Source organism: Salvia splendens, chromosome 22, assembly GCF_004379255.2.
Source record: "Salvia splendens isolate huo1 chromosome 22, SspV2, whole genome shotgun sequence".
Taxonomy (NCBI): Eukaryota; Viridiplantae; Streptophyta; class Magnoliopsida; order Lamiales; family Lamiaceae; genus Salvia; species Salvia splendens.
Genome location: NC_056053.1, coordinates 17842000 through 17913874, shown reverse-complemented (window position 1 = coordinate 17913874; position 71875 = coordinate 17842000). Strand labels below are relative to the sequence as shown.

Below are 71875 nucleotides of genomic sequence, written 5' to 3'. Positions count from 1 at the left end.
GAGTATCCTAACCAACTAGACTACAACGGATTGATGTTTAAATTGTAGTATATTGTTATAATAGTTGATTAAGCTAAACAACAATATTAGGTTGTGTTATTTCATTAAATAAATTAACTAAATAGAAAATACTATTATCTTAGAGTTAGAAAAAGGGTGAGACATAAATGAAGATCAAGTGTTATTGTTGTGATTTTGTTTTTGTTTTGAAAGGAGGGTGGCCTTGTTTTATTGTTTGCTTTGGTACGTTGTTTCGTATGTTTTATCCTTATTTTTTGCGTATCTCAACGATTTTGTATTCTTTGATCTATTTACATGACTTAGACTCGTTTGATTATAAATATATATATGCTTGTAAAACACAACATAAATGAATAAGCAAAACATAATGTGAATGTAGAGATTTTTATATATAAAAGCAGCTCAAACATACTTGATAGTATATAAACCCTAACAGTATCACTCTACAATTCTTTGTCATCCACGCAGCCAAAAGATTCAAGAAATGTTGTTTTCGTCGTCATCAGTAAAAAACTCTAAGTTGTCCAAATCATCTTCCTCATCGTCGTCAAAGAGTTAGTTTTACAACCTTCAAAATACCGTACAAATATCATGAAGCCCAGTAAATAAACAAAAAGTACACAAGTACTTCATGTAGTTTAAGCTATGTAAATTGGCACACTTTGCAATTACTGAGATAGGTAGATGAGTTGGTGGGAGTAGGGGTAATGTTTCTACACATTTTTTGTAGCTAATTTTGGTGGTGTGATTCAATCCAAACGATATATAGACACCTTCTGAAGTAAGATCTTTTGTGTGTTTTTAAGAAATGATGTCATAAGCATTTCAAAGGTAGTATCTACAAATGCAAAGCAGTTAATTTTTATGAGCGTAACGACATATTAAAATTTGTAAAAAGAAAGTAATAAAAAAAATTATCACAATGAGAATTACATCCAAAAGATGTACATATTGGATTCGGGCATAGACGAGAATGTCTAATCAGTACTTACGGTATTGTAAATCAAACTCAAAAATCAAGTACGATAAATTCAATTTTATATGAATTTGTTCTTTATAGATTTAATAATAATAATAATAATAATAATAATAATAATAATAATAATAATAATAATAATAATAATAATTTTGTGGTAATATCCGTTACATTGCAATACTATTATTCATTTGATTCATATAATATAAAATTCAGTAAATCATATACTTGACAATCAAGTACGATGAATTCAAATATATAGAAATTTGTTATTTGTAGATACCATAATACTCATTTGGTCATAATATCAATTACTTTGAAATAAAATCGTAACAACAAAGAATTTATAAAGAAATACAGTGTATACGATTGTTTCTAATCCGCAACGAGAACAAAATTTATGTGTATATGGAACAAAAAAAAAATTTACAGTATGTATTAGTCAACTCAACCCAAATTTCACCATAAGCCTTTTTATTTCACTAAGCAAAGATAATTTAATGTAACAGCCCATCACCCATCCAGAGATTTCGGAATATGGGTCTCAATTCGCTGGTCATTCGAGATTTGAGATTAAATTCGATGACATTTCAGAATATAAGATCGAGACATGCGAATTTTTCAGAATGAGTTTTTTTACATAATCAGAAATCAGCGAATTTAATACAAAATCTCGAAAGGTCAGTGAATTGAGACTCATATTCCGAATATCTCTCATCCATCAACACGCGTGCAACGAAGTATTTGTTTGCTAATTTTGAGTGTGGATATCGGATCCATTAATGAAGATATGATTAAACATTAATTATCTTATGTGCAATTGGGCTGTCAGTTATGTAATTAATTTATTTAGCATTATTACAAACTATCAAAAAGGTGAATATGTGACTAAATTAAAATCTTCAATAAATATTAAAACAAACCATCAAAATGAGAATTTTAAAAAATATAGAAGAAATATTTGTATAGAAATTCCGTTTCCGTGACTTGAACGTCCCGGGTCTCTCGGGTGAGAGCCGAGTATCCTAACCAACTAGACTACAATAGATTGACGTAGTGTTAGTTTTTCACCATTTGATTTTACGTAGTGTTAGTTTTGTGATTAAAAAAAGAGAGCATAAACTATAAAATAATTATATTTCCATTTTAACAAACTTGTCACTTTTTTCATATTTAATGGGACAGTGAAAATATTATTCAGTACTTATAACATCAAATTTTTATTTAACAAATGAATGGAAATATAAACAATTACAAAATTAAAATATTCCTAATACCCATCCTACAAACAATCACTACTAATCATCTCAACATCAAAGTGAGTAAGAACATTAGACGACATAGCTTTTCTATATTTAATAGTAACAACTATCATTGCCCAAATGATCATAATTCCATAAGTTAAAAGGCACACTCTCCTTCTCCTCACCCACAAAACTCCGACTACTTTCAGTGAGAGACGATGATGGAATTGGCCCATCGTGTCGTTTCAATTTTTGTCCATTATCGTCACGATCTTCGTCTTCTTCGTCTGCTAGTAGATACGAAGGCACCTCGGAGTCTATCAACTCCCACTCTGTGACATCAAGTCCGACTTCAAGAAAGTTAACCCCGAACATGGCTAGGGCTTCTAATGAAATTGTCATCCTTAGGTAGAAATTGTTTTTTTCTTACGAGATAAGATTATTTGTGGGTGTGATTGTATATGTTGAAGAAGTAGAAAATTGCCTAATATATATAGGAGTGTGTGTATGTGTGAACATGTGCATATTGATAATTCGAACGGACTTCAAATATATGAATCAAATTGAATAATATTAGTAACAGATTAATTAACATTCCCGTGACTTTGGCTTGACTTTCCATGTTTGATTTTTTTTGACGCGTCAGATTATGATGTAAGAGATTGCATAATATAATTAGGACATCACTGGGAAATTAAATTTGTGATGATATACACCCCCTTCGTCCATAAATAAATATCTCGCCTTGACTCAGTATTTTTTTAAAATATAAAAAAATGGATTATTACATGTTAGTGAAAACTATTCGAATACAAAACATTCGAACTTTATAAAATCAAAAGTGGACTATTTAGTACTCCCTCCATCCCACAATGTCATACTTGTGAGACGACACGAGATTTTAGGAGGTTTTGTTTTATGTGTTAGATAAAGAGAGAAAATATAATTTTTATATTAATGTGAGAGAAAACTTTTTTCAAAAATGAAAATGTGATATCTTTTGTGTAACAAACTAAAAAGGAAAGTGTGACATCTATTATGGAACGGAGATAGTATTATTTTATATACTGCTCTTCCCAATGTAACTATGCTAGGTGGTACACCTAGTATAAACTTTAACTGTTAAGAAAATACTATAAACTTTAATACATCGAGTGACAAATAAAATATCACATATATTATATATTCCAAATATGAAATTGCTATGGTATATAATAAAAGTATCTCACTCAAACCTATCAAACCTTATCTCATATCGCGGTACCAAAAAAAGGCCCCAAATATCACATGTATTATACATTCAACCAAACATAATATTAATATATTTTAACATAACAAAAGCATCTCACTCAAATATAGTAGATTAGTAGTAGTAAAATTTATCTCATTAATGCCGTACCAAACAAGCCCTAAATGTATAAACATAAATGAAATTACTTTGTGCGTTAAATCGTTGTTTTTACTACTATAAGATAAGATTTGTAGGCAAATAATTTATCGTGTAGACAAGATCCACGTTTGTTTAATTCAGGATTTTTTGTTGAACATAATTCTAACCTTCCAAGTAAAATAAACTTCTTTGTTAATTTATAGACTGGGAGCTAAAATGTAGTACTACGAAAATTAAGTTTTAAGGAAATGGGAGAATCGAATAGAAAAAAGCCAATAATTATGAGAGGATTAAAAAATAAAAAATGGGAGAATCAAAGAGGAAAAAAAAGCAAATACTTCCTCTGTCCCCTGGAAGTTTGTTCCATTTTTCTATTTCCGTCTGTCCCACAAAAATTTATCACATATCACTTTTTACCATTTTTTGTGTGGATCTCATAATTCAGTAACTCATTCATACTCACATTTTATTATTAAACTAATATATAAAAGTAAGACTCACATACCACTAACTTTTTCAACTTACTTTTCATTACATTTCTTAAAACCCGTGTCTGGTCAAAGTGAGACAGTTGGGGAACGGAGGGAGTATTAAAAGATGAGAGGATTAAAACAAATATAAAAATGGGAGAATAGTTGCAGAAAACAGTTGGGGAACGGAGGGAGTATTAAAAGATGAGAGGATTAAAACAAATATAAAAATGGGAGAATAGTTGCAGAAAATAAAAAATGGGGTGAGAGAGGCTTGAACTCTCGACCTCAGGATTACTCAGAAGCTATGAGACCTACCCGCTAGCCAACTGCGCCACCACCCCTTGCTAAGAAAATTTATTCATAATATATATTATAATATACATTATCAGAAATCATTTATTTATCAACCGTTAGCTTTTGGTCAAAATGTGTTAATAATTGCAGTCTATATTTAGTTCTCTCTCTTCCCAAAATCCTCCAAACAAAAAATGATTGGTATATATATACACACACAGATATACTTATATTTTTAGTATTAGGTAGTGTGTATTTGTGTGTGGAAATGAATGAGTTGTGAATTTTGGTAGTACTTTTTCAGGTCTCTTTTTAGAAACTTGTTTTCAAAACTTTAATGCTCTCAATTATGGCTTTGGGTCAAATACTACTATAAATAATAATGGCATTCAAGTTTCTGGCCTTAAGATGTGTGTTTTAATTTGAATATAACATCTTGTATATCTGTCTTGCTAAATCTATCACTTTTGACTGTGTTATGGCAATGGCATTAAAGATTAGGGCTCATGGCTCACTTCTTTTTCTTTGCTTACTTCCAATAATTCCCACTTTCATGTGTAATTCATATATATATATAGGGTTGTGATCAATTGAGATTTTTTAGCCTAATTGAGAATTGAGATGCATTATAAGCCACTCATTTTTATTAAATGAGTGGTCCAGAATTTGCCACATGGAAAATATTTTTACATTAATTAATTGTGAAGGGGCATATTTGTAATTTCATCATATATTTTATTTAATAAATATTTTTTTTATTTTTTTTAAAAAAATTATTTTTTTTTTCGATTTTTTTATTTATTTTATTTATTTTATTTATTTTATTTATTTATTTTTTTTTTTGTCAACTACATATACAATTCATGTCAACTACACACATATGTAATGTCAACTACATATACAGTTCATGTCAACTACACACATATAATGTCAACTACATATACAATTCATGTCAACTACACATATATAATGTCAATTATAAGCTGTTGACATTTGATGTGCAGAGCTATTGACATTTGATGTGCAGACTACACATCGTAGTTGACATAATGTCTCAGTAGTTGACATCGCGCGAAAATTTAAAAAAAAATTTAAAAAATTAAAAAAAATTAAAATAAAAAAATTAAAAAAATTAATTTTTTTTTAGTTGTTGACATTTTAATACGAGTTGTTGACATTTGATATTCTGGCTATTGAAATGAAATGACGATAATACCCCTTAGTTGACATAATCTACTTGCAGTTGACATTTCAAAATGAGTGGCTGAAAATGCATCTCAATTCTCAATTAAGCTAAAAAATCTCAACCTAACAAGACCCTATATATATATATAGTTATGATACAAATTTGTAACACAATACATTCACATGATCTTACATGTGTTCAACTATGATGCAAAGGCATCCAATTGGGATTCGGACTCAAATGCCTAAGGCAGTAAAGAACGTTTATTTTTTGTGTATAATGTCTTTACGATAACAAAAATCTTCACACGTTGAGAGAGACGTCGGCCCGGTAATTACAATGAAGCATGACTTAATGCATACTTACATTGAGTGCATTAATCTTGGGGAAAATATTATAAGTGCTACAAACCTACTTGACAATGATTGTTCAAGCCTGGGGCAAAGGTACCCCTACATGCTTTGCTTGTCGTTTTATTTATGTGTTTGCCCTATCATCATCATCATCATAGGTATAAATATATATTGGTAAGAGTTATTGTCATCTAACTTCCAATGTATTTAATTTCCTATTTTATTTTTTATTTAAGTAATATCATACTCTTTTTATCTCGCTTTAACAGATACATTTCTTGTTCGACAGAAAAGAGACGAAGAGAGTTTATATAAATTTCCGCATTAGAGAATGAGGGATTTGATCTCATACTCAAATCTATTATCCATGTAAACGAGAAAGTTGTCGTTAAATTTGTTTTTGTGAGATTATAAAAGATTTTTAGATAACCGTATAACTTATAGAATTGAGAATCCAATATAAAAATTGTTCCATTCCATCTAAATATAGTCCATATAGGTGGTGTTCGGTTGCCATGACTAATATCATGAGACTATCCATCTAGGATTAAGTTTTGGGATTATTTTAGTTGGAGGGGGAAGCTATGACTAATTATCATGAGACTATCCATCTAAGATTAAGTTGAAGGTTCAATCTTATGAACCAAAGACCCCCATAATATACAAATTTGGTAGTACTATGTATTTATAAATGAGTAAATTGTTGAAGTCAAATTCTAATTTGTGGTAAGTTGGCTAAAAAACCATTAAGTTTGGATTTGTTCTCCGTGAATCCCATGGTGAGAAACTATGATTATATGCGTGTAATATATTGTTCACACTTTTTAATCAAACGCCGTCGTTTTCTTTACAGATACAACATCATTTAACTCGACGTCCACGTATAACATTTTCAGCTATCACATCATATACAATTTCATCAAAAAATTCCTATATGAGATAATTGAATAAATCTTTAACTCCATAGTTTACCATCCAATATTTAAAAACTAAAATATGACCAAATTTCAAGATATTTTTTTGTGTGTAAATTATACCTTCAACTGGGGCACGTTAAGACTATACCCTATTGAGTAAGAAGCTACAACGAACCTAAGTAGGTTGCAGAGATCAAAAAAGAGAATTTATTGCCATCAGTTATAAAAGCAACAACCCCAGTCAGTCTGAATATAATCAGAAATTATTTCTGTACAATCTGTACTAAATGCCAGGGACCCATAACCAATTTAATTTAAATAATACTCCATATATATTCCACCTAATTAAAATTATCAGTTAAATAAATAAACAAGGAACACAAAATATACACCGACATTATTGATCAAAAATCAAATTAGGATAATTAGAAATATCGCTTGTGATTAATAATTAATTAATTAATTAGGGGTTATAGAAATGGCCTTGGCATCTGCACTTCCATCCGAGCGGCTTGTAATTGGAGTACCTGTTTTCATCGGTGAGCGATTCGCCGCCGATTCGACTCGGAAAGACTCGGCCGCGGCTCGGCGTCGTCGGAACCTGCACCGCCATGCACGGGTGGCACATATTGCACCTGTTTTGGCAGCTTGGCGGCGTCGATCCCAATCGAGCCTTCTCCTCCGCCACAAAGTTGCCCTAGAAATTAAATCAGCAAAATTGAATCGATTAAAATGCTTATTTGCAGAGAGAGAGAGAGAGAGAAATAAGGAGAGATTGAGACCGAAGAAGAGGAAGGATTGATGAGGAGGAAGAAGGCGACAGTGAAGGCGAAGGAAATTAATGAAGAATTGGAGGAGGAGGCGATGATGACCATGCTTGCATTGTTTTCAAATATCAGAGTATTTGAGCAATTAAAGCGCTATGAAAGAGGGGAAAATGATCAATCGCAGTCTACCTACTCTATCGATATAAATAGGCTTGGGGGGATTTTTGCAGATTGGTCCTTTTACTTGAGTGTTTTTCCAATTTTGGTACGGGTCGGGTCGAGCCACGGAAATTAAACTGAATTGGATATCATTATTGTTTCAATGAGCTTTTTTTTTAAAATATGACCGATAGCGGTTCTTCATTTAGTTGTTCGAGTTGACATTCAAAAACATGATTTCGAGTCTTCGACTAGAAGATGATTGTGTCACATCGGCTTCAATTCTCTTATAGAAGAAGAATCAGTTGAACTCTGCTAAATATTTATTCTTAACCTCATAATTTATCAATGAATAAATATTTTAGAAAGTTGTAATCAATTTATTTGAATTAAGTAGCTTGAGAGGTTAGACTGACCTATAGTTTCTTGGAACCTAAACTAGCTTATTGAGATATATTCTTATACACATAAACATGCTTTCCTTGTTTTTTCTTTATTCCTAAATTCTTGGCAGATTATTATCCACTAGATAAGCAAAAATGATATGTGAGTAATTTACTAAAGATTTATGCATTAGATTTAAGATGATTTACTACATGTGGAGACTAGTAAGTTATCATCGAATCTTTTGCAATTCAGCTATGTTTTGTTCCATATATAATAACCTAATAAATGTGTAATATGTATAGAATTTAATTGAGGTGCATGCAAATGAAATGTGTTCTACTTTAGGAATAATTGTTGAATGCATGTAAAATAAATTTCAAACTACCACATATTAAAAACAAAAATTTACTCTAGACGATTTTTTAATATTGGAATTCACTGTGGGCCTAAAGGCTAAAATTGGGTTGTTCGTTTGTAGATATATAAGCCAACTCCAGCTTGGATTAGCATTTTATTTTGGAGTTTTAAGATGATTGGAGACATTTTTTTTAACTTCATATCCCAACAATTGAATCTTTAACTACCAACTTATGTTATGACTTTATGTCTTTCATAAGCATGCACATTTTGCTTTTTTAGTATGTTCTTCCAAAAGTGTGCGTTTCTCACTTTTGGAAACTACCTACCATTAATTCCTTATATTTTATCATCATGTGTACACATACATGAAGAATGACCCACACATTTATATATACCTAATATGCAAACTACGAAAAGGGTCATTCAAATAAATTATTAGTCAAAATCAAACACAATCAAGTTTAAACTTTTATACTTTATTTTAACTATATTCTCACTTTTTTTTATGTCCATATAGAATTTTCACATATTGAAGACCATCTCCAATAAAATAGTACTCCCTCCGTCCCATAGTAAATGTCACACTTGGGAGATAACACGAAATTTTAGGAGATGTTATTTTGTGTGTTAAGTGGTGAGATAAAATATAATTTTATAATTGATGTGTGAGAGAGAACTTTTTCTAAAAGAAGAAATGTGACATCTTTTGTGGGACAAACTAAAAAGGAAAGTGTAACATCTATTATGGGACGGAGGGAGTACTATATTCAAACTTATTTAATATGATTACTTAATATTAACCAAACTAGAGTATAATGCACGACTACGAAATTCCAGCAAGTACTAGTATTATCACAACTTCGAAATGTAATACTACTCCTCGCTCCCGTCCCTTAAAAATTAACAATTTTTTAAATAACAAGAGTTTTAATATATAAATGATAAAAAATAAGAGAGAATAGAAAAAGTGATTGACGTACTATTAGTAGAGAATGAGTCATATCTCATTAGAGAAAAAAGTTTCATAAATTAGAAATTGTATAATTTTAAGGGAAGAACTCAAATAGAAATATTTTTAAGGAGTGAATGAAGTAGCATTTATTGTGATCAATATCTTTGATCGTAACAGGATTTTGTTAGACGTGAAACTAACCGCACACTATTTTTATGTGGATATTTATTTAATTTAATTTTATAGGTAAACGAGTCAACTCATTTACACACTAGCGGACATGGTCGGATTTTAGTTATTTTACATCTATCGCTCTACATAATTTCTTACTTTTTCGATACGAAACAACATTTAAATCTTTGAATTGGTGGGCCAAGTAATAACTAGTATCGTACAAACTAACCAATTCTAACGAATAATCATGCTGACTAGACTAGGTACAACAGTATAAAGACAGAATAAAGAACTAAACAAGACCACACCGACTCAACCGAACAAAGGCCGAAAGCAAACCTAAAGTACACTGACAAAAGTAGGCACTACAAACAAACCAAAACGACAAATAGCAGATAAACCAACAACATGCAATATATTATATCATCATAATAAATTTTCGGGTATTATTTATCATTGGATCCACGTCTTTAGTTAGTATACATTTAATTCTATATATGCAAACAAAGCCGCAATTTCCTTAAATAAGAAAACAAAATAAGGATTTGATAAATGACAAGGAAAAGGAAAATCAAGACAATAGACAAAAACTAAAAGACTAAATTGCACATACCGACTGTTTTATATGTAGTAGTATGACTTATGATGCGCCAATTGGTAATAGCTATAATTTTAAAGCGAAGATAATTTAACCAATTTATCGTAACAATGCCTAAGATAAAAAAACAAAAAAATTACTCCCTCCGTCCCGAGGTAGATGTCAGACTTTCTTTTTAGTTTGTTCCATAAAAGATGTAACATTTTTTCTTTTGAAAAAAGTTCCCTCACACATTAATTATAAAATCATATTTTCTTTCACCATTTAACACACAAAATAACATCTCCTAAAATTCCGTGTCATATTCCAAACGTGACATTTACCTTGGGACGGAAGGAGTATATTTTGAAGTGCTCCATATAATATTATTGAATAATACTTGAAAACTATCATAATGCATAGATCATTATAACAATACATTAGAAAAAAGTAAGGATAATTTAGTAATGAAATCAGTGGTTAAGAGACTATAAATAATTCCAAAATAAGTGGTTAAGCAACAATATAATATAAATATTTTACTTCAAAACACACTTACTCGGTTTGTAACAGACACAAATTTACTACAATTTCCCATTCTACACCATTTTCCTGATTCATCCAAATAAAAAGTAACGTCTGATTTCGTCTATATAAACTGATGTACTATATTTACTAATAATAACTTATAATTTGTAATTCAACTAAAAATTTAATTCTTCATATGAATACATTACTGTACTTTTCATTGAAGTAACACTATCTCTCTAAAATAAATAGAAAAGAGGAATTATCAGTAAATAATTATAAAAAATGCTTGAGCATGAAATAAAACCATTAATTTTTATTCTTCTACTTATTAAAGTTGACTAAAGTAATATTTCATGTCTACTTATATTTACGAGTATTATACACTTTTCATCAAAGTCAAATTGCCATTTTTCAAAATAAGTACCAACTGATTATTAGTACTACTTTTATTTATTGCAATTCACAAAAAGATCTGAAAATTTAAGGAGGAGATTTCTAGAGAGCGAAAAGGAGTAACTTAGTTATTACTTATTTATTGAAATTTCTTATTTTTCGATACACACTGACATTTAAGTGTTGAATTGGTGAGACAAGTAAGAACCATACAAATCTAACAAAATATAACAAATAATCATCCTAATTAGAGTATCTCCAATGCACGGATGTCCCACTCGGACATCCACTAGGACTTCCCAAAAACAACTCCTGCCACGTCACTAGGACTTCCCATCCCACTGTCACGTCAGTAGGACTTCCCCTGCACAATCCGCCCTTCCCATCGCCCTTCCCACTAGGACTTCCCGCAATTAAAAAAAATCACAAATTCACAAATAAAGCAATTTACGTTTACGGAAATAAAATTTCAACACGAATACGAAGGGGAAAAATTAACAACTTCATTAAAAAAACATACATGATTCGAAAAAAAATTACATAGTAATAAAACAAAAAAAAGTAATCACATCAACGTCAACCCATCCGCGTCCAAACCTCTTCGATAATATCGTGCTGAAGTCGAACATGGGCATCTGTTAACACAAGTGGTGCGAATGAAGTGAAGTTCAACGAGCCGTATATATAGAGTTTTAAAAAAAAAATTAATACCGGACGTCCGACCCACGCCACAATGGCGGACGTCCGCCCGCCCGTCGCCGGACATCCGAGGACATCCGACGTCCTTACGGGACGTCCGTATCCGAGTTGCTTTGTTACAATGGCGGACGTCCCGGTCGCCCGTCGCGGATGTCCGACCGGACGTCCGCCATTGGAGATGCTCTTAGAGAAAATAATAAACAAAATAAAGAAATAAACAACCACACCAGCTCAATCAACGCGAATGCTGAAAGCAGATCAAAAGTACATCGACAAAACTAGTCACGACAAATAACGCATAAACCAAAACATACAAAATCTCTCATCACCAAAATAAATTTTCGAATTTCATTTATTGTTACTGGATAACAATAAATGCATAAACGAATAACATACAAAATCTCTTATCATCACAATAAATTTTCGGGTTTTATTTATTGTTGGACGTCTTCAATTAGCATACATTTAATTCTAACATATCCAAACAACACCGCAATTTTCACGAATAAAGTAATCAAAGATATGATAATCAGAAACGACAAAAAACAGAGAAAACTGTAGATATTAAAACGGAGATGATTTAACCCATTTACCACATATATAATTAATAATATTACTTTCGACACTATTATAATACATAGTTGATCATTTTAAAAATATATTAGAAAAACAAAACTAAGTGGTTCCACATCCATCATTTGAAATATGATGGACTAGTAAGGATGATATACTAATGAAATTAGTGGTTCAGCGACTTTCAATAATTCCAAAATAGCATAAATAATTTTCTTTAAAATATGAATATATATTACTGTACTTTTCATTGAAGTAACACTATCATCACTCTCTAAAATAAATAGAAAAGAGGATTTATGTAAATATATCATCCCTCTTCCGAGTAAATAAATAATAAAAATGCTTGAGCATGAAAAAATAAAACAATTAATTTTTATTCTTCTACTTATTAAAGTTGACTAAAGTAATATTTCATATCTACTTATATTTATGAGTATTATACACTTTTTCATCAAAGTCAAATTGCCATTTTTCAAAGTAAGTATCAACTGATTATTACTACTTTTATTTATTGCAATTCACAAAATATCCGAAAATTTAAGAAAGAGATTTCTAGAGAGCGAAAAAGAGTAACTTCGTTATTACTTATTTATTGAAATTTCTTATTTGATGTGAAAGATTTAAATGCATTCAATATAGGTAATTGATGCGTGTATGTATAGATATTTGAGTTATATATGCAACACCAAAATTTCCACAACTGTATGCTTATAGGTAGAGTTGTGAGCCATGTATGTATCTCTAATTGTCAAAATCTTATAAGTAGGACATACCACCTTAGCATTTCATACCACAATAACATTTCCATGGTGGTATGTCTACTGAATTTTTCCTCACCAAGTAAGTGTACAAATCTAATCAAATCTAACTAAATAATCATCCTAACTAGAGAAAATAATAAAAACAAAATAAAGAGTTAAACAACCACACCGACTCAATCAACGCAAATGCTGAAAGTAGATCAAAAGCACGTCGACAAAACTAGTCACGACAAATAATGCATAAACCAACAACATATAAAATATCTCGTCATCACAATAAATTTTTGGGTTTTATTTATTGTAATTGGATCCACATCTTCAGTTAGTATAAACCAAAAACGACAAATAACGCATTAACGAACAACATACAAAATCTCTTATCATCGCAATAAATTTTCTTATTGTCGTCGTATCCATGTCCTCAGTTAGTATACATTTAATTCTAACATGTCCAAACAACGCCGCAATTTTCACGAATAAAGCAATCAAAGAAAAGATCCGATAATCACAAACGACAAAAAACAGAAAACTACGTATTAAAACGGAGACGATTTAACCCATTTACCATAGATATAATTAATAATATTACTTTCAACACTATCATAATACATAATTGATCATTTTAACAATACACTAGAAAAACAAAACTAAGTGGTTCCATATCCGTCATTTGAAAGATGGATGGACTAGTAAGGATGATTTACTAATGAAATTAGTGGTTAAGCAACTTTCAACAATTCCAAAATATATAGTACTAGTATACTATATATAAAAAAATTTCTTTAAAACACTCTTACTCGGTTTGTAACAAACACTAATTTGCTCCAATTTCCCGTTCTACACCATTTTCCTAATTCATCCAATTCTAAATAAGAAGTAACATCTGATTTCGTCTATAAAAATTGATATACCCTTACTACTAGTAACTCATAATTTATAATTCAATTATTTCTTTTTAAGAGTATTATTCTTTTCATTGAAGTAAATCCATCTCTAAAATAAATAGAAAAGAGGAATAATGTAAATATATCATCCCTCTTCAGAATAAATACATAATAATAAAGTAAAAATTCTTGAACATGAAATAAAAGTATAAAACCATAGTTTTTTATTTTTCTAGAATTCTACTTTATCAAATTTAACCAAAGTACTTATTTTATCTCATGTCATCTCCTTTTACGAGGATTATACTTTTCATTAAATACAAATTGCCATTTTTCAAAAGAAGCAAACTTATTATTCCTATTTATTAGTCACAAATTTACGTCACAAATATCCCCAATTAAGAGAGAGATTTCTAGAGAGAGAAGCTTAGTTATACCAATATCGAATCCGCTTTTGTTTGTATTCACTTGTTTTAGCTGTGTTGCTTTCCTTCTCCCTCCCTCTCTCCTCTCCTCCAATTTCGTGGATAAACCAAACCGCATGCTTTCATAGATCCAGCTTGTGCTCAATCGCTTCCAATCACAAGGTAAATTAATCATCTTTCTGTGTCTAATTAAACGTGATTGATACAAGGCTGCCAAGATTTGAGCTTTCCCATCTGCGCTGCAAATTAAGGCCATTTATTTATGTGGGAAATTATAAATTTCTGATTTTGGATTTTCGATCCATTTCTGGAAAATTGTTGAGGCCATCTGATGATGTGGGGGCAGCTACTTTTCTTCCCTAATTTGATGTGTGCTGTTTTGATTCATATTGGGATTTATCAGTTTTGTTTTTTCTTGCAAATTTGGGAGCTGGATTTGGACTCTGACGTCCTTGTATTGTTCATCGCTTCTGTTCCGTTTTCCGTTTGAATCTGGGGCTTTGCATTTATTGTGTATTTATTATTCCTTACCTGCTGCTGCACCATTCAGTAGAACTGGTCCCTTCATCTAGTAGTCTTTATCGTTTCTTCCATGAATTCAATTGGAAAATTCTGGTACAAGATTTTCAGCTTGCTGCTTGATTGGATATGTTGGTGAACCTCTCCTTGAAAAGAATGAAGGGAAAGAGTATCAGTGTTGCGGTTATTTAATAATGCTTCTTCATCAATTAAGTGTCTTGTTTCACAACATTTCTCATTGCATTTCTTTATGTTGTCATTGTTAGGAACATTTCCTTTGAATTGATCTAGATTATATTGCAAAGTCTTGATTTTATGCAGTTTGTTTAGAGGGTTGAGATAGAATGGACGAGGCATGTGATTTTCCGAAATGGGACGAATTGATACCGGATGCACTTGGGCTGATATTCAAGAAACTGTCTCTTGTTGAGCTGCTAACTGTGGTGCCAAGAGTCTGCAAGTCTTGGGGAAAAGCGGTGTCTGGGCCGTATTGTTGGCAAGATATAGACATTGTTGAGTGGAGCAGGACTCATGAGACTGAACTCGTTGAACGGATGCTTCAGTTGCTCGTTTCAAGAAGCTGTGGCTCGCTCAGGAAGCTCAGCGTCTCTGGTGTTTCCAGTGACCAAAGCATTTTCTTCATAGTTAATCAGTAAGTATTAGTCGTGCTTTCTTCGTATCTTTTTTTGTTTGAGTAATGTATAACTTGCTCGTAATAAGGTGAAAATGCAGTGAGAATAAGTGGATGATGCCAAATTTGTGCATTGGCCTTCAAATGATTCAAATGGACTTGTGATTTGATTTGGTGTTTGTTCGTGTCATCCATTAAAGTTTGGCATTTTGCATAGATTGCAGCTCTTGCATTGTTATTAGATGTATTAAGAGGGGGATATGGTTAAGTAGAATAATTCTAATACCATAAGCGCTCGTTTGCTAGGCAGTATGTGATGTTTGATTAGGATGTCTTTTAGTACATATGGTATCAATATCATGTTGCATAATGTGTCCACTGTTGTCTTGTCACATTATTTGTCATATTATACCTTTTCAAAATTGTCTTATATGATTCACCTTGGTTTCAAGTGCTCAATCTCTAAAAACGTTGCACCTGCCCGGAAGCCACATGAACAATTCAGTAATGGAGAGGGCTGCCCCAAAGCTATCATGTCTGACTTCCCTCGATTTGAGTTACTGCGGCAACATAGGAGCTCAAGCCCTCGAAGCAGCCGGGAAGCACTGTAAATCCCTGACCACTTTGCGAAGGGTAATGCATCCGCTGGAGGTGATCGACAAGCTTTCCCAAGATGACGAAGCCCTAGCCATCGCTGCCACAATGCCAAAACTGAAGCATCTAGAGATTGCCTACTTGCTCGTAGAAACATCAAGCGTAGTCAAGATTATCGAAAACTGCAAAGAGCTCGAGTTGCTGGATATACGAGGATGCTGGCAGGTGAAGCTGGATGAGAAGTTGGTGAAGAGATTCCCTAATCTGAAGGTTGTTGGACCCCTTGTTGTGGATTTCTATGATATGAATGGCTGGGATAATTGTTCAGATAACTCGAGTTCTTCCGAGTACCTGCCTTGGGACTTTGCAGACGACGTGGATGATGAGTACAACGAGATGTTGGAGAACGATTTCTGGGAAGACGAACTCCCTGTAGAGGACGTTGGGATGTGGTTTTACTATGACATAAACGTTGCGGATACTGGTTATGATTGGCCCCAGTCTCCCTAAGTTGGTATCTGCATCTTCTGCTTTGTGATACATGTCATGTTAGTCTGGCAGCTTTGAATGTGTGTGCTTTGTAATACATCTAAGTGTGTGAGCTTTGCAAGGTATACATGTGTAAGGAACTATTTGGCCTAATGAAATAAGAATCAGTTGCTTATTCCTACTTCTCTGCAATAATCAAATCAATAATATTGACTACTATGAAAATTTGATGCGAAAATTTGATGCTACATTTCATTTATAACATGATTCTCTCCAACAAATTTATATTTTGATGAAATGTTACAACAAAGATACTAAACATAGGGCTATTAGCTCCCTATGTCCAGTTACAACAACATGATCTCATCAATTTTCTTTCGACTATCAAAAAAACAAAACCACAGATTCAGACGAGGCTCTGTGCTTATTGGCTCGCGTTCGCAACATCCAGAGTCTCGAGTTTGTTGCTTATTTCTGTGTTTTGTTCGCCGGCCATTGATGATGAGTTTGAAGCCTCTGGTTTGTTAGGGTCGATAGTTTGTGTAGCTTTGCTATTCAACAGATTCCTAGCTTTTCCAGCAGCAAGGATGAGGTTCAGCACTTTCTCTTGTTGTTCCTACATGAAATTCAGGATTGAAAGGAAAATGAATAGTGACAGGTTTCAAGATATCGATGTAGCACAAGCGGAGATGGTAAATATGAGTCTTATTGATTTGCAGTACCTGCATAGCTAGCAGAACAGTGTGAATCTCCCCGAGTTCCTTCTCCAAAAAGTCTTCGCGTGCTGCCAATGCTCGGGCGACCTCAGAGTTCTTCCGTGCCAACGCTGCAGTCTGAGATTGAAAATGGAAAAGAAAAAAAAAGCAGAAGTTAGAAACTTCTAGAGTCCATCAAAGGACAAGCAATGCTGCTAAACCACTCCCACACGATCCAGAAAATGGTGTACGTTATGAGCAGTTGAGCACCTCATATAAATATGAAATGGAAAGTTGCTGGGCTTTTCAATAAAGGTGAAAGGCAACACACAACATGTTCTAATCAACCCATCTTAAATAGTTTAGGATCCTATAGTGCTTTTCATACTCTCAGGCTGATTGAACAAAGTCATTGTAAGCTTCTTATTCCAACACAAACTTCATAACACTAAATTAGACTTTTCCTGTCAGTAATCCGACTCCCGAAATGACCAAGAACCAATAAGATTTGTTCAACAACCAGCACCTACTCCAACATTCGCTTCCCTACCGTTCGATCCCTAACAAGAAACAGCAGTGGCCTGTATCAATTTTGCAATTTTGAATGATGAATATATGAAGCACTCATGTCAAACTTGAAAGCAAGTCCTACAACCTCAAGGCTGTATCCTTCTTGATTCTTTTTAAGCAAACTCGCAATTCTCCTTTACATATAAAGAGAAGAAAGAGCATGCTAGGTTATGGCATTGAGAAACCATTGATCAAACCTTCTCCTCCTACAAAAAAACTAGGCCTATGCCCGACCTATTCGCCATCAACTAGACGAAAAAACTCCAACGAGCAACATGCCTTTGTGTATCCTCAATCCTCATCCTAAACACACCAAAACTGATTCATTCATTTTCCTTTTTTTCCAATCCTTATATCATCCAATCTCATACAGTCATATATACATACAGCAACTAAACAATACCCAATTCAATAAAAGATAACTTATCATTTCACAAAATGCAAGCTATTAAGAAACGAAAACATCACCATATCTATAAATAAACACATAATTCTCATCCAAATTCTCCTAAAACAAAATGTCCACAAGAAACACACAACCAACATCACCTCAAAGATCGGTTCTTTCAGAGATTTCTGGGTGGCCCGAACCTGAACACCGAGCTTCTCAAGCTGCCTCGACAGAGCCCGAATGAGGGACGCCGAGCTGCGCAAATCCTCCTCCAATATCTCCACTCTCCTCAACAAATTAGCCCCCTTCGAGAACCCGGGCCCGCACGCCCTCCGCCACTGCCGCCGCCGTATCACCGCCCCAATCACGACGCTCGCCACCAACACCACACACTGCCACACAAAAACCTTGCTCCTAAACCACCAAAGAACCGCCCCCTTTTGCAATCCGTAGCTCACTGCTGCATACAACGAGACCGCAGCCGAGATAGTTAGGCTCAAGAATTCAAGATTGAAGAGAAGATCGTCGAAATTGAGAGTGCTGGAGCCGGCGCCCTTGCTGCCGTCAATTTGGAGGTCGCCGAAAGAGGCGGTGGCCTTTCTGAGGGTTGAAACGGGGGATTGGCATGTCAAGAACGCGTAATTGGGGAGATGGGGTCGTGTATTTAGGGGTGGAAATGGCGAAATTGGGGGTTTTGGGAAATGGGTCGGTGAGAAAGGGATTAGGGAAGAGATGGGATTCTTGCTTGTGAAGATGGATCGAAAAGAGACTGCCATTTTTTTCTCTCTGTTTGCGATTAGGGATTAATCATCCATGCTTCTCAAAAATTGGGAATTGTTGCTTAATTGGACAGTAAATCATTTACTATGTAGAAAAGCAAACTGCTTAAAATCTTGGTGAGGGACAGAGGGGAGAAGACGAGAAGCAGAGGCATTTGAGTAGTTTCACATGAAACTAATAAATTAGGGTTATTAGCTTATAAATACATTAACTTTCAATTTTTTTGGCTTTTTCTCCCGAACTTTATTTATTGAATATAAATGCATGAGCTTTGGACTTTTTTTTATTTTTCTCCAAAATATATTTTTTCCCCAAATTAAAGCTGAGGTGTTCACAGGAAGTGCCAACATTGCAGAATCGCCGGTAATTAAAACGACGTCGTTTATTGTGAAATGAGGTAATTTGCTTGTAAATACACAAACATTTGAGATATTCTGCTTTTTTCCCTGAACTTATGAAACTTTCTGATATTTCCCCAAATCAAATAAAACTTTCTGGTATTTCCCCAATCTTTTTTGGCTAAATTAAATGTCTCCATGTTCCTCGCAAAATATCATAAAAATTTCACAAAAACAAATATCATCAAAAACTCAAATTCATTTAATCATTTTCTCATTCAAATTTCTCCATCACCAAACTGAATTTAGTTTTGTGATATTTGTTTTGTGAAATTGTTGAATTTGGATGGAAAAATGGCGAATTTTTTACGTGCAGTGGAATGATGGAGACATTTGAATGGGAAAATGATTAAATGAATTTGAGTTTTTGATGATAGTTGTTTTTGTGAAATTTTTATGATATTTTGCGAGGAACATGGGGACATTTAATTTAGCTAAAAAAGATTGGGGAAATGCCAGCAAGTTTTATTTGATTTGGGGAAATGCCAGAAAGTTTTATTTGATTTGGGGAAATATCAGAATGTTTCATAAGTTCAGGGGAAAAAGCATAATATCTCAAATGTTTGTGTATTTACAAGCAAATTACCTCATTTCACAATAAACGACGTCGTTTTGATTACCGGCGATTCTGCCATGTTGGCACTTCCGGTGAACACCTCAGCTTTAATTTGGGGAAAAATAAAAAAAGTCCAAAGTTCATGTATTTATATTCAAAAAACAAAGTTCGGTGGAAAAAGCAGAAAAAATTGAAAGTTCGTGTATTTATAGGTTAATAACCCAATAAATTACTACTAAAATTGCATTGTTCATTACATAATGATCAAGCTATTTTCATACTAATAATTAGAACTTCATACAATTAAAACTTCACATATCCACTATCCACAATCAGTGGCGTATCCAGGATTTTGGATTTAGTGGTACGAAAAAATATCCAAACAATCTTTTTCATTGTCTTAAATACAAATGTCTTGTATAGACGCGGATATAACGAGAAATAAATCTTTTGGACATAAAATAGTTAAGTAAAGTTTTAATCACTTTTTAAAGATAAATATTAGTTTTTAGAAGTGAACTTTGTGAGCATAAATAATTTAAGCAAAATGTCTATTATTTTATAAAATAAAAAATATAGATATTTTATTAGTTATAAGTGTTTCATATAAATATGAATATAATTTCTATACAATTGATAAAATAGTTTATAAGTAATTTTTTATTATTTGAGAATTTGATTAAGAAATGTATAAACTTATTATTTCAATTGTTTTAGCAAAAAAAAAATACATCTATTCTTTCAATTGTTTAAATAAAACTAAACAAAAAAAATAAATCAATTATTTTAAAGAAGTAAAAGGCTATAGAAATTTTGATTATGAATAAAATAAAACATGAATACAAGTAAACAAATTGTATTAACAAACAAACAAAAAAAGATTTGAAATAAGTAAAATGATATAGTAACTTTAATTGTTAGAATAAAAGAATTGAAAAAAAAGTATAGAAATCAAAACATAAAAGAATTGAGAAAAAAGGTATAGAGATCAAAGAATGAAGAAAAAAAGTGTGGAAATCGAAAACAAAATAAATGAGTTATGCAACCTTGAGGATTTGAACTCACAGCTTAGGTTTTGAAAATGGAGAGCACAACCACTTGACCAAACAAGCCTTTTTATTAAAAGTACCTCAATACAAGGCATTAGTATCTACTTTGGGGTACATTTGTACGCCTTGTTCTAAGGTGGATACGCCACTGTGCACAATATATTTTACTTCTCTATCATCCCAGGCCATCATGGTCGTTCCAATGCATCTTCCTGCATGAATGAAATTAATTCAAATTAGTTAAAAAATTCACGGAAGAAAGGGAATGATGAAATTCTTACCTTCAAACATGCTCAATGTAAGACACTATTTTGACCATCAACTCACATGTATTTTCGCTATTTTCCCAGTGTTTAATACTTTCTTTCTCCCATGAATCAACGAATGGCGACGCAACACCAATGATGGTTGGCACCACCATGCTCAACACAATCTCCATGGTGGCTTTACCCACTCTGATCTCCGGGTTGAGTACAAGTACAAGTACAAGAAGCAACGGGGCAGTGATGAATCTCACGAGCATCCGCTCTTGACTACCCCATCTCACCCGTTTATAAAACACTGCACCCTTCTTCAACTTCGACAGCGCTTGGGAAGCCAGATTACTTGCTTTGGTGACTTTCTCCGTCAGATGAGTTGTAAGATTGTTGGAAAGGACACCCTCGCGGATGCTCGTAAGAACACTCGTAACAGCTACTGCGGCACGTGTATACATAGGCAAATCGTTGACGATATCGTTGCGCCTCTGATCCTCCAGGACGCTCTCTCCGTTGGACACCATGGCGTAAAACAACTTGAATTTATTTTATAAATCTAAATCGAAGTCATTGATGGACAATAGATTTTGGTCATCTGACATTGTTTAGAATGCGAAAAATATAATTTAGGGGCCGACGAATTTTAGGATTTTGTCCATCTGACTTGAAATTTACACGGTGCTTGAAATTCGATCGATTATTACTGCTGATGCGTTACGATGCTCATCATTGTTGACACCAAACTTGAGTTCATATATTGTGTGATTTTAGCAGATGGCCGATAGATTTTGGCCATCTGAGATTGTTTAGGAAGCGAAAAATACAATTTAGGGGACGACGGATTTTTGGATTTTGTCCATTTGACTTGAAATTCGCACGGTGCTTGAAATTCAAAATTGAAGTCATTGATGGACGATAGATTTTGTCCATTTGGCATTGTTTAGGAGGTGGAAAATACAATTTTGGGGACGACGGATTTTTGGATTTTGTCCATCTTACTTGAAATTCGCACGGTACTTGAAATTCAATCGATTATTACTGCTGATGCGTTATGATGCTCATCATTGTTGACACCAAACTTGAGTTCATATATTGTGTGATTTCAGCAGATGGTTGACCTTCTTGGCGTGAGTCGAAGGCCAAAGCTTGTTAAAAACAGTGCTAAACTTTAGGAACCACTAACTGATGTTATGCTTTGTGGCAGATTTATTTAGTTTGTTATTGTTTTTATTTTGTTTTAGATTTTAGGAGTCACTCATTATGTAGAGTGATTTAGTAGCAGATTTAATTTCAATTATTTTTCTTTTGTTAGTGGCATATATAAAGAGTAGTAGAGAGTTTTTAGGAATTTGTTGAGTAGTTCCCTATAAATTTGTACTTGGAAGCTTTCAATACACACCGATTTTCTACCATCATTCTCCTTTGTTATAAAGCTGATCGTACCTAACGTAGTTGGACATTTTGTGCTGTACAACTTTGGATAGAACTCCATCTAGGATGTTTGGTGACATTTTGATAATTTTATTCCTAAACAGAAGGACACATAAGTTTGGATGTGTTTGATAAAATGGTAAGTAGGTGTATCCCTTTGTCCCTATTAAATGTCCTATTTTTGCTATTTAGCGTTTTTTCTTCGTTAAGAATCTTATTTCACTTTTACAATAAATGGTAGTAGGCATAACAATTCAATTTTTTCCAATCTTTTTTAATTGTTCCCAAAAGATCGTCAAATGTTTAAGTCATTTTTTGCTTTTAGTTCATTTAGTCCATAGAAGGATAATAATATACACATTTGGGCCTATTACATTTATTCTTTTACAAGTCCACTTAATTTTCTTGAGGAAGCCCATTTATTCTTTTTGAGCCAAGTCAACTTCATTATTTCTGCAAATCAGCCCAATTGCCCCTAAATCTGTCGTGTGTTTTTCACAAATCTATTTCCACATGATTGAGATTACATATATAAGATAGTCTAGAGGGTGTCAAATTAGACAGAAGGAACATATTTTTTAGTCCGTGACTTTATCAAAGTATCATTTTAGGTCCGCGAACTTTGAACATATTATTTGAGGTCCGTCAACTATGAGTTAATATCAATCGAAATACTTTTTACTATTTCCAAGTTTTTTCAGAAAATATCCTCAATACCTTTAAGGGTGCATATTTTTAATAAACTTATCACATGCTCATATTTTTTTATAAATATATTTTCTATATATTTTTGATGAATTTTCTAAATATAATTTGACCTTCAATATTATCACTTAATTTCGTGACATGCAAGAAAAGTTCTTCTTCATATAATTAAAGACCTTCTTCGTATAATTAAAGACTTTGAAAATATTTTTGAGGTATGGATATTCATAAAAATTAATGTCACAGTCAATATATGATACTTGAATATTGATAAATATCTTTACTATATACTTTTGACGGTATATTTTTTACAGTATATATATCAATATTCAAGTATCGTCTATTGAGGGTGAAATTAATTTTTACGAGTTTCCATATCTCAAAAATATTTTAAAATTCTTTAATTATAAAAAGTTGTTGAATGAACTTTTCCTGCATATCACAAAATTAAGTGATAATATTAAAGATAAAATTATATTTAGAAAATTCGCCAAAAAAATATATAGTAAAAATATTTATAAAAAAACATGAGCATGTGATAAGTTTATTAAAAATATGTACCATTTAAGGTATTGAGGGCATTTTCATCCAAAAAACTTGGAAATGGTAAAAAAAAGCACTTCGATTGATACTAACTCTTAGTTGACGGACCTCAAATGATATTTTCGAAGTTCGCGGACCTAAAATGATACTTTGACAAAGTTCGTGGACCAAAAAGATGTTCCCTCAATTAGATATACATAAATACTCGACCCCAAAAATCGCGTACTCGATCCCAAAATTTGGCTCAACTCTATACCCGACACTTATCCCAACACTTATTTTGGTTTCATTTTTATCCTATACGAGTAATAGAATACCCAAAATCTCAAAATCGGGTCAAAATTTATAAGACATTAATAATCCAAAGAATTACCCGACTCACACAACTCTAATTATCTACAATCAAATATCTACAAAATTAGATGGGTAACCCGACTCACAAAATCCTATGCGATGCACAAAAATTAAAGAACCATATATAGAAAATTCAAATCTTACGTGGTAGTCATGTCAAGTACTAGTATCATTTATACCAAAAAAAAAAGTCGTTTTGTATAATCTAACATTCCCAAATGAATTCCCAATTCAATATACCAACTTCAAGAAATTCGATTTTAACATGATCATTATCGTGTACTTTTCCATCTCCTCGTGTTTCCTATTAGAGCATTAGCACTGGGCTCCCTATAGGGAGCCCTATGCACCGCCACATCATCATTTTATCCTCCTACCCTTTCACCTTCAGTGAGGCACCCTATAAGTTGCCCTAAATACCTCCCTATAAATTTCACCATTATTTTGTTAATTAATTTAAATGTTTTCAAATATGTCAATGCAAAATAATCAAAAAACACAACGATTAATTATAAATGGAAAATCCTACATTGATTAAAAAAAGTTACACGAGTTAGAAATGAAAAAAGTTGACTACTCTACAAAAGTCTTAACTAGCTCATCGATCATCCCCTATAGGTATTCGGCTTCGGCCGGGTCCTGACACTCTATGAGGGCTTTGTGCGTGCCCAACAACGTCCTCCGGTTGGCAGCTGCTGCCAACTCCGTGTAGGCAATTGACATCAGGGTCAGGGTCGGGGTCGGGATCAGCGATGGGGGCGGCCGCGGCTTGTGAGGAGGATGTCGCATTCGCCTTCCCCTTGTTCTTCGCAGCATTGACGCCAAAGGAACGCCGGGAGGACACCGGTGTGCCGGAACTCTCTTCCTCCTCGTACATTGTCCGATTGAGGTCCACCGGATAGGCGCCGCTTTTGCTGCTCGTGTAAGCACCAGCTTCGGTGGTCTTCGTTCTCTTTGGAGCAGCCAATGGCAGAATCTCGCCTTGGAACTTCTGCTTGTCCTTCAAGAGTACCTAGATGTTGAAATGCTTGAAGTCGTCGTACAATGACTGGTACGACAAAAGCGCTCTATCGCGCACATCGCTTAAACTCTCGCCGCTTCCCTACTCCCTCAAGCACTTCTCGTACTCCGCCGAGAACAGGTTGACTTGTCTCTTCACTTGATCCCAGTGCTTGCGGAACTGCTCCCTATGGCGCTTGTACGCCCTCGGCGGCTTCGCCTTATTGTAGCGCTCAACGATGCGATCCCAGTACGTAACCTTCTTTTGGTTGTTCGCAAATACCGGGTCATCCGAAATATCCATCCAACACCTCGTCAAGACGAGGGTTTCATCCGGTTGGTAGTTCATCCTCCCATGGGAATACTCTTCATTCGTTTCCGGAGGTGGCAACTTGTAGGCCCGGTGCCGGTTCCGCTTCTTTCTGGCGGGGGCGGCGGCGGAGAGCACGGCGGGGCGGGTTGGATATGGCTCCATGTCGGACAGACCATACGAATCCGTACTGAATTCGGGATTGTACTGCGTGTTGGAGTCGAATGGCCGATATTCGTCTCTGTACCCGGCCAACATGCACCACCACCAAACATCGGACTATTCGGACTTGGGTATTCACCGGAATCCATTTTATAGTGTAATTTGATAGTGGAAATGTGAATGGAAATGTTAAAAAAGAATGTGGGGTAGGGGGTATTTATATATAATAAATTTTGAATTAAAAAAAAAGCGTTGTATCGTCCGCGTCACCCACATCCTCGTCGCCCACAGTGGGCGACGAGGCATCGGGCAGCCTATTGTCTGCCCCATTGCGGATGCTCTTAAGACCATGTTTATCAGCAACCCCCAACTCAACCCAACCATCCACTTTTTCAATATTTAATTCATTTCTATCTCCTCCACATCATCTTCCACATCATTAATGTTCATCCAACCCAACCACACATATTTCCATGGTTTATCAATGACCACCCAACCACACTATTATATATTTATTTTTATATTATTTTTTTAATACTATTATTATTACATGAAATACGAAATTGAAAATACATAATTAGTGTTCATATATTATTCTTATCATCCTCCATAGCTAGCAATAAGAGAAACTAAAAAATATGAAATTCTATTAAACAATAAGGATTATAGGAGGAGAAATGATAATATTTTTTTGTGTGCAAAACTATAGCAAATGTGGTCTCCATTTATAAAGGAAGAAAAATTATTAATTTTGGTATAATTTTTATAATTTTTAAATATAATATATTAAAGATATATAAATTATTAAAAATAATAATATCAGCCAATGAAATTGTGCCATTTGACACAATCTCAATGGCTGAGTGGTGAAAGGGGAGGAGAGAGAGAGTAGAGACCTTTGGGTCTGTCTGAAGAGAGAGACATTTATTTGATTTTCTTTTTTTCTTTTAAATGGGAGTATGACATGGCGGTCGACCCATGTGACCGATAAACATAGTCTAATCTCACTTTTCATTCATGTCATTGCAGATGCTCTTAATCTCACGTTTCATTCATGTCCGAAAAGCGAAGCACAATAATAAATTATATATTTATCTATGCTAATAATATAGCAGACACGATATGAAGAGGGACCACAAGAATGAAGGCAACCACATGACTTATTCAATAATAATTCAGAAAATCACTGTAAATTCACAAAAGAAACATAAATTCCACGTGACTTCTACAACAGAAACAAACATATTTTGAGTAGGTGAGCAGGTTGTTGTAATTTTTTATCTGGGCTTTTTCGGCGGATTCACATTCAAAATCTAGGACAGGAGACTGTGAGATGCCATCCTCTTCTTCCTTAACCTCTCCGAAACAATGAAGGCCAGCTCCAGCGACTGCGACGCGTTCAGTCTCGGGTCGCAGTGGGTGTGGTAGCGCGAGCTCAGATCGTCAAATGTCACAGTCCGTGATCCTCCAATGCACTCCGTCACATTCTGTCCAGTCATCTCCAAATGGATTCCACCAGCGTGGCTGCCTTCTTGCTCGTGAACGTCGAAGAATGCCCTCACCTCGGCCTGCATTTAGTGAAGCTCGATAAGTAATTTGAACTCGAGTGATAATTTATTACAGTGCAGATCTAGATAGGAAGACGATGAGACACCCGAGGTTAAAATATTCAACGACGAGAATATTCTTAGCATAAGCAACTTGTCAAGGATGGCCTACTTAGATTTAAATAATTCATGTGGCAAAATGAAGAAAGCAACAGCTCAAATAATGGCACGCACCTAATTATATTGTTCAACTACCTCAACTCAACTACGTGGTTAAAAGACGTAGTAGCTCGAGATATTTTAAGTAAACACAAATTTTTTTTAACGATTCAACCATTCTATCAATTGGCATAATCAAAATTGGTAGAATCTTTGAAAAGAAACCTTACACGCTTTCTTCAAGGCACTATTGACTAATGTTGATGTCAACAATCTACCAACATTTCGGGTTTTTCTCCGTACAACATAATGTTTCAACTGGTGTTTTATTAGACCAATATATATGCACATCTTGTGGTTTAAGTCCAATACATGTGGCAAGCATTAACAGAATGAAGTAATGACCAAGTTCGACCTTAGGTACGTTATAGACAAAATATTATGGTATTTGCATAAGACGACGAGGAAAGAAAGCGAACATACCAAGATTGCATCAAAAGGACGGGTTTTGAGTCCGCAAGGTGCCTTGATGGTGTTTCCATGCATAGGGTCGCATACCCAGGTTACAATTTGGCCGGCTCCACGGACTGCCCTCACCAAATGAGGAAGCTTAACTCTCATATTCTCAGCGCCCATTCTGACAATGACAGTAATTCTTCCAGGCTTGTTGGTTGGGTTCAAGATGTCGATGAGTTTAGTAAGTTCCTTCGGGTCCATCTTCTGGCTCACCTGCAAAATGGATTCCGTAGATATCTTAGCTTGTTGCCTAAATTGATTGAGAATTGGTAACTCAGAATTACTTCTATAACTGTGTTAAAGATTGCTACCTTGATACCGAGAGGGTTAGAGACTCCTCTCAAGAATTCAACGTGTGCACCATCAAGCTGCCTGGTACGTTCACCGACCCAGAGCATGTGGGCTGAGCAGCCGTAGTAGAGACCAGAGGTTGAGTCTTTACGGGTGAGCGCCTGTTCATAAGGAAGCAGCAGACACTCATGGGAAGTCCAGAACTCAGTTGTTGACATCACAGGGTGGTCGATTGTGAGTCCAGCAGCCTCCATGAACCCCAGGGCTTCATCAACCCGGTGAGCCAGTTCTTGATACCTATTGAACAATTCAAACATGGACTTTTAGCAACTTGAAAGGACAAAATAGTGTATCATTTAAAAAAAAATTACACGACGAGATCAAACTATAGAACTCTGATCGTTTCAATGCCACACACCTGTCGCCCTGTTCGCTGTTCTCGACAAAATCAAGATTCCACTGAGTAACTCTCTGCATTGCAGCGTAACCTCCGGTGGCAAAGGCCCTGAGAAGGTTAAGGGTCGACGCAGACTGGCAGTAGGCCCTGATCATCCTGTTAGGATCCGGGATTCTTGATTTCTCAGTGAAGGCGTCACCGTTGATGTTATCACCCTTGTAGCTAGGCAGCTTCACTCCATCCTTTTCCTCCATAGGGTCCGATCTTGGTTTGGCAAACTGCCCAGCCATCCTCCCAACCTATTGAAAACCATACACAAAATTGTCAGTCACTGTTGATTAAGCAGAATCTGGAAATTTGAATCCTCAATAACTTTAACTCCTAAAACAAGAAGGCATGGAATGCCAAAATCTATATATTAATGGCTTGTTATACTCATTTAAAGCAAATGTACGTCAACCCAATAATGAATTATACCAAATCCCCAAACAGAACGGGCTCTACTAGCAACCTAAATCACCGATTCTGTTTCAGACTTTCATTCGAATAGAATGTTTGCATGAAAACACTGAAATCCCCAAATTGCAAGCAGATCTAGCTTATGTGCATTGAATCAATCAAAAATCGGCCTTAAAATCTGGAGAATACAATCATTTTTTTACGATCATCGTTTCGCTAGCTACTGATGTAACTACTTCAGATCTAAACACAATTATTCGAAATCGAATCGTCAATCAATAGATTCCATTCAAAAATCGACTTAATTAACATATTCATACCTTGATAACCGGCAATTGGCCTCCGAAGGAGAGGACGACGCTCATCTGGAGAAGAATCCTGAAGGTATCACGAATGTTGTTAGCACTGAATTCCTTGAAGCTCTCAGCGCAGTCTCCGCCCTGGAGCAGGAAGGCCTTTCCAACAGCCGCCTCGGCGAGACGCTCCTCGAGGCTCCGCACCTCTCCGGCGAACACCAGCGGCGGGTACGCCGCCATGGTGTCGAGCACCGACTCCAGCTCCGCCGTATCGGGGTACTCGGGGAGCTGCAGAGCGTTCTTCGTCTTCCAGGTCTCCGGTGTCCACTTGGCGGAGGAGGAAGTCGCCGCCGCCGGCTTCGCCGCCACCACGGGGGACTTCGCCGGCTCCGCCGCATGCACGGCGGAGATGTGGCGGCGGGCGGCGGTGGAGGACGGGGCGCAGGCGAATGAGGGGGAATGGGAGACGCCGGGGAGGAGAGCTTGGGATTGGATGGCGGATTTGGAGGAGAATGCGGCGGTGTTCGGAAAAGCAGCCATTGTTAACTTTTTTGATCGGAGTTTTTTTGCTCTCGCTCTGCAAGTGTGTGTTTTGGGGGAAATGAGAGAGAGAGAGAGAGAGATGTCTGCAAAATGCTGAAATGCAGAATGGCTTTTTATTTTCCCTTTTTTTTATTTTTTAGTTGTTTTTATTTATTTATTTATTTATGTTTATTTTTTGGTTGGTGAAATCTAAAATGGAGTTGTCAAACAAGTTTTTCAGAAGGTTAGGTGTCTGCTTCTTCAACAAAGGAGGTTGTTGGAATTTGGAACTATTTTTTGAAGGGAACATCATTTTTGGTCCACGAACTTTACCAAAGTATCATTTAGGTCTTTGAATTTTGAAAATATCATCTAAGGTCCATTAACTATTAGGTAATATCATTTGAAGTACTTTTTACTATTTTTAAGTTTTTTTGGATGAAAATACCCTCAATACCTTAAAGGGTGTATATTTGTAATAAATTTATCATATATACTCATATTTTTTTATAAATATCTTTACAATATATTTTTGCAAAATTTTCTAAATATAATTTGACCTTCAATATTATCATTTAATTTTGTGACATGCAAGAAAAGATCTTTATTCAATTTTTTATTATTAAAGAAAAGTTCTTTATTCAATTAAAAAAATTAATATAAAAAATTGAAGAAGCAATTTTACTTGCATGTCACAAAATTAAGTGATAATATTTAAGGTCAAATTATATTTAGAAAATTAGTTAAAAATATATTGTAAAGATATTTATAAAAAAATATGAGTATACGATAAATTTATTAAAAATATATACACTTTAAGGTATTGAGGGTATTTTCGTCCAAAAAAACTTGAAAATAGTAAAAAGTATTTCAAATGATATTAGTCTATAGTTGGTGGACCTCAAATGATATTTTCAAAGTTCACGGACCTAAAATGATATTTTGGCAAAGTTCGTGGACAAAAAAAGATGTTCCCTCTTTTTTTAATTGAAATGATCACAACAATTTTATGTGAACTCGCCTTTTAAAATGATACAAATAAATTGAGATTAGTCAAAATGAAATTTGGCCATGTTGGAGTATAATCTCACAATCACCGTTGGATGCAGCAAGCTAAAATCAATGTCATTCTCAACAGCTGCAGATTTGTTAGAGGTTGAGCTCGTTCAAGATTTTATTGAGCTCGGCGTTTTATTGAGCTCGGCGTTTTATTGAGCTCGGCGTTTTATTGAGCTCGGCATTTTATTGAGCTCGGCGTTTTATTGATCTCGGCATTTTATTGAGCTCGGCATCATGCAGCACTTCGGCATGTTGATGCAAACCAAGAAACGGGAAGTAGCCGTTGGAACAGTTATAACTGGTTTGTTAACTAACATCTCAAGAGAGCCGTTGGAGGATGAAGGGACTGATATAAAGCAGACGAAGGCTGCATCTGAAATAGTTAATCAGCTACTTTGATATTCAAGAAAAGAGTCTCCAAACTATCACTTGATTAGTTCTCGGTTTAGAATTAGATTAGAGGTGTTGAGTTCTTGGAGAGAGTTCTTGAGTAATTGTAAATCTCCGCATATTTCTCAATATACTGAATCATATTGCCTTTGGCCGTGGACGTAGATCTTACGATCGAACCACGTAAAACTCTAGTGTTCTTTCTTTTTCGCATGGTTGTTGTCATCATCGATCTTTTGCATACTTTCATAACAAGTGGCGCCGTCTGTGGGAAACGCAATCGGAGTTGATATCGATGGCGACGACGAGGTTCGAAGCGGAGAAATTCTCGGGGAAGAATGACTTTGGTCTGTGGCAGATCAAGATGAAGGCTCTGTTGATCCAGCAAGGGCTCGATGAAGCAATCGAGCCAATTGATCCGAAGGGGAAAGAAAAAGAAGATCTCGATGAGAAGAGCGTGAGGAAGAAGGCTGAGATTGCCAAGAAAGCCCATAGCGCCATTATTCTCAATCTCACGGACAAGGTGTTGCGCGAGGTTGCGAAGGAAACCACAGCGCATGGGGTATGGACGAAGCTCGAAGCGCTGTACATGACCAAGTCGCTTGCTAATCGCCTATACATGAAGCAGCGCCTCTTTTCATACAAGATTCTTGAAGACCGACCCTTCGCAGAGCAGATTGATGATTTCAGCAAGAATCTGGATGATTTGGAGAATGTAGATGGCCCCATGAAGAATGAAGACAAGGCCATCTTGCTCTTGAATGCTCTTCCCAAAACATTCCAGCATCTTAAAGATGCAATGCTGTTTGGCCGGAATGCAGAATCTGGCATCACATATGAAGAAGTTCAGTGTGCTCTTCGATCAAAGGAGCTGGAAAAGAACTCTTCGACGACAAATGAAGGAAGTGGCAGTCAAGCCTTGAATGTAAAGGCTTTCAAAGGCAAGAAAAAGAAATTCAATCAGAATCAAAAGCCTAAGTATCAGAAGCAAAATGAGGAGAAGCGAAGCTGTCATTACTGCAAGAAACCTGGGCATCTCAAAAGGGATTGCTACTCGTGGAAAAGGAAGCAAAACGAAGAGAAGGCTACCCAAAATCAGGCTGATCTTGCAGAAGACACAGATCCACCCCAGATCATGAATGTGGTGAGTGGTGGGATAGAGAGTTCTTGGATAATGGACTCCGGGTGCAGCTTCCATATTTGTTCCAACAAAGCTTGGTTTGAAAACTTTTCTGAGGCAACCGGGTCAGTAATGTTGGGGAATGATCAGATGTGCTACATCAAAGGCATTGGAGATATCAGATTGAGAGCTCATGATGGATCAACAAAACTGCTTACTCAAGTCAGGTACATTCCTCAGATTAAGAGGAATTTGATTTCACTTGGCATGCTTGAATCTAGAGGTTTCAGGTTTTCTTCTGAGAAAGGCTATATGAATGTCTCACTTAATGGAAAAATCTTGCTGATTGCTGAGAGAAGAAACAGTTTATACTATCTAGTAGCAGAAACTGTTGTTGCTTCAGTGAATCTTGCAGAGGACTCTGATATGAGTCTGTGGCACAAGAGGCTCGGCCATCTTGGAGAAAGTGGGATGAGAGAACTGATCAAGAAAGGGGTCATTCCGGCTGGAAGTGATCAGAGGTTCAAGGAATGTGAACACTGTGCTCTGGGAAAGAGCAAGAAGCTACCATACAAGGCTGGTAAACACACCTCCAAATTACCTCTTGACTATGCGCATTGTGATTTATGGGGTCCAGCTCAGCCTGCTTCTATGGGAGGAGGCAGGTATTTCATGTCGATAATAGATGATTATAGCAGAAAAGTCTGGATATACATCCTAAAGCAGAAGTCACAAGCATTTGAAAAATTCAGAGAATGGTGCACAGAGATGAAGCTGAAGAAATCCACCACTCTCAAGTGCTTGAGGACTGATAACGGGCTGGAGTTCTTATCTGAAGATTTTGAGTCTTTCTGCAAATCAAATGGGATACAAAGGCATAGGACAGTCCCGGCCAATCCGCAACAAAACGGAGTTGCTGAAAGAATGAACCGAACACTCCTCGATAGAGTCAGATGCATGCTTTTATCATCAGGCTTGCCAAAGATGTTCTGGGGGGAGGCAGTGTGTACTGCTGCAGTGCTAATTAACAGTTCTCCATCATCAGCTATAGGAAATGAAATCCCAGATGTCAGATGGTATGGTGGAGATAGAGAGTACAATCAGTTCAAGGTGTTCGGTTGTAGAGCATATGCCCACTGCAAGCAGGGAAAGCTTGATGCAAGGGCTCAGAAATGTGTGATGGTTGGGTACCAACATGGAGTAAAAGGGTACAGGTTGTGGTGCACTGAAGAGGGGAACAAGAAGATAATTGTGAGCCGAGATGTGGTCTTCCATGAGCATCATATGCCATTCTTGAAGACTGAGGATCAGATGGGTGAAAGAGTATCTATTGATCAAGAAGTTCAGCATGGCCAGCCACCACCTAGTGATCCAGATGATCAGAATGGAGGTGGAGCTTCAAGCTCCCATAAAGCTTCAAGTCCACAGCAACCCCAGCAACGAGATCAGATTGATGATGATCAGAGATCACATATTATAGCCAGGGACAGAAACAGAAGAGAGATCAGAAAGCCAGCCAGGTTCAGTGATTATGAGATGAGTTTTTTTGCTCTCTGTGTTGCTGAGGTATTGGAGTGCTTAGAGCCATCCACCTATGCTGAAGCTATGTCGAGTAAGGAAAAGGAGAAATGGCTTGCAGCTATGAGAGAAGAGATCCAGTCACTACTCAAAAACCATACTTGGATTTTGGTGAAGAATCCAGGGACCCAAAAGCTTGTTAGCTGCAAATGGATCTTCAAGATGAAGATTGAAGTTGGTGAAGTTGAGAGTGTCAGATTTAAGGCACGGCTTGTTGCTAGAGGATTCACTCAAGAAGAGGGGATTGATTATAATGATGTGTTCTCTCCGGTTGTAAAACACAGTTCCATCAGGATATTGCTTGCTCTTGTTGCAAAGTATGATTGGGAGTTACACCAACTCGATGTCAAGACAGCCTTCTTGCATGGTGAACTTGAAGAAACAATATATATGCATCAACCCGAGGGGTTCATGGAGGCTGGGAATGAAGACAAAGTGTGTTTGCTCAAGAGAAGTTTGTATGGATTGAAGCAAAGTAGTAGGCAGTGGTATCTCAAGTTTGATGAGCATATGATGAGTATTGGTTTCAGAAAATCGCAGTATGATAGCTGTGTTTACATCAGAGAAAGGAATAGTGTACCAATTGCTTTTCTACTTTTGTATGTTGATGATATGCTTGTGGCAGGAGCAGATCTGGGAGTGATTGAGAGAATCAAGGCTGAACTGGAATCCAAGTTTGAAATGAAGGATCTTGGAAATGCAAGGAGAATCCTTGGCATGGATATACTGAGGGATAGGCAAAAGAGAGAGCTCAGGTTGTTGCAGAGGAATTACATCCAGAGAGTTTTGAAGAAATTTCAGGCTGATGACTTCAAACCTGTCTCTACACCATTGGCTGCTCACTTTAAGTTGAGCATGGATCAGAAACCAAAGAATGACTCAGAGAGGAAAGAGCTGAGCAAGATACCTTATGCAAACATCATAGGAAGCATAATGTACACAATGCTATGCACAAGACCAGATTTGGCTCAGGCTATAAGTGTTACTAGCCGATTTATGTCAGACCATGGGAGAGAGCATTGGATAGCATTGAAGTGGTTGCTCAGATACTTGAAGGGTGCTTCAGATTATGGTCTGTTGTACAAGGCAGATTGTAAGGATCAAGGTGGAGCACTGGTGGGGTTTTGCGATTCTGATTATGCATCAAATAGAGATAATAGGAGATCTCAAACTGGATATGTGTTCACCCTAAATGGCACTGCTATAAGCTGGAAATCTGGATTACAACATGTGGTTGCTTTATCTACTACGGAAGCTGAGTACATGGCAATGACAGAGGCTGTGAAAGAAGCAATATGGCTGAAGGGAATCCTAGAAGATTTTGGGGAGAAGCAAGACACAGTGGAGATAAACTGTGACAGCAGCAGCGCCTTATGCCTTGCCAAACACCAGGTGTTTCACGAAAGAAGTAAGCACATAGATGTGCGGATGCACTTCATAAGGGATGAAATACAGAGAGGTGAAGTCAAGATGGTGAAAATATCTACTGAGCATAATGCGGCTGATATGTTGACAAAGCCGTTGCCAGCCATGAAGTTTAAATACTGCTTGGGGCTGGTGGGACTTGTGGAGTGATGAGTTTGAGGTTTTGTCAGAGGATTATGATTCATTGTTGATTCTGAGATTAAGGTGGAGTTTGTTGGAGTATAATCTCACAATCACCGTTGGATGCAGCAAGCTAAAATCAATGTCATTCTCAACAGCTGCAGATTTGTTAGAGGTTGAGCTCGTTCAAGATTTTATTGAGCTCGGCGTTTTATTGAGCTCGGCGTTTTATTGAGCTCGGCGTTTTATTGAGCTCGGCGTTTTATTGAGCTCGGCGTTTTATTGAGCTCGGCATTTTATTGAGCTCGGCGTTTTATTGAGCTCGGCATTTTATTGAGCTCGGCATCATGCAGCACTTCGGCATGTTGATGCAAACCAAGAAACGGGAAGTAGCCGTTGGAACAGTTATAACTGGTTTGTTAACTAACATCTCAAGAGAGCCGTTGGAGGATGAAGGGACTGATATAAAGCAGACGAAGGCTGCATCTGAAATAGTTAATCAGCTACTTTGATATTCAAGAAAAGAGTCTCCAAACTATCACTTGATTAGTTCTCGGTTTAGAATTAGATTAGAGGTGTTGAGTTCTTGGAGAGAGTTCTTGAGTAATTGTAAATCTCCGCATATTTCTCAATATACTGAATCATATTGCCTTTGGCCGTGGACGTAGATCTTACGATCGAACCACGTAAAACTCTAGTGTTCTTTCTTTTTCGCATGGTTGTTGTCATCATCGATCTTTTGCATACTTTCATAACAGGCCAGGATTAAATTAGTTATAGGGGTAAATAAATTGAGATTGGTCAAAATGAAATTTCGCCAGGATTAAATTAGTTATGGGGGTAAATATGATATAGATAATTACTAGGTACGTAGTATAATTTAATATTAATATTGTGGAGAGGTAATGGACCGAGCTTTAAAAAAATCAAATAGCAAATAACATTAGACATACCTTTAGTCACAAGTAAATATATAACTGAACAACCCCTTACACTGTGTATAAACTACGAGATCAATGTCAGGATACATTGACTCGTGTAATTATCAAAATCATCAAGTTTAATTATTCTCCAGTCTCATAATATAGTTGAGACATTTCGATACGAAATTGAAGAAAATTATGATTCTGTGAATTTAGTGGAGTGAGTATGAAGTATAATACAAAATAAAGTAAATAAAAAAATCATACTAGGAAAAATAAAGTAAAAAGAAATTAAAAATATCAAACGTATTTTATATATAAAATGAAATAATACAAATATAATGGGATAACTACAAAATAATAATATTGTAAATCAGTTAAAAAGGTATTAGATGAAGTATACTATCATCATTAGTCTTTTCCTCAATTAGAAAAGGTCTCCAAATGAAAACAAAGTTCTTCAAGTAGAGATAAAAAGTTGTATCGATATAGATAAAATCTAGCAACAAAAATTTAATGCTTTTTCCTCTATTTGTTTTTTTGGGCATCCTTTTGCAGTTAGAAGTTTAGATAAAAACAAAAAGAAAATAAAGGGGAAAAATGATTCTTTCGATTTATTTTGGGCGAAATATCTATGCAATAACACTTGTACGTAAATTAAACTTATTGCATTGAGCTTTTTGTTTTATTTTGAGCCATCCAATTGTTGATTTTTAAACAGGGAATATAATTTGAATGACTTAAAAGGTAAAAAAAACAGTAATATATTATAGACATAAATTACGTATAGATTATTTCATGACAAATTAACTATGTATAGAACGACTAATTAATAACATGAAAGTCACTATATTTCTTTGGTGCGACAACTTGTGTTTTTACACTATGTATAGATTGACCAATAAATAGTTGCTGCATTGCACTAATTGCACACGATAAACATTAATGTGATCGGTTATTAATTTTTCCAATTGATTTATAAATGTTGTAAATGATGAAAACAATAGTAATAGTTAATACTTGAAATCAAAACCCTTAAGATTGTGTATATATCATGGTGTTTTCTTTAAATTAATTTACATAATCATCAAGTTTGTGATTAACATTTACTTTACATTGACTTATCTACTTATCAAAAGCATCAAATATGTAATTTAGTTTAATTCGATAGATGTAATGTTATTTGTATTTTTTTTTTTGTCAAAATCAATTTAATCGTCTTTTCCACGATTAGAAAAGGCTCCCCAATGAAAACAAAGTTTTTTTAGTATAGATAAAAGGTTTTATTACTATAGATAAAATATAGCAACAAATTTTGAATTCTTTCTTTTTTTCTATCTGTCTTTCAGCAATATTTTGCGGTTAAAAGGTTAAAAAAAAGAAAAAAAAGGAAAAAAAAAATCACAAGATTCTTTAAATTTACAATTTCAATGACTTAATATGTAATAAAGACTTTAGTGTGTATCCATATTGATCAAGGGAAATGCATGACATATAGACTATTTTATGACAAATTAATTGTGTATAGATACCTAGTTAGTATATTTAGTCAATGACAAATCAATTATGTATAGATCAGCCAATAGGTAGCTAGTTATTAGTATGATTTTTCGTGACAAATTAATTATGTAGAGATCAACCAATAAGTAGCTAGTTAGCATGTTTCATCGTGAACAAATCAATTCTGTATAGATCAGTCAATAAATAGTTAGTAAGTTTCGTCGTGACAAATCAATTATGTATACATCAGCCAATAAGAAACTAATTAGTATGTTTTGTCATAACAAATTAATTACATATTGATCGGCCAATAGGTAGCTAGTTAGTATGTTTCGTTGGTGTGATGACTTATTTTCTCAGACATCATGTCATGTATGAATGATTTGTCGTAAATCGACCAGGATAAATCGATTGGTATATTTTATTGGTGTGTTCTTAAAAGTCATGGGTTGGCCAAAAAGTAGTTACTATGTTGGTCGGTGTGATAGTTTGTGCTTTTTATGTTATGTATAGATAATACCTCGTGTCATAATTGTTATGAGACAGATTGTGTCTTTAGACATTACGTATGTTCATTGATGCGATATGATTCATTAATCTTTCTAATTGACTTAGAGATGTTGCAAATGACAATAACAATTATGCATTTGTGTATGTAGGTGTACATTGTCCTAATGAAAAAGTGCTTGATATTTAAGGTCTAAAACCTTAGTTCAAATGAATTAATGTGTTATATTTTGATTTTAATGTTACAAAGACTGAAAAACTGATTATAGTAATTGAGAAATCTGATCTCCTTTTTCCCTCAAAAGACAAAAATGTTTTTTCTTCGTTTTCTCCATGGAAATAGTGGCCTTTTAATTATGTTCAGATTAAATGAGCAATCCATATATGTAGACTAGTTTATGGATTTAATTATTTAATTTAGATTAAACGTAAATTAGAGATAATAAGGCCAATTTTCATTTTTATCTATATATAAATCCTTTTATTTTCTTTCAAACTCAAAGTAGAAAATTTGCAATTTGATTTTATATTTTCTCACTATATTTCGATTTGAAAAAAAAAATTAATCACTCACTCAATTATTGGTGGGTAATAATGGTATTTCTTTGCCAAATTATACTGCATAATACAAATAGCAGGGCAGTGTTGGAATCTAACGAAAGAATCACGCACATGCTTAACAGATTCCATCTGTATCTATATGATATTTATATTTTTTATTTTTAAGGCTAGCTGTCTTTTTATAATGTTTTTTTGTGTGTGCAAATTTATTTTAAAATTCGGGACATCATTTTTTAGATATGCATATATCATTAAGACAAAAAACCATTAGTATGTCAAACACATATTCTTTTTTTTGGTAGTAAAAAAGTGGGAATAACCCGAAAGTCTCAAAAAACAAAATTATCGATAATAGGAGACACCGAGTCTGTCATGCAGGAGCCAGATATTAATGCCCGACGGAGAGGTATCTAAAACATAGACGCCCCGATGAAACGTGTATGCATAGTGTGATAACTAGTCGGCAGCAAAGTTACCTTTTCGATGCACATGGCGTATCACAATGAAATCAAAGCCAGGAAGCAGATCATGAATTCGCTTCACAACAGAGCGGCAATTGATAGAGAGTTCAAACTGTCCCAAAATCATGGAGACTGTCACAAGATTATCACTTTCTACCTCCAGCATACGAATCCCAAGTCTCTCCGCCAGCTGTACTCCATAAAAGATACACCATATCTCAGCTAGCAAGATGGAGCTAACGCCTATATTGGCGACAAACCCATGCTTCCAAATCCTTGCACTATCTCGAATCAAACCACCACCAAAAGCAAGACCCGTCCCTCGCTCCAAAGAAGCATCTGTATTCAGCTTTAGACATGGTGGTAAGGACAACTAATTATCTAAAAGTCGTTTTATGACAAATTAATTATGTATAAATCCGAGCCAGTGATAGTTACTACTCTCTCTATCTCATCCAAGATGTACACATTCTTAAGTGATACGGGATTTTAGGAAGAATTGTTGGATGGAATAAGTAGAGAGGAAAGTAGTGAAATAATTTAATGAGGAGAGAGTATAGATAATGATTTATTTGTTATGTATGATAAATCAAATTTTATATTCTGTTAGTACAATAATCTGTGTTTTAGTCGTTATGTACTAATCAACAATACTTTGTTACTAGTAGTATGTTGCACCAATTGTTGTTATTGTAAGTAATAACATGGTTGGTTCATTAATTTTTCTAATTGACTTATACATGTTGTAAATGACGACATTAATAATAATTGCCTCAGTGAATAATCTCAGATTTGTGTATATCACAATGTGTTTATAAATACTACTCCTATGTTATAAATAGTAAAAAAATGACAACCATGTGTTTCTAAATTTAACGTTGCAAATAGTAAAAAAAAAATGACTATAATAATTGAGTAATATGATATTTTCTTTGTCCATCGTGAAATGTCATAGTTTTCTTTTTTATTTTTGTCCACCAAATTATTCTTTTCTTTTTTTACTATTTTTAACCAGTGGATCATATATTTCACTACCTCATTTCAATCATATTTTATTACAAAATCAATATTATACAAAAATAGAACTCACATTTTACTATCATTTTCTATTCATTTTCTTTTCAAAGTCAAATAATTTTTAAAAATTCGATATGATAAAAGTGAAATGTCATAGTTTTCTTTTTTATTTTTGTCCACCAAATTATTCTTTTCATTTTTTACTATTTTTAACCAGTGGATCATATATTTCACTACCTCATTTCAATCCTATTTTATTACAAAATCAATATTATACAAAAATAGAACTCACATTCTACTATCATTTTCTATTCATTTTCTTTTCAAAGTCAAATAATTTTTTAAAATTCGATATGATAAAAATATTTTATTTATCGGCACAAAGGGAATACTGCTTCCTTTTTATCTTTTTTTTTCTTCGTTTTATCCCTCAAAGTCGTGACCACTTAATTATGTTTGACTAAATCAGTAGGCCATCAACTAGGCTGGTTCATGAACAATTACTTTATATTAAATGTAAATTAGGGATAATAAGGCCAATTTGCATTAGTATCTTTTATTTCAAACTCGAACAAAACTAGCAACTAGATATTAGGCTGCCCACAACTCTGGCCCGGATTCAGGCCTCAAGTCCCCTCAACGTCATCATTTCCCTAAATTTGAGTCACAGGCCACATACAACTCCTCTAATGCTGCAAGCCTCATCCCATGCCACAACTATTAAATTGCACTATTCATAATTTACAACTTATTTTAAGCGTGAAATAAAAAACGCCGAACAATTTCAAACACGGAAAAGTTGTTCTTCATTCGAAAATTGAAAATTGCAACATAGAAATTTAAAAACACAAAAAACATTAAAACATAACATCAATGCTGGAAAACGTTGGTACGTGTCCAAATTTCTTCAATTAGATCCGCAAAGTGACATTTTCTCTCTCGTCCTCAACGACCATGTTATGCATAATGATACATGCATACATGATGTCGGCGATTAGTGGACGATGCCAACCACGGGCCGCTCCCTTCACCATAGCCCACCATGCTTGGAGGACTCCGAATGCACGCTCCACATCTTTCTGAGCTGCCTCTTGCTTTTGGGCGAACAATGACCTCTTTGGCATTGTCGGATATGTGATAGTCTTCACGAACACTGGCCATCGAGGGTAAATCCCATCTGCAACATAGTACCCCATATTGCACCGATGCTGGTTGGCCGTGAACTCTACGTCCGGTGCTCGCCCTGCACACAAGTAGTTGAACAATGGAGACTTGTTCAACACATTGAGGTCGTTGTTCGACCCAGCGACACCAAAGTAGGCATGCCAGATCCACAATCATTGGTCGGCAACAGCCTCCAAAATAATCGTCTGATGTGAGCCCTTGTGCCCGCTAGTGTAGTGTCATCTCCAAGCCGTTGGACAATTCTTCCACTGGCAGTGCACACAGTCAATGCTACCCAGCATCCCCGGGAAGCCGTGGGCCCGCTCGTGCATGTTGACCAACATGCGAACGTCGTCGGTCGTTGGCTTTCTCAAGTATGTATCCTTGAATGCTTCGTTCACTGCCCGACAGAATCTAGCTAGGCACTCGCGTCCAGTTTGCTCGCTCACATGGAGATACTCATCAAACATATCTGCAGTAGTTCCGTAAGGGAGTTGGCGTATGGCGGATGTGCATTTCTGCAAAGTCGATATACTTTGCCGCCCAACAACATCGGTGGTTTGCATGAAATACGAGTCACGAGCTACAACTGCGTTGACTATGCACAGGAACAAAGGCTTCCGCATCCGGAACTGACGACGGAAAATCTGATCACTCCATCGAGGATCTCTAGAGAAATAATCTGTGAAAAGCCGCAAACCAACTTCTTCACGATCTCGGTGGATATACATCCGAGTACGCGGTACCCGGACGTGTTGTTCGTTCCACGCTTGAATAGCAGCTTGGTAGCGTTCCACCTCGTTGTTGATTTCTTCCTAGATTGCGGGCATCGCCGCCTCTAACATTCGGGCCATTTGAGCTTCGATTGTTCTTTGACCTTCAAGGCAAGTAGGCATTTTTTCGAATTTTATAGTGTGAGAGGGAGAGAAATGAAGTTGAATAGATATGAAAATGGATGGAGTGATATTTATAGATAAATTTTCGAATTAAAATTTTTTTTAAATTGAGTCCCGGCCCGAACCCCAGCTAATGCTAGGCCGGGCCTCATCGCGTCACGACCCACCACGTTTAACCCCCTGCCCGAGCCGGACCCTGGGCGCGGCCCCGGGACGCTACTGTGTCCTCGAGCGCGGCCCATGCCGCTAAACCGACTCCTCCAACGCGCGAGACCGCTGGCTGGGCCGCACTTGGGTCCCAGCCCGCTGCTTTATATATGCCCTTATCCCATTATGTTTTAGATTGAAACAAAGAGATAGTGATTAATTATCTTTAAGTATCATCCTAATCTAAGTCCTCCATATATTTTAAACTCTTTAGTTTTTTAATATAAAAAGATTCTTAATAATAATTTTTTATTTACCATTCATAATTAATACCACAACTTGAACACTCACTTTCTTATTAGTAGAAGAAAACACATCTTTATCAACTAAGTCGTGTTTCATATTTATTGATTTTTACTTAAATATTGGTAGGTGGGACATTGTACCTCTTTGTCACTATATACAAATAGCAAGGGCAATATTGGAAACTCAAGAAGAATCAAGTATATACTCCCTATATGCCATCTGAATCTATATATTTGCTCTTTTTTTATTTTGTTTATTTGTATGCAATTTATAAAAAAATATTGGCAGGGCATTTTTCACGTTGTTTGACTCACTTGAGACATTTCTTACCTCTGACAAGTAATGATAGAAACACTACTTCAACTTCTCTAACTAATTTCGTACTACTAAAGATATTTTCTAACTAAAAATCACCATATATTTAATCGATTTTGCACCACAATTTGGGTATATGTGACAAAGGCTCTAATATTGATTGAAAGTTCAATTAGAAAATTCGACATGCATATGTCTACATGCTAGCACGATATTATTATCAATAAGTTGTAGTTTGCCTAATTTTAATTTAATTTATATAATTAATTTTGATACCAAACAACAAATCACATACTCCCTCCTTCTCATAAGAATTAATGGCATGACTTTTAATGTAATTTTTGTGTGGCTGGAGAAAAAAGATCTACTTTTATTGTAGTGTTACGTGAATAATTGCGGTTGATGTGTTGTAAAATTATGAATATATAATCGAGAAAGTTAGAATAAAAATAGGAAACTAATTTGTGGTCATAGTATCCAAAACTGGATTGTGTACTGTGCACCCTTTTATTGAATAAAAATGACAAAAAGATTCACACTTTTATTTAGAAATAAATTTATACATTTAAGAGAAGTAGAGAAAAAGAAAATAACGATAAAATAAAAGAGAAAAAGGAAAGAAGAGTCGCAAAACTTTAGAAGGTGATGACTTTACTCATACATGCTACAAATTTCGGATTTTATAGGCTAATTTTGTTCAACTAGTACTAGTATTAACTTTCTTTAAATTTATAAATTTTGATTAATAAATAGAAAAATTATTTATGGACGTCTTTGTCATATAACTGATATATAAGTACAAACCCAACTACTTCGAAATTCTATAAAATCAACTTTGTGAATTGTTATTATGTACTTGCATACTTGCATATCTAAGTGATCGTAATATGACTAACATTCCCAGGTATTATTTTCACAAATGTTGACAAAATGTTAGTACTACTTTAGTAGAAGAAAATTTTAATAAAATTCAAATTTTAAAAAAATGGACATTCCAACAGAAAGAGAAGACCAATTTTGTGCCATAGTCCATGTACTTTAAAATTAATTTGAAGTAGACATCATACTTAAATCTAACTTAGTAATCACATGAATATTAAAAGATTATTTTACCCAACATGAATCATCCTTTGAATGTTCAAACTCAAAATAAAATATTATTAGAACATGGGTGTATAATATATTAATACAACCATATCATTTTTCAACTGGGCCGAATTTGTATTCAAGTGGTGAAAGATCTAATCTGAGTTGGCATTTTAATACTCTGTATGTTGTTTTACAACATTTACTACTCCTAGTAGTTATTTATGTGGGCATACACGTGGTCACAACATTATTATTGTATGAGAATATTTTATAAAGACTATTCATATTAGGGTCTTGTGCGTCCTTGGGTTTCAAACTACCAATATATAGGTATATTTTATGGAAAATTGTCATAAAATTATAAAGTTTGAATTTGTTCGTAATTATTATAAGACTAATTTTTTAGAGAAATTATATCTATTATGAAATCATATATAGATGTCACCGTCAGGCCAGTAAATGATATTCTCTATTCGTACAATAAATGACGTCATTTAATTAAATATCAACACTATATTATACGTAAGCAGTTAGATTTTTTGTCGTGGGATAATTGCGAGCAGATCAAAATTTTATAATTTTTCTGACTAACACGAAAAATTGCAGTCAGACTAGAAATTGGCCAAGCTTCGTGATTTTTTCTGAAAACTTATATATATATATATATATATATATATATATATATATATATATATAGGGTCCCCTTATTCCCACAACACCTTCTTAGTGTAGAACTAGAGACTAAATATTAGCCAATGTATTTTAATTTAGTGGCTGAGATTAAAGATCCTACATCTTAAATCCGAAATTCATCCCGTGAATTAAATTGTTCAGCCAAGGGCATCTTAGTCTTTTATTAATGTGGTCAAATATGGTAAAAATGAGGGGGAGTTAATGACGGTATTGTGAATTAGGGTAAAAATCGCACCCATTCCACTTCCCGCTCTAATCTCCGCCGCTTCAGCTTTACCCCCACTCTCTTCTCCGCCGTTTCACTACACCATTTCTCAACCGTAGCGCTCTCCCTTCTCTGCAAGAATAGAGAGGATGGTAATGCCATGGAGGACAACAACGAATGGTGAAGATTGTGGTGTCTTTCTAATGAGACACATGGAAACGTACAAGGGTGAGCGCGTTGAATATTGGAATTGTGGGCTAAAAAAACTAGCAAAGGTTTACTGCAGAGCTTGAGGGCCAAATACTGTTCAACTTTGATGAATGCAATAATCAGTCATGAATGCCTCAACAACAAGCGCATCACAACGAGATACTACGTAGAGGAAAGTAAAAACAAGGACATTGATGTTGAAAAGATGATAACACGTTACCTTAAGAAGAAGTGATGTTTTGTTATTTGAAATCGGAACAATTTTTCCCACGTAAACTGTAAACCGAATAGTCTAAATCTTCCTGTGTTTTATGCTTAATGTAACCAAAACTGGTATATTGAGACCGTTTCAGTTGGTAGTCATTTTTATTAGCTTAAATAATATATTATGGAATGTATACTGAGGGCTGCGGAAACATGGCTTTACTATGAATTAAGTTGACTACAATATGAATAAACATTTTATGAGTTCAATAAAACATAGTTGATAATATATAGAGATCACAGAATATTAAAAATTGTTCATTCTGTGTAGATATTTATTCATCAAACCAGCATATTAGTTCATCCGGGTAGAACGTAGTTTGAATGGCGTAATTACTTCATTGTTATGAAACTATGTTCATCGCAACAGAAAATATATTAATCTAAGAAAAATATAAAAAAGTTATAAAACAGAGAAAATACATCAACACATCGTGACGAAAGATATCTAGTATTACTTTGTCTTCTGCTTCTCCTTAATCTTTTTGCAATTTCTTCCATCATGATTACCAACCTCGCCGCATTCGGCACATTTACGACCAGGCTTTGCCTTCATCTTCATAGCTTGCTCAAGGCGTGTAAGAGGCCGTCTTCCTGAACCCTTGGTTTTGACAACGTCGGGAGGATGGACATCTACTTCGCTAGGGGCTTGAGACCTATAGAAATTCTCAATCATCTGCCTCTTATCACTAATAGACAATACAATCCCTTCACCGAATATCGCTTTCTTCCCTTCAGCAATAATTTGTCTGAATGCACGAATTTGGTCAACGTTTCCCTTAATAGTCTGTGCAACCTCAAAATAATCACCATGCATATCCCTCCATTCTTGTGTTGCCAAATCGATAATGAGAGCCTTTTCAATATCGTCAACAAAACCACAATGAACAGGCTTGACAAAATTAGACTTCAACCAACGTCCCCATGTAAGTGATCAGGAACCAGCTTCAATTTTTTGTTTCGTAAGGCCCAAAAAATATGGCTGCATACGAGTCCAAGTCTTTGAAATAGTTTACACCCACATACGTATGAATCTCCAGTGACGGAATAAGACACGGACCAGTCCTTAGAGAACTTGTCATTGATCACATATATTTCAGTGTCATCCTCGATTGAAGTCTTTACCATGGTGCAACAATCAATTGCGTCTTCAATCTCTTCCTGAATTGCCTTAAACCCACCGTCACTGTAGATTGTTGACGCATGCCTCTCAAGTGCAGAATTTGTTTTCAACATTGGGGTAGTGTTGGAGTAATGATATTCAAACCTGTTGCTATTGCTCTTTTGGCCATCCAACGCATTGTTGTAATGCATAAGAAACTCGACTAGATTACATCGAGACTTAGTGTACCTCTTGAAGAAACTGTTCCGAGACTCGGATACAGAGGTGGTCTTAATCAATGAACTCATTGGAAAATCCCTGAAGTAGGCTAGAACCTGTATATCGTCGCATATGCAGATAGATTCATAATTACATTAAATAAGATCATAACTAAGCAAAATTTGTACAGCGCAATATGTTGTGGACATACCCAGAATTTTCGATTGGCAAACATTGTCGAAAACCAGTCGTTGTTTGTAAGGCCGTATTTTTCCATAATTTCTTGCCAGGTTTCTTCGAATTCTTCAGGATCTGTCAACTCCGACCACACACATTTATTTAACTCCTTCTTTAAATCCTCATTGTGGAGCTGATTCTTGGGCAATTTTTCAACGACCTTAAACATGATGTGCCACATGTACCATCGATGTCTTGTATCAACTAGAACACTATCAACAGCCACCTTCATTCCCAAATCCTGATCAGTAATGATCAATTTGGGAGCAGCGCCCATGCATTTAACAAACTTTTCGAACAACCATTCGAAAGAAGGAGCATTCTCTTTCGATAACAATCCTGCACCAAATGTAACGGGTCTGCTCTGATTGTCTTTGCCCATGAATGGTGCAAATACCTACACCAAATGTACAATACCTACATTCCATCAAAAAGGGACACATATCATAGTGGATAAAATAGTTCATCCTGTAATTATGTTATATCACCCGGAACTATAAATAATTCATCATTCAAACATAAACAAATATAACTAATCAAATAAAATGGAGCAATCTAAAACAGTGACTACTTATTGGTCGTACCTATTTGTTGAGTAGGTTGTGTCGAAAGAGACAATGTCACCGTACAAATGGTAATTGTGCTTGGCAATAGGATCACACCAGAAAAGACGTGTAAGCCTACCCTTAGAGTTTACCTCAAAGTCGTAGGTGAACGACGAGCATATCTCATTCTTCCAATTCATATCATTTAATACCATTTGCGCATCAGCACCATCCACATATGCTCTAAGATCACGCCTATAGTTGCGAACCTCGACAATGGTGCATCCGACGTAATCCAAACCACCTAAGACCTCGCTAAGCAGACTAAAAGTCAATGTGGGCCCGATATTTGCACTTGCGCAATCTGCTATGAATTTCTGATGCACTGAGTCGATATTGCGATTGAGCCTCATAAATCGCTTGTGACGTAATTGAACCATATCGTGATTATGTCGATCTTCAAACTGTTTAACAACATAACCAGTACCCTTGCAAAACTTAAAAGCAACTTTAGCCTTACAAAGACACTTTCTAGATGAACGTCTACGTTTAGTCTCAGGCTGTTTATAATTCACTCGCTTCTCACCTTCTCTACTACACACAACGTATAGCCATGTGACCAGATCTCCAACCCTTTTAGATCCACGTTTACGGGTGTCAAACCCTACCTGCCGTGCATATTTATTATAGAAGACTGTAGCATCATCCGAGGTATGAAAAACCTGGCCAATATGTGGCTTCATTTGGGAAGGACATTCAGGGATGTGTGATACTGAGATTAAAAAAAGAGTTCATTCATTAAGAAGTTTATTTCATCCAATACGAAATATGTTTCACTACAACGAACAAAAGTGTACATCAATATGTTTTATATGACAAATATTAACTGCGATAAACAGAAGAAGTATTCCTAGTACCTGGCTCTAGTTCTTCATCCTCGGATGAATCGGAGTCAGAATCAAAAAGTGAGCCGCCAACCGGAGATTGTAACTCATCGAAAATAGACCCATGATTGTCGTTAATATTTTCTGTAGAAGTAGTTCCATGTATTTTTCCTGCTTCGGGAGAAAATTCAGTTGTGTGAGAAGGATTGCTCGAGTCGTCCATTGATGAACTAGTAAAGTCCGTTTTATGCGTAAAGCTGTTTGACGAATCCATACAACCAAATAAGATGAAGAAGTAGAGATGTGATAGCTGAAGATTGCGAATGAATGGAATTGGGATTAGTTTATATAGAGACAATGAACTCTGCAAATTAGCATATTCAATGGAACATGCAGAGTGTCTTAGAATCGTGTGAATATCAGTATCATATTCACATGAAGATTGCGAATGAATGGAATTGGGATTAGTTTATGTAGAGATATTGAAATATGAAAATTAGCAGATTGAATCGTGTGAATATTATGCGATCATATTAACATGTCTGAATATATTTCAAGATTGAATTAACTTGTGAAGAGGGCATTAAAATCGTGTGAAATGCATTCCCAAATTAACTTGTCTGAAATCAAGGAAATGACAATAACTGCCAAAGTTAAAATTACAAAATCATCCCACACGTTATTTTTATAATATTATATTCAATGTAGGCAATATTTAATAATATTTGAGAGAATTAATTATGACCATAAGATTAACAAAATGGGTGGACATGATTTGTTCTCTAGTTCGGTCATTTAAATTGGTTCGACATTGAATATAATCATATATATATATATATATATATATATATATATTCTTATTGTGCAAATAACTATAATAAGTATGATAATGATTGTTAGAGAATACAAATCTGAAAATTTACCTGTAGTTTAGCTTAGATATATATTTTTATTATAAAATAAGTACTAGTAAGTATGATAAATGATTGTTGTAGTCCTACAAATAATTATTGAGTTAATGTATTTTGGAGATGTATAATTTATTGGTCACCTACCTCTTTGGAGCACTAAAATAAATTGGTATGATGTGCATAATTGGTAGTTGGAGAAACCTACTTTTGTAGAACAAAACGTGTTAGATCTTGGTGGCTTATGATTTAGGTGGAAATTGAGAATGAGTACTAAATTACCACTAATTGTCTTAGAGTTTAGGGTTTAGCAAACCGCCCAAAATATTATCAATGTGGGATTTTCTTTTCATCAATCAATGTTGGATGTTAATGAATCAAAGAATCTAAAACAAAACAAAATGAAGAGTGAACCAAATTCATTAGAATGTTATTTTCTACTAAAGGTCACATCCATTAGATCTCTTGACTGATATCACATGTATTGTGGTAGGCTTCCATTTATCATAGTAAAAATTACTGTAGTACTTGTGTTGAGAGTGACAGCTTGTATTCGAGTAAAACTAATTAGGCCATCCACAATAGGAATAGCCCAGCAATAGCCCAGCCATAGCCTAGCCACTGCCACATCATCAGCACTAAAAATCCTCCTGCCACATCATAAATAGCCCAGCCATAGCCTAGCCACATCATAAATAGCCCAGTCACATCAATAGCCACATCACTAATAACAATTATATAAAATGACATAATTAACAATCACACAATATACGGAATTTAATTTACGAGACATATACGGGAAACATTAATAATACTATCCACATCACTATTAACAAATATATACAAAATGAAATAATTAACAATCACACAATATGCGAAATTTAATTTACGAGACATATACGGGAAAAGTTTAATAATACTATTAAAATTTAAAAAAGTACAATAATTTAAAAAAAGTACATTAATTTTTAAAAAAATACATTAATAAAAAAGAGTGACAATTCACTCCTCGCATTAATAAAAAATACATTAGAGAGAGTACTCGTTAAAACAAGTGGTGCGAATGAAAATGACGAGCAAAGCGCGTATATATAGTGTTTCGGGAAAAAAAAATTAATTTTCGCGCTAGGCGGTGCGCTGGGTGATCCGGGCGCTGCAATAGCGCCGAACGGACCGCCCAGCCGACCGCCCAGCGCCACATAACCGCCCAGCGCTGCGCGGTTTCTCTCTCCACTCAGCCGCTGGGCCGGGGATGTCAATTTAGCCCGCAACCCGTGGGCTGACCCGAATAGCCCGCCAAATTTATAGGGTTAGGGCTGAAAATTTCCAGCCCGATAAAATTACAGCCCGATTAGCCCGCACCCGATTAACCCGCAACCCGTTAGGGCCAGACCCGAAAACCCGATGGGCTGGCCCGGAAACCCGATAAAATTTATATTGTTCTATTTGTTTGACTCTAATTCGACACTTCATTGATTATTTTATAATACAGATTACTGAAAAAATAACTTTCCATTTTATATATTAAATATATAAATTATATATTAAGTTTTTATTAATATAATAATAGATAAATGAATTAGAAACTTCAAATTCACTAAAAAAATATATTTAAATTTCTAAACATGCTTTAAAATTTCTTGATGTTTATGTTTTATGTTGCATAAATCTCAAATATTAGTATTTGATCATGTTAATATTTGAGTTTACGCATATATCTCAAATTTATCATAATTAAATATTTTACATTTTATAAATATAACTAATTTTCACCATTATTTATTGGATTGATCGCATGTTAATTTTATCGGTAGCAACCCGATTAACCCGATGGGCTAGCCCGAAACCCGAGCTTTTAGGGTTAGGGCTGAACTTTTATAACCCGAAAAAATAACAACCCGATTAGCCCGCACCTGATTGACCCGCAACCCGAATAGGGTTTGCCCGAAACCCGGTGGGCTGGCCCGATTGACATCCCTAGCTGGGCGGCTGCAATAGACCGCCCAGCGAACCGCCCAGCGCCGGCGCTCGGCTGGGCGGTCGCTGGGCGCCTATTGTGGATGGTCTTAGAATACGACCAACTATTTTTATATCACATGCTATTTTCTGGAAGATATTTACAAAATATCAAATGACGTGTTTCGATGTACACCTTAATTATTATCTAACTTATTTAAAATTGAATTTTGTAACTTGAAAAGTTAACACCTTCATATAAATTTGGCCTATCCTCAATTAGTTTTTTACTTATTTATGTAGATTGGATTGAAGTATTTTTACACTAACTAAAGTAAAGACAATTAATACTATTATCCTCAATAATTATATAACTTAAAACCCAGAAACTAAAATGTGACACTAGCAATCAAATATATAGAAAAATGTTACTCCATATCATAGATAGCATCACCACAGAAGATTCATTATGAGTTACTCAAAATGCAAATAATTCAAAGATGATGCAAAATGTTATATTATGCTGAAATGAACGTCATTTACTGGATAGAGAGCAGTGCACATAAGGCGTGGATTATGCATTATATAACCGGCAGCTAACCGCGACGACTCGTACCACCGTGGTGTGATGGCCGGTTGCTGCATCTGAACAAACCAAATAGCGATTCGGGCTTCAGTAATACGGCATGTAGCGCGGTGGGCGCCTGAATCTAGGCACCTTGCTGCAGCAGGACGTGCATGAAACGATCAGTTATTCACTCGAATTTCAATAGAGTAAGCGGGTCGGGGGGGTGAGAAAAGGACTCACCCGTAGCCATATAGAGAGTAGAGAGGCTGGTGTCCGAAAGGCCTACGATATCCATATGCAAGGTAAGGATTGAATCTCCTCGGCCGGTACTGTTTCATTCCAGGAACATTTGTTCTCTTCACCATTACCTGCAAATACAAGAGGGAAAACGTCTATGTTAGTGATGAAGCAAGCAGGATGCGCAAACCGAAAAGTGAGATGAAAATTTTATTAGCCGAACCTTCAATTGGCGTCCGTGTAACTCAGATTCATTCAGTTGGAGGGCCTCCTGAACGGCTTCTACCTCAACAAATTCAACATATGCAAAGCCTTTGGGCTGCCCAAACTTGTCGGTCAAAATAGTAACGCGGTTTACAGTTCCACATGTTTGGAAATGTTGTTGAACTTCCTCCGGAGTGCAAGCATAATCAACCTGGAAGAAATAGAGCAATTTCAAAATCTTCTATGCATCACCGATGAGTTTCCAATGCGATAGTAGTACCGCTATAGGTCATGTTTTATGCAAAATAGTAGGACCTTCTACCATATACACTATGAAATATTCAAAAGGACTAAATATCATGCGCGATTTTAGAAGAATAAAGTGGGGGAAAGAAGCAAGATCCTCCTTTCAACACTTCAAAGACACAGAGACCAGAAAATTAGCTAAAACTCATTACTGGTTAAGTTACTATGGTAATAGTCTGGTCCGGGTCATAGCTCTCTATCCAAATTAGAGATATTTTACTCCTAATGTAAGTGCAAGATTTTATCTGCATAAGCATAAGAATAATCTCAGAGCAAACATGTCTACGCTATATGTGCAGGCACCAGAGTTTTTCCAAATTTTCGAATGAAAACACCACCATGTAAACAAGTAAATCCAATTAGCTCTATTACTATGACACCAGTTTTCAAGTATAAACAGATTGTGGCTAAAATCTAATACAACCAGCTTTTGGAAGCGGTTTAGAACTCGTACAGAAGAAAAACCCACTACATAACACAATCATTCTTACAGCAGTAATGAGCCATAAAATGGTTACTCCATTTTTGTCACATTACCTTGACAAAATTTGTCTAAACCAGAAAAAATCATTTGATCAGTACTGAATAAAACCTGCACCTAAGCTTTGACAAATCTAAGGAACAGAAACATGTCCCATTACCATATCATTACAGGGATCTTTCTCACATAATCTCCCCATTCACTTGCAAACAATCAACAGAAATCATCCTTTTCCCATTTTCTAACTAAACAGCCTTAAAACTCTACTATATAATCATTTAGAAGGCAAATAAATCGAAAAACATTGAGTAGCCTAAGTCTTTTCACTCACTTGCAGTTCCATGAATAAAAAACATTGGCACAAGAATTAAAAGGTCAAAAAGTTTTTTGCAGAAATTGTATTTGAAAATATGAGGCCCCAACATTTCAAGAAAGTACAATCTTAAAACACTATTTTCACAGAGCACTATTTCTTTGTAGTAAAAAACAATAGAAGATGTGGCATTATAATGACACAAAGCAGAAAAGAAATGAAAACAATATGCATGGTTTTGGCTGAGGTGTAGATGTAACACTATTTTCTGCATACCAGCTTAAACTATCGGAACTTATATACTTCATTTTCTATCTGAGTAATACCAAGTGATCTATTTCTATATATATACGTATAGATGGCTTCAAGGAGAGAAACAAAAAGAGCATTCTTAAGTGGTTCTTTAATACTGATCTAGGGCAAATAGGGAGAAAAGAGAAAGAGCCACATCAAGTAACTCCTCACCATATCACGCTCTTAAAACCAACCATATGAAGCCAAATCTGTCAGCCCAATCAGCAATCATATTGGCCCACTGAAGTAGCCAGCTTGTCACCAGCCTCCTCACTTCAAATGCACTGGAAGGATTTGTGGCAGAAAGCAGGACTCTTGAGGGACTTTCAGGTACTATTACATTTGACAACTCAAGGAATTTGTCACGGGTGGAGCTAGCCTCATCATTATGGCATGAACTCAAAAGATATACTTCATGTAACAGTGTATCTTTTTTTCCTTTTTGCTTTTTTTTCCTTTTTTTTCTTTTGATTTTTCTTTTTCCCCATCCTTCTGTTTCAATGTTTTTGTTTTATCATTTTTACAGGAGGGGTATCACTATATTTTTCTTCTCTTGACTTTTAACTTTTTTTTCCTCATTGGTTTAGAACTCGATAGTTTACAAACATATAGAGATACTGACAAGAAAAGTCCACGTAAGGGCAAAAGAACTGCTTTCGCCACAAATATACAAGGCTAAATCCAATGATTCTCAGGAATATGACCGAGCCTGCGATCATAGTTAGAAGCATTAAATACATAATAAGACTAACTGTGAGTCAAATATTTTTTTGAAAAGAGAGAACAGTCAGACTGACTAAAAAAGTGGCCACATCACAGAGGCCACCATATTACTGCACATCATCAAACTTGAAAGTAGATGAGCAGAGACTTCATGTGGAAGAAAGCACGTCAGAGGAAGCTAACATCATCATAATTGTCTTAATTACAAATAAAAATCTAAAAAATCAACATAACCCCCAAACACAGCCGCTACACCAGAATTCAACCAGAGAGGTTGAACGTCTTTCCGAAACACCTTAAGTTCAGTTGTGGTACTATATATATGAAGGTTTTAGGCAATATTCCATATTCCTAAACTGATCTGTCACTTAAAGATATTGCAATATAAAAAACAGATAAAACGTGGCCTGAAAAGAAAATACAACATTTTTGAATGGAGAAGATATGATCGAACATAGGTATAATGTACTTACTAAACTTTTTTACGACAGTTTTGTAGTGTCAATACTCCCAAATAATGACATAATAAAAATAAATGTAAGACCTTTGCCATGATTTTGGAGTTCGGCAGCCTTAATTGGTACATCCATCTATCCTGATTTGCAGAAACTTTCGGAAATTCCATAGGATAAAAAATCATTCAATCTAACAGTCCGACAATAGATACATAACAATACTATATTTACAAGGATTAAAAAAATATATTATAAACCATAGTAACAAAAGTCCAGCAGAAGACTACTCTAAAGAGATGATACATCAAACGCTCAATCACTCATAAAGCACGCAGTCAAACAAATCAATTCATAGGTCATAGGCTTATTAAAAACAATTAACCATGTGACAGATAACTCACATTGCCAACAAAGACAGATCTTGCATCCACCTCCTCCTTATTTACCTGAGCTGCAGCAACACTAGCAGGATCTACAAGACAGCAGAATAAGAACATGAAACCAGAAACATGGCAAAAAAATATGGGGCAGCTGAATTACTTTATTCAACAATCAAAAGTACAAAACACATATATCATGTAAAGAGGAGCCTTCTGTTACCACAAATTATAGAATTCTAGCTAGTGAAATCAATTTGTGTTGGAAGTTGTAACTTGTAAGTCAGAACATTTTCATATTATTCTCTATGCACCTTTTATCTTTACCAATTAATCACTCATTCACTTGATTGCGAATATTTTCATATTATTCTTTATGCACTTTTTATCCTTACCAATTAATCACTTGATTGCCTCCACTTATGTCCCACAAAGATGAATGTCGAATCTCCAAAGAGAAATAAAACGCTATCCTTCCCTCATTTTAAAACCATATAATTCCCAAATTCTGAATATTAACATTCAACGAGAACCAGGAAAATAGGTGTTCCTACATAATTCTATACATGATTATATTAATCAGCTACGTGAAACAATCAAGTTTCTACAACAGAGGCAAATGCACATTCCAAAGAACAAATTGTTAGGATCCAATCCAAACTCGACAGGGAAAAAACAGAAACAGATCAACATAACCAAATTATCCCAATTTACGGAGTCAGAGATCAAAGATCACGTCTTCTTCTCTTTTCTCCCTTATTTGCCAAGACAAAACATGTAGATTCGACCGAAAAGCTACTCTTTTAAGCATCTAAATTGGAGGGTAAACGAATACGATAAAACAGGGGAATTAAAATTGTCAAATTAAGAATTCAACAATTCGCTAAATAGAAATTAGACCTTGCACAGAGCCCATCTCCTTCTCTACTTTCGCCTGCATTTCACGAAGCGCCGCGGCTTCCTCTTCCATCTCCTTCAATCGCTTCTTCATCTCATCCAATTCCTAATTACCATAGATCAAATCAATCTAGAGCACATGCATAAACCTAACCTAATGAATCAAACACAAATTTACGATTTTGAAAATAAATTGGGGACAAAAAAAGGTTAATCGATAATAACCTTGGCGGCAGCGTCATCTTCGGCTCCCGGCATGTCCACGTCTGCATCGGCCTCCATCTCGGCTACGTCTGGTATATCGGCGCCGTAAACCTCATGCTCTTCATCCTCCATCTCTCTCTCTCTCTCTCTCTCTCTCTCTGCCTGTGTGTGTGAGCTGAAAGGGATAACAACTGATTTTGATTTTTGATGAATAAAATTATAAATAAGGGCTCAGTGATTGAAGGCCCATAATAAAGCTCGATACAGGCCCAGTCATTTATGGAAATTGGCCCATCATTAAAGGAATTATGGCAGTCATTTTAATTGTATTTGTACAATTTTGACTGATAATAATTTGATTATATATTAATATAAATATACGAATATAATTCTTTTAGTTTTACACCCATCATCAATATAATAATTTCATATAAATACAAATCACATTATTATCAGTCAAACATACAAATTACACTATATATTGATGAAATCACATACTAATACATCTTTCAATTTGGTCATGTATATACTGTACATTATTTCTAGAAGAAGGCAAAAGATAAGATTCGGAAATAAAGCTTTCAGTTATAATTATGTTTTATATCAAGCATGGAATGGAAGGTTTGCTACTTAATTGGGAGGATTTTTCAAGTGGGTTATTATGATAATGATGTGACATCCATTAGGACCATTTCTAAAATTTGGAACATATAAACACTGCCGAATGTTACTGTTGTTAACTATTACTCGAATAAAGTAATTTAGGACAATCTTATAAGCCACATCTAACTACAAATAAACACAAATCTAAAGTTTAAAGTTAACTACAATACTTAGTGGATAATGTAGGTGGGTCGTCTGATCTTTTATTAAAGAGTGAACTACGCAAATGGTCCTTGAACTATGCCTTTTGCACACCAATGGTCCCTGAACTTTAAAAATATCGTGGATAGTCTCTGAACTAAGGTGTAATCACATTTATGATACTTTTTCACTATTAATCACAATTTTACACCCAAAATGCCCCCAAGGCATGGAGGACATTTTGGGACTTTCATATCTAGGTACTGAATTTGATATTTTCTTTATCTCTTTCTCTAAGTACTGAATATGATATATTCTTATAGTTTGAGTACCTAAAATAATATTATTCACTTCACTTTTTTAAACACTTTCAAAAAGTAAAAAATTAAAATAAAAAATAGTATGAAATTCTTAAATATATTAGTTATAAAATTTTAATTTAATTTTTATAAATAGCCCTACCATACCATTAAATATATTTATAAAATATATTTAATGGTATAACGAATATAAATAGTATAGGCTTGACTCTGACATCAATTCGCCTCCTTAGGCATATTTCTTTCCCTCATCCCTTCATCTCTTTTTTATATAAATAAATTAAGTTTAGTTAAAATAAAAATTTCTTAAATTACATGCACGCAGAATATGGGTTTACATTTGTGAAATCATGTTCCTTCCTTGCCATCATTAGGTGATCTAAACACTAAAGGACATTTATAATGCAATTAGTATTTCTTTCAAGTTGCGTGTTTTAGGTAAACCTAATCAACAAGTTTTATAGATATAATACATATTATTATAAAACCTTAGTGTAAGAGATTAAAAAGTATTCATATATCTATATTTATATATATGAATTGGATAATCCAATCTAAAAACCCTTACAAAATTCCAGGAGCATCTTTCATTAATTTAAGTGTACATGGTTTAAAACAATATGTTGAGAGTAATTATTGTTATTATTCGAGTGTTGCAGTTTGTCCACCGCAGAATGATGCATGCTACATATATAATTAAATTAAAATTAAAAATTAAAACAAAAAATAGTATGAAAATTTTTAAATATATTAGTTATACCATTAAATATATTTTATAAATATATTTAATTGTATGGTAGGGCTATTTATAAAAATTAAATTAAATTTTTATAAATAATATATTTAAGAATTTCATACTATTTTTTGTTTTAATTTTTTACTCTCTAAAAGTGTTTAAAAAAGTGAAGTGAATAATATCATTTTAGGTACTCAAACTATAAAAATATATCATATTCAGTACTAGAGAAAGAGATAAAGAAAATATCAAATTCAGTACCTAGATATGAAAGTCCCAAAATGCCCTTCATGCCTTGGGGGCATTTTGGGTGTAAAATTGTGACGAATAGTGAAAACGTACCATAAATGTGATTACACCTTAGTTCAGGGACTACCCACGATATTTTTAAAGTTTAGGGACCATTGATGTGCAAAAAGCATAGTTCAGGGACCATTTGCGTAGTTCACTCTTTAATTTATGCTCTTCCCAATTCATCCTTTGACAAGCATCCTTGTCGCCACGTGACACCACACGTGCCATGATTACTCTATTTATTTTCAAATTTAATCTTATTTTATCAACATTTTATAGTACTCACCCGTCTTATAGAAATATGTCACATTTCCTTTTTGTCGTCTGTCTCATAAAAATAGTCTACATCCATTTATGACAACATTTTCCTCATTCTCTCCATTCACCTACATAATACTTTTTATCCTCATCTTTTACTTTATCAGTTACGCATTAAAATCCATATCAATTATAAATGGTCTATTTCTATGGGATGAAGAGAATATTATATATGTACCCCGCAATTCGACCTCTTTTTAGTACTTCAATCTTTTTAATGTTTTTATGATTTTATCATCCAACATCTTTGGCTCATAAATAGTACATGGCATGATATATCTAATGAACATCCACTTTTCAGTGAATATAAACTATTCCATATAGTAGTATATTTTAAAGTCCCAGTAATGGGGTCTATTTTTGTGATACAATTCTTTTGTTACCACATTCATCGTACAAACAAAGTGCTCCCAAAATCACAAACTACTATATAGTAGTAGTAATATAATTGGAATAAGCTCGAATTCTCCTTCGATAACACAACAACGATCTACTGAAAGAATAAAAAAAAACAAAGCAGTTGGAGAATACAAGAAAAATGAGTGGGCAGTATCTGATCAATTACATAATGTGATGATTTAGATTTTAGACGATGAACATAGAGATGTTCCTCATCAAAGTTGTTAGCATACTTTTTTTTGTTGCAGTAATGCAATAGTTTTTATCTATGATATCTTGATTTTTGGATATAGCTATTGTTGTTTGGATTGAGGAAATTTTAACTGTTTGTTCTTGGATATATGAACTCGATCTCTGCTAACTGTCATCCAAATATTCCATAGTTTGATTGGTCTATATATTGATTGTATCATCAATTCTGCCCTTCTTTTCAATAGATTTGGGAAAATTCATAAAATTGTAGGCTTAAAAACGGAAATATAGAAAGATAAATTGGTACATTGAAGGCTGGCCTAATTGATTTATTTCTATCTTTGTAAGCTTCAATTGTTGGCATATAAGAAAATGAGCATCAAAGTCTAAAATTGATTCACCTCATTCTTTAGTTAGAATCTAGACATTTTAATCTAAAGTTTATTTAATTAATTATTTTGATATCAAAATTTAGATTTATTTTATTTGTTATTCCTTATAATGCTTCTGATTGTCTTACAACCCTTGGGATGATCTCTTTATGTGTTGTGGAATTGAAAGTAACATGAGCACATTAAAACGGAATAGATAAGTAGTAATAGAGATTAATAAAGCCTAATATGGTTGAGACTATTTGTGAAAGCATAACATGTGACATAGGATCGTTTTGAAGTTACCGCATATTTTGTGTGAACTACAATCTAAATTATTTAGGAGGTTACTATATTATCTCAATAAGTGCGTGCTCACTTTTCTTAACTTGACAATTTGTTAACGCATCAACATAATGTATTAAAAATATCAACACGGTTCCATTAAAATGTCAACATATATTTGGGTTGACATTTTTATAAACTATATTGACATGTAAATATTAATGTCAACATAGGGGGTGTTCGGTTGGCAAGATTAAATCTCATGATTAAATATGTATCATGTTTGGTTCATAAGATTGAACCCTTCAACTTAATCCTAGATGGATAGTCTCATGATAATTAGTCATAGCCTCCCCCTCCAACTAAAATAATCCCACAACTTAATCATAGATGGATAATCTCATGATATTAGTCATGACAACCGAACGTCACCATAATGTATTAAAATATCAACTTAAGTTTATGTTGACATTTCATTATCATCGTATTGACATTTTTCATACACTACGTTGATGGGTTAGCAAGTTAGCAGCTTAAGAAAAGTTAGCCACGGATCTCACCCCTATCTTAATATTGATGAACATTAGTAAGTAGTCCTTTATTTGCTTGTTTTATTCACATACTATTTTCTTTGTTTTATTTAATTATTTTCTCAGTTAAAAACTGATCAAAATCAAAGATTTGTTCGGATAGTATTTTAAAGTTAGATAGACTATTAATTCCTCTCATTCAATATTCGTACTTATATTTAGCTATATTATTAATATTCGTATTATAAATTGCAACTTATCAGAAAGAGGGCAAAATCCGATTATACATGAACCAAACAATTTTACGAGGAATATAAAGGTAAAAGAAAGCGATTTTATACATTGAACTATTTCCAGAAATTTCTTGAAATTCGAACTCATTTTATATCCATTTTCATTTAATACCTTTGATTTCTTTCATTCATTCTTTCCTAATCTCCAAATAACTTACGCCGCTTTTCTCTTCAAAATTTAACTCCCACTCTCTAATTGAAAAGGAAGCCACCTTCTCCTTAACTCCGGCGCAGCCTCCGTCCACCTCTTCTCCAGCGCCAACTCTTCCCTCTGTTCAAGCGCCGTCTCTGCCCTCTGCTCCGCGCCTCTGCTGGAGAATCGGATAAACGAAGTAAGGTAACTTTATTTTCAGTCTATTTTATGTGTCTTGTTGGGATAGTGGATGAATTTGTTGGGATAATGGATTAATTTGTTGGATAGTGCTCAATGATGTTTTGACAGTGGATGAATTTGGAGATAGCTATTGTTGGATAGTGGATGAACTTTTGCGCTTGCTGATCATGATTTAACAACTCCATTTTAAATTTTGTTGGAGTCGGAGTTGTGAATTTGCAACTTTGCAGATGTCATCCTTAAATTTTAGTTAAAAACTAATCCAATTTGTCAAAATGTGAGCAAAATAATTTTAGCTGGTGACTTTGTTGTGATAAAAGAACAAATTCATCTCCAGTTTTAGTTCATTGTGGATTTGGATCAGCTGTCTTTGAAATATGGCAAACCCATAAGCTAATTACAATTTTAGTTGGGCATGTTGCTGCTTTGTGTGTATGACCTGCTAGCTACACCTTAAAATTCAAATTGGCAATGAGAGTGATTGAGATAAGTAAAAAAATTACGCTTTGAGTTTTTTACTTTAGATTTGTTGTAATGCTTTAGATATTTTGGTAAATATTTTTGTTACGTTTTTATAGTTTTGGCTCCTGCATACAGCCATGGCAGCTGGGACTTCTTCCTATTCGTCAATTTTCTCTCTCAAGAACTCCCGCCCGCCCGACGACACCGTCTTCTACTCCATCTACCCGGACTCATGCCTCTCTTCCTCCTCCGCCGAAGACCTCCACTCTCTCCATCTCCAAATACTCAACTATGTCCAACCGCTAACCGCTCCATACATCTGGCAGCACCAGCCCTTCTCTCTTTCCATAACCCCTGCACCCGTCCCTCACCTCTCCGGCCACCTCTGTTTCGGCGATAATCTCGAAGACGAGTGGTTCGTTGTTCACATCCTCTTCGAAATCTCCAAAAGATTTCCCAATTTATCCATCCGCGTTTGGGATTCCGATGGCGAGTTTCTCTTGATTGAGTGCGCATTTCACCTGCCGAAATGGCTCAATCCGGAGACCTCGACCAACCGCGTCTTCCTCCGCAGCGGCCGCCTCCATATACTCCCGCCATCGATCTTCCAGGAGACTCCTAACCTGGAGGACGCTTTGCGATTGTTAGCCAGCCAAGATGGCAAAGATTCCTCAACAAGTGCCCCAGATGCTGTTCAGTTGCACTTGAACAAGAAAATTGGCGAGTATCCGGAGCGTGCTTATGGAAACGTCCACAAAGTGAGAGTTTTAGTGCCGGTTTCTGTGGCGTGGTTGTTGAGGCATGAGCCCTGCTTGATATCATTGTCAGTTGAGGGGTTTTATGATAGGGACATTGATAGTATGAAGTATGCTGCCAGAATGGAGAGGCTTCTGCCGAGGGGGAAGCAGGAGGAGATGGTGGAGGTGGTTGTGAGGATGTCTAGGACGATGTATGCTCAGTTGGTGCAGCAGAAGTTTCAGGCTCCTGCTTGCTATCCAATGCCAGAGAGGAGTAATGTTGCCAAGTATTTGGAGGCAGAGCTCGGGATGAAGATTGCTTGTGGGTTTGAGATGATGTACCAAATGAGAAAGAAGCAGGGGGCTGAAGGTAAGGGCAGCACATGGGAAGCCTTTAGGGATAGTTTGGAGAGGAGCGGTTATTTTAAGGGGTTGCTGCCTGGTTCAAACAAATACAAAACCTTGCTGGAGAAGGCGGAGGGTTACTATCAAAATAGTTCTTTGTATTCTAGAGCCAGGTATATTGTTTTATATTCTTGTTACTTTTAAATTGATTGGTGCTGGATTCTGGTTCTTAGTTACAGCTGAATTTATGATTGATGTGCTAGACATGTTTATGTTGCAAACATTTGCCTCTTATATGGTTTTTGCACGACCAGGAATTCTATTTTTAGTTGTATCGACATGCATATGTAATTCAATTGAAATCCTAGAAACATTACATATTATGTAGGTTTGTATGTGTCTTGTTTTGTTGATAGTGAATGCTGTTATGTTGAAGTATGGGACGCTGTTCTGGTGCTTGCTATTTTTTGTCAATATTCTACCATATGCGCACTCCCAGTCTTTCTTATCCTGATCCACTGCTATTGATGCAGTGAGGTATTGAGTGAACCTGTGAAACGCATAGATGAAATTCTTGCACTTCCACATTCAGCTGATGATTTCAAGAGTCTGGAGCTTCCTCCATCAGATGATGATTCATGGCTTTATGGAGGAGAAGATGAACTGAATGCTGCTCTTCAGGAAAGGCAAAAGGAGATGGACTTTTTCAATTCAAAACTAAAAAAGAAGCATAAGTCTAAAGAGCAGGAAGAGCAGGGTTTAGCATCTGACCAAGATGTTGATGAGTATGATCTTGGGGGGATTGCTAAATCCATGCAGTCATTTATTGAGAAAATGTCAAGCTACAAGGGAGCTGAGCTTCTGTTAGGAGTGAAGGGCGGAAGAGAGGCAGAGAGCACGGGATATGCTCTCCAATCACACTTAATAATTTGTAAATGCAGAATAGAGAGGAACGATCACTTGATTGAATGGAATGTAAAGAAATATCAATCCTCCGCAGAGGCCTACGACCAAGTCGTCCAATACAAATGATCTCTCCAAGATATCTTGGACTCCCTAGCTTACATTTATTTATACTGTAAAATAAATACTAGAATGCATAAAATTAGGAATCCCATGATTTGCTCCATTTACTCCTTTGCAGCCTTGATTTAGGAATCCCATGATTTGCTTCCTTTACTCCTTCGCAGCCATGATTTTCTCACTTCCAGCTGACTGTCCCTTATGATCTGCTTCCTTGATCTTCTCACTTCCACTAACTGCCTTCCCACTTCCTCGGCGGCTGTAAACCTTCCAGCCGCTGGTCCTATCAACTGCCCCGGTCGTCGAAACAGCCTTGTCCGCAAGGCTGAAGAATGGAAATTGACCCTTGACATCTGCCACATCCATCCAAGTAGCTTCATCTTCCTCCAACCCGTCCCATTTGATGAGGACTTGGTCAACTGTTTCGCCCTCCCGCAGATCAGTACGCCTTGACAACACCTTCTCGGGTAGAATTGGAGGGTCAGCGCTGACGAGCCCGTCCGGCAGCGTGGCCTCCACCGGTGCATCCCCGATGGCCCGTTTGAGAAGGGAAACGTGGAATACCGGGTGGATGCGGGACGAAGCGGGAAGCTGCAAACGATAAGCTGTCGCGCCAATGCGAGCCTCGACCCGAAAGGGCCCGAAAAAACGCGGAGCTAACTTCCTGTTTCGGGCCGTGAAGAGGGTGGACTGGCGATGGGGGCGGAACCTCAAATAGACCATGTCACCCACGCTGAACTCGACATCCCGTCGCCGCTTGTTTGCTGAAGCTGTCATACGGTCTTGAGCTCGCCGGAGATGATGGCGTAGCAGTTCCAACACCTCGTCGCGAGAGCGAAGAGTGTCTATGACGGCTTGGGCTCGAATCTCCCCCGGGAGGAAGGTATGCAAGGTGGGCGGAGCTCGACCATAGACCACCTCGAAAGGAGTCATGCCCGAAGCCGAATGGGTGCTGGTGTTATAACAGTACTCTGCCCATGCTAGCCACTTATTCCACTGCTTCGGTCGGTCAGATGAAAAACAACGCAGGTACGTCTGCAAACACCGGTTCAAAACCTCCGTCTGCCCATCTGTTTCGGGGTGATAGGCGGAACTCATCTTCAATGTTGTTCCCGTGGCCCGAAACAATTCCTTCCAAAATGAGCTGAGGAAAATAGGGTCACGATCAGACACGATTGACCTTGGAACGCCATGAAGACGAACCACCTCGTGCGTGAACAGCTCCGCCACCTGCCGGGCTGTGAATGGGTGTCGAAGGCCTATGAAATGACCATACTTGGAAAGGCGGTCAATGACGACAAAAATGCAGTCAAACCCCCCTGCCTTCGGTAGACCGGAAACGAAGTCCATGCTAATATCCTCCCAAATACGGTCCGGAATTGGTAGGGGCTGCAAGAGACCGGCGGGAGACTTTGTTTCGGTTTTATGCCTCTGACACGTTGCACAAGCCGCGACGAAATTTGTGACTTGCTTCATCATTCCAGGCCAAAAAACGTTTGAAGCAACCCTGCGGTATGTTCGGTAGGCGCCAGAATGTCCACCGGTAGGCGTGATATGGAACTCTGCCAGCAGCCTCGGTATCCATGGGGAATGGGGGGGGACCACAATCCTCCCTTTGTAAAACAGAGTGCCGTGCACCAGCTCGTAATGAGGGGAGGTTGGCTGTCCGGCCTCCAGTGCAGATTTGATTTTTGATAGGGCCGGGTCCGAGGACAAAGTTGCCTGAATCGTTGACCATTCCGGCCATGACGGAGTTGAGATGGCGGAGAGTTCCAGCACGTCCTCATCTCGACGGGAGAGGGCGTCGGCCGCCCTATTCAGCTTTCCTTCCTTGTATACGATAGTGAAATCGTAACCCAATAACTTGGCCGCCCAATTTTGTTGCGCTGGAGTTGCTAGTGGATGAGCTAACAGTTGACGCAGACTGCGCTGATCCGTGTGAATGATGAAGCGGCGGCCCAACAAATAGGGGCGCCAATGGTGGATCGCGAGGACGAGGGCCATGAGCTCCTTCTCATAGGCTGATTTTGCTAAACTCCTAGGGGACAAGGTTTTGCTGAAGTAGGCCACCGGTTGACGTTCCTGCATTAATACCGCCCCTAGGCCTCGGCCCGAGGCGTCACATTCAATCACAAATTCCTTCGTGAAATCTGGCATCCGGAGTAAAGGTGCGGAAGTCAGTGCTTTTTTAAGAGCGTCGAAAGCGGAGGCTGCCGCCGTTGGCCAGATCCAAGCGGCTTTGGCGTGGGGTGTCGGTGGTTTCTTTAAGAGCTCCGTAAGGGGGGCTGCGATCTTGCCGTAGTCGCGGATAAAACGGCGATAATACCCTGTTAAGCCGAGAAATCCGCGAACACTCTTTAAAGAAGTCGGAGTCGGCCAGCGGAGGACCGCCGAGATCTTGGCGGGGTCCATTTTAACACCCTCAAGGGACACGATATGCCCAAGATACTCGACGCTGTCCCGCCCAAGAAGACACTTTTTGGAGTTGACGACGAGGGCGTGAGCGTGCAAGGCTTCAAAAACACGTCGAAGGTGGCGCATATGATCTGCCCAGGTCGTGCTATAGACGAGGATGTCGTCAAAGAAAACCAAAACGAACTTGCGTAGCGCCGGCCTGAAGATGTCGTTCATCAAGCTCTGGAATGTTGCCGGGGCGTTGGTGAGGCCGAACGGCATAACCAGGAACTCATAATGACCGGAATGTGTGCGAAACGCCGTCTTGGGCACGTCGTTAGGGGCTACCCGGATTTGGTGATAGCCGGCTTTCAGGTCGATCTTGCTGAACCACTTGGCCCCATGTAGTTCGTCAAGTAATTCCTGTATCACTGGAATAGGATATTTGTCGGGAATGGTCCGCTTGTTCAGTTCCCTGTAATCGACGCAAAATCTCCAAGAGCCATCCTTCTTACGCACAAGGAGTACCGGGCTAGAAAAAGGGCTAGTACTTGGCTGAATCACCCCGGAAGTCAACATCTCGGCGACGAGCTTCTCCATTTCATCTTTCTGTAAATGATTATACCGATATGGGCGGACAGAGACGGGGTCAGTACCTGGTCGCAGAGGTATGCGATGGTCAGTGCGGCGGCGGGGGGGTAAACCCGTGGCCTCCCGTGTGATCGAAGGGAACTCCTCTATCAGTTTCAGCAGTTGCGAATGGGCTGCCTGGGACAGGGACGAGCTGATCCCGAAAGGTTCCGCCACGACCTCTTTCTGTACCGAGTGGAGGACCCAGCAGCAGTCACCTTCCTCGAGGCAGCGGAGGTCCTGGGAGGAGCAGGCCCGCCGCATTAGAGTTGGATCGCCTTTGAGCGAAACGTGCCGGCCGTCGACTGAAAAATCCATGGAAGAGTGCTGCCAATTTGCCCAGACGTATCCGAGAGAAGCGAGCCACGATACCCCCAAAATTACGTCGATGTTCCGGAGGGGAAAGACATAGCATGAGACCACAAACTTCTCCTTCTCTAATGTAAGAAGCACGCCCCTGCAGAGCCCTGCTGCTCGTCGTGTGGTCCCGTCGCCCAACACCACCGAGTAGGGCGATGTGGGAGTAATCGGCAGCTGGAGCCGCTGGGCACACTGTTCTGAAATGAAACAGTAGTTAGCGCCGCTATCCACCATCACCTTGACCTGTTGTGAGTCGATTTCCCCAAATAATTTCATTGTATTGGTCGTGTCCAGCCCATTCAGGGATAGGACGGAGAGCTGCGGCTCCACGTTGTTGTCCACAAGTTCTGACTCCTCGGGATCTGAATCAGCGGCTGATCCTTCTTCCTCCTCGCAGATCAGGACGTTGAGCGTCTTGGGGGGGCATCTATGAGTCGGCCCGAACTTCAGGCCGCACTTGACACAGGTCCCTGCTGCTATGTGCCGCCTATACTCCTCTGGAGACACGTTCCGGAAGCGTTTGGATAGGGGTCTTGACGAGCCAGAGGAGTGAGAGGGGGATTGGGAGTACCCCTTTGAGAAAGAGCGAGCTGGCTGGTTTGCATATGTTTGTGGCTGGGTGGATGATTGGGTGGGCGCTGATCGCGGGGGCTGGGCGGATGCCATCATGTCAATGTCCAACGCCAATTCGACCGCATCCTCATACGTAGTGATTTTGGCGGCCTTCATTTGTAGGCGGACCTCAGGGCGAAGTGCCGCCATAAAAAATCCCAGGTATTGATGACACGAGATATCTGGAACCTGTGCGAGTCGCGCCTCGAAAGCAGCCACGAAGTCCGTTAGGGAGCCGGTGTGACGGACTGCGGCGAATGCTTCATATTCATTCAAAGCTCCATTGCCTCCAAAACGTTTCATCAATTCCCTTGCAAATCGAGCCCACGTCAGATCCGGGACTCGTTGTCGTAACAACTGGTACCACGGGAGGGCAGCGCCTGCCAGAGCTACCATGGCGACGCCAACCCGGTGCTCGGGAAGGGTTTCCGAGATCAGAAAAAACTGCTCTGCTCTTGCCAGCCACGCGAGGGCCTCTGAGCCGTCAAAGGTAGGCATGGGTGACGTCGATACACCACCCGCAGCTGTCGACTTTGACCCCCGATTCGCTGAGGTGGCCTCGTCCTCCGGTCCGGACTTATCCTTCAGCTTGAGTGAAGCGAACCCCGCACGCATCTCCTCGCGCATGGCGTTCAGATTAGAACGTACCTCCATTACTTGGTCGTCGGTGCGGCGGAATTGGGCATTCAGTTCAGTCACCGCCGCGTCCAACAAGAGCCTGCCCTGTTCCAGATTTTCCGCAGCCTTCTCCAATTCTTCCAGCCGCGTGTCCGATCGAGAGCTAACCATCGTTCACCGCACCAATTGTTAGGAGTGAAGGGCGGAAGAGAGGCAGAGAGCACGGGATATGCTCTCCAATCACACTTAATAATTTGTAAATGCAGAATAGAGAGGAACGATCACTTGATTGAATGGAATGTAAAGAAATATCAATCCTCCGCAGAGGCCTACGACCAAGTCGTCCAATACAAATGATCTCTCCAAGATATCTTGGACTCCCTAGCTTACATTTATTTATACTGTAAAATAAATACTAGAATGCATAAAATTAGGAATCCCATGATTTGCTCCATTTACTCCTTTGCAGCCTTGATTTAGGAATCCCATGATTTGCTTCCTTTACTCCTTCGCAGCCATGATTTTCTCACTTCCAGCTGACTGTCCCTTATGATCTGCTTCCTTGATCTTCTCACTTCCACTAACTGCCTTCCCACTTCCTCGGCGGCTGTAAACCTTCCAGCCGCTGGTCCTATCAGCTTCCAGATGACAGGTTCTTCATATCCTCTTACAATTCATATTTGCTATTATAATTTTGTTTTTCTATCTTACTTGAACACTAGAGCTCATGTTCAATTTATTCAATATATTGAAATAGTGCAATAATGGGTGCCTTTTGCTGTAGGGATCAAAACTGAAAAATCTATATTGATATTGATGAATTGATAGGATGACTGGTGCATGCAAGAAAATGTTAGGTTTTCGTCATATGTTAAATGTTAATGATTCATCTTTTGGTTGATTCTCTAGTTATGTTATTTGGCATTATTAGTGACTTGGTATTAGCACCCAACCGAACTCCAAATGTTAGAGCTCCAATGGCTGGTATGTGTATTCAGATGGAGGTGGATGAAACATTTTGGAACAAAAGCTAATAAAATCTTCCATTTCTCTTTTTGGCTAATTGTTGTGTTGAATGGGAACAAATTCATGACTAGTGGTTTCAGCTAATGCTACTAGAATAAGTTGGTATGATCCATATTCTCGTAGGACTTACAAACAATCTCTTGTGATGGTATTAGAATATTCTTGGATGATAAGGAACTATATTTTTTTATAAGTTCATATTATAAGGCAATTGCTAATTGTTTCCACTGGAAAGGCTTTCTCCCTTTCTTCAGTACAGCAACTTTTTCTTTCGTAACTGTCCTCATAAGCTCCAAGAACATTACCCTGGATGTTGTTTGATTTAATGTGGATAGTTAATAAGTTTGCAGTGTATCATTTACACTAGTCATATCATATGACATCATTTAATTATTCTGCCTTATTAGCTATCTTACGAGCTCAGTGTAATTAACTTAAGTAACAATGTATCACCTGAATTATATAAAGATTTTTACATTATTTTTTTCAGGAACTTGAAAGATGTGGATTTGGATGTTGATCAGTTTATGAAAGACATGGAATCAGTAATGGGACTCCGTGGTTCTGACAAAAATGACAGTGATATTGACCTCGAAGAAGGATCATCATCAGATCTTGATTTTGGTAATCTTTCAAGTATTTGCTTCTACTTTATTCTTAATGGTTGTCGCAGTTGTATGTGTTAATTCTGAAAGTTGTCTGCTCTTGACTATTCTCCTTGGAGGAGATGGAGCCAGTTATATCCACCTATGTTTATTCTGTTCTGAACTATCTACAATTCTATTTGAACATTACCCCTCGGGGAGGAACAAAGTTTTGAAAATGGTTGAGTGCACCTTGCACTCATGTAGGAAGACAGTACCAGTAAGCCAAAATGGAATGCCTGTTTTGTCATACCATGTCGTGTAAGCGTGAACATTAAGCAGTTTAAAATCACGCTACTGTGATGAGAGTACCTTCCACTCATGACATTTGGTCTTAGGTTTAAGTTGTCTGGAAGGGAGTTGTATGTCTCCTAAATAACAAGGAGCATGCAGCTAATTTTACGTACTGATATATCAGTAGATTTTATTAGTTATTATTACTACTATTTTTTATTTAGTTGTAATAGATAAGTTAAAATCCTAGAGTTTGATTTGGTTTAGGATACTACTAGGTATTTATCTTTTAGAATTTTATTTAAGTTGGAGTCTGTATAGAGTCTTAAAATAAGGTTTTACTCCCTAGTTTGGCAGTGTTCAGAAATAAGGTTTAGTTAAGCTATTTTCCTGTAGCCTTTTCGAAGGACGGCCTCGTAGTCATAGGAGTATCTATCTTTGTTTATTTTATATTTCTGTTTTCTTCATTATTAATGTCAATTGTGCGATAGATTTCGTATTTTGAGATATTAGTAAATGCTTATGGTATGCCTGCCTATCACTCCGTATCAGTTACATTTACTAAATATGACGTGTCACATGATCTTACAGATGATGACTATGAAGAAGGGAGTGAGCATGCAGATGATATTGATGAAGATGGAGAGAATGAGTTCATGCATTCCTATTCAGATGCCCTAAACAAGGAACTGAAGGCTACTACACTGGATAAAACCTTTGTTCATGCCAATGAAGAGACCTCTAAGAAGAAAGACGAGGTTTGCAATATTTTACTTGATCAACTTGGTGTGATGGTTAACTTAGATGCTTTGTTCTATACAACTGTTACCTCTATTGCTGGGCACCATCACAACTTGTTTGAATTTGTGGCAGAATTCTATAGTGTACATGAAATCTATAATCTTGTTCACTACATAAGATTCGTTCACTATTTA

At 36.5% G+C, this 71875-nt stretch overlaps 6 protein-coding genes and 1 non-coding gene across 14 annotated transcripts in view; 2 read left to right on the top strand and 5 right to left on the bottom strand.

The window, feature by feature from the left end:
• TRNAE-CUC overlaps positions 1 to 30 on the bottom strand; it is a 73-nt gene extending 43 nt beyond the window's left edge. Inside the window, exon 1 of the tRNA in view lies at positions 1 to 30. This exon is cut by the window's left edge and continues 43 nt beyond it. This is a non-coding gene — a tRNA (tRNA-Glu).
• Positions 31 to 14484: 14454 nt separating this feature from the next.
• LOC121787318 (F-box protein FBW2-like) lies at positions 14485 to 16913 on the top strand. 4 transcript variants are annotated; one of them, XM_042186017.1, is made up of 3 exons: positions 14485 to 14661; positions 15349 to 15670; positions 16102 to 16913. In XM_042186017.1, exons 2-3 carry the CDS (start codon positions 15363 to 15365, stop codon positions 16751 to 16753), a joined length of 960 nt encoding a protein of 319 aa, XP_042041951.1. In that variant the 5' UTR covers positions 14485 to 14661; positions 15349 to 15362; the 3' UTR covers positions 16754 to 16913. The 4 variants fall into 4 exon arrangements, with proteins under 4 accessions (XP_042041951.1, XP_042041948.1, XP_042041949.1 ...); XM_042186014.1 differs by having other exon boundaries at positions 15340 to 15670; XM_042186015.1 differs by having other exon boundaries at positions 15324 to 15670.
• A 44-nt stretch (positions 16914 to 16957) lies between these two features.
• On the bottom strand, positions 16958 to 19321 carry LOC121787320. The gene is made up of 3 exons (XM_042186018.1): positions 18547 to 19321; positions 17455 to 17565; positions 16958 to 17348 (listed from the first exon to the last, which is right to left on the bottom strand). Exons 1-3 carry the CDS (start codon positions 19162 to 19164, stop codon positions 17157 to 17159), a joined length of 921 nt encoding a protein of 306 aa, XP_042041952.1. The 5' UTR covers positions 19165 to 19321; the 3' UTR covers positions 16958 to 17156.
• A 7753-nt stretch (positions 19322 to 27074) lies between these two features.
• On the bottom strand, positions 27075 to 30231 carry LOC121786006 (phospho-2-dehydro-3-deoxyheptonate aldolase 2, chloroplastic-like). The gene is made up of 5 exons (XM_042184511.1): positions 29622 to 30231; positions 28864 to 29141; positions 28466 to 28742; positions 28122 to 28367; positions 27075 to 27500 (listed from the first exon to the last, which is right to left on the bottom strand). Exons 1-5 carry the CDS (start codon positions 30135 to 30137, stop codon positions 27246 to 27248), a joined length of 1572 nt encoding a protein of 523 aa, XP_042040445.1. The 5' UTR covers positions 30138 to 30231; the 3' UTR covers positions 27075 to 27245.
• A 16292-nt stretch (positions 30232 to 46523) lies between these two features.
• LOC121786845 (protein FAR1-RELATED SEQUENCE 5-like) lies at positions 46524 to 49279 on the bottom strand. Its single transcript, XM_042185456.1, has 5 exons — positions 49090 to 49279; positions 48325 to 48944; positions 47602 to 48024; positions 47096 to 47506; positions 46524 to 46976 (listed from the first exon to the last, which is right to left on the bottom strand). Exons 1-5 carry the CDS (start codon positions 49277 to 49279, stop codon positions 46524 to 46526), a joined length of 2097 nt encoding a protein of 698 aa, XP_042041390.1.
• Positions 49280 to 52334: 3055 nt separating this feature from the next.
• On the bottom strand, positions 52335 to 57155 carry LOC121787505 (polyadenylate-binding protein 2-like). The gene is made up of 6 exons (XM_042186241.1): positions 57001 to 57155; positions 56779 to 56881; positions 55903 to 55973; positions 52949 to 53140; positions 52729 to 52856; positions 52335 to 52642 (listed from the first exon to the last, which is right to left on the bottom strand). The coding sequence occupies exons 1-6, from the start codon at positions 57109 to 57111 to the stop codon at positions 52594 to 52596; spliced, it is 654 nt and encodes a 217-aa protein (XP_042042175.1). The 5' UTR covers positions 57112 to 57155; the 3' UTR covers positions 52335 to 52593.
• Positions 57156 to 61621: 4466 nt separating this feature from the next.
• LOC121787744 (protein ecdysoneless homolog) overlaps positions 61622 to 71875 on the top strand; it is a 10646-nt gene continuing 392 nt past the window's right edge. Inside the window, exons 1-6 of one of the 5 annotated variants that reach the window (XM_042186578.1) lie at positions 61622 to 61858; positions 62434 to 63572; positions 63933 to 64269; positions 69675 to 69688; positions 70553 to 70686; positions 71532 to 71698. In XM_042186578.1, coding sequence (XP_042042512.1) covers positions 62455 to 63572; positions 63933 to 64269; positions 69675 to 69688; positions 70553 to 70686; positions 71532 to 71698 — 1770 coding nt within the window. In that variant the 5' untranslated portion in view covers positions 61622 to 61858; positions 62434 to 62454. Of the gene's footprint in view, positions 61859 to 62433; positions 63573 to 63932; positions 64445 to 69674; positions 69689 to 70552; positions 70687 to 71531; positions 71699 to 71875 lie in introns of those variants that run through there. The other 4 variants (XM_042186577.1, XM_042186576.1, XM_042186575.1 and 1 more) reach the window with 4 other exon arrangements.

What these genes read in the sequence shown, in the direction of transcription:
- LOC121787318 (XM_042186017.1), top strand. Translation starts at nt 15,363, where the DNA reads ATGGACGAGGCATGTGATTTTCCGAAATGGGACGAATTGATACCGGAT. An exon ending in ATTTTCTTCATAGTTAATCA is followed by an intron (nt 15,671 to 16,101) that starts GTAAGTATTAGT and finishes CTTGGTTTCAAG; the next exon opens with TGCTCAATCTCTAAAAACGT.
- LOC121787320 (XM_042186018.1), bottom strand. Translation starts at nt 19,164, where the DNA reads ATGGCAGTCTCTTTTCGATCCATCTTCACAAGCAAGAATCCCATCTCT. An exon ending in TGAAAGAACCGATCTTTGAG is followed by an intron (nt 17,566 to 18,546) that starts GTGATGTTGGTT and finishes TTTCAATCTCAG; the next exon opens with ACTGCAGCGTTGGCACGGAA. An exon ending in CTGTTCTGCTAGCTATGCAG is followed by an intron (nt 17,349 to 17,454) that starts GTACTGCAAATC and finishes AATTTCATGTAG; the next exon opens with GAACAACAAGAGAAAGTGCT.
- LOC121786006 (XM_042184511.1), bottom strand. Translation starts at nt 30,137, where the DNA reads ATGGCTGCTTTTCCGAACACCGCCGCATTCTCCTCCAAATCCGCCATC. An exon ending in AACAGCGAACAGGGCGACAG is followed by an intron (nt 28,743 to 28,863) that starts GTGTGTGGCATT and finishes ATTGTTCAATAG; the next exon opens with GTATCAAGAACTGGCTCACC. An exon ending in GTCCTTTTGATGCAATCTTG is followed by an intron (nt 27,501 to 28,121) that starts GTATGTTCGCTT and finishes CACTAAATGCAG; the next exon opens with GCCGAGGTGAGGGCATTCTT.
- LOC121786845 (XM_042185456.1), bottom strand. Translation starts at nt 49,279, where the DNA reads ATGGACGACTCGAGCAATCCTTCTCACACAACTGAATTTTCTCCCGAA. An exon ending in TTGCCAATCGAAAATTCTGG is followed by an intron (nt 47,507 to 47,601) that starts GTATGTCCACAA and finishes GACGATATACAG; the next exon opens with GTTCTAGCCTACTTCAGGGA. An exon ending in CCGTCACTGGAGATTCATAC is followed by an intron (nt 46,977 to 47,095) that starts GTATGTGGGTGT and finishes CGTTGGTTGAAG; the next exon opens with TCTAATTTTGTCAAGCCTGT.
- LOC121787505 (XM_042186241.1), bottom strand. Translation starts at nt 57,111, where the DNA reads ATGGAGGATGAAGAGCATGAGGTTTACGGCGCCGATATACCAGACGTA. An exon ending in GATCTGTCTTTGTTGGCAAT is followed by an intron (nt 53,141 to 55,902) that starts GTGAGTTATCTG and finishes TATTTCTTCCAG; the next exon opens with GTTGATTATGCTTGCACTCC. An exon ending in TACACGGACGCCAATTGAAG is followed by an intron (nt 52,857 to 52,948) that starts GTTCGGCTAATA and finishes TTGTATTTGCAG; the next exon opens with GTAATGGTGAAGAGAACAAA.